Source organism: Sinohyriopsis cumingii, chromosome 6 (genome assembly GCF_028554795.1).
Source record: "Sinohyriopsis cumingii isolate HCF-2022 chromosome 6, ASM2855479v2, whole genome shotgun sequence".
NCBI classification, from domain to species: Eukaryota; Metazoa; Mollusca; class Bivalvia; order Unionida; family Unionidae; genus Sinohyriopsis; species Sinohyriopsis cumingii.
The window spans coordinates 70,564,304-70,636,392 of record NC_142966.1 but is presented as its reverse complement, the minus strand read 5'-3'; the positions used below and the strand labels follow the sequence as shown (position 1 = coordinate 70,636,392).

At 34.2% G+C, this 72,089-nt stretch overlaps 1 protein-coding gene across 1 annotated transcript; it reads right to left on the bottom strand.

Annotated features, from left to right (window-relative positions):
• Positions 1 to 13,625: 13,625 nt before the first annotated feature.
• LOC149797164 (neuropilin-1-like) lies at positions 13,626 to 41,982 on the bottom strand. The gene is made up of 8 exons (XM_089960359.1): positions 41,887 to 41,982; positions 35,104 to 35,293; positions 28,541 to 28,731; positions 27,799 to 27,999; positions 24,489 to 24,633; positions 23,939 to 24,018; positions 21,609 to 21,767; positions 13,626 to 18,448 (listed from the first exon to the last, which is right to left on the bottom strand). The coding sequence occupies exons 1-8, from the start codon at positions 41,954 to 41,956 to the stop codon at positions 17,940 to 17,942; spliced, it is 1,545 nt and encodes a 514-aa protein (XP_089816485.1). The 5' UTR covers positions 41,957 to 41,982; the 3' UTR covers positions 13,626 to 17,939.
• Between the last annotated feature and the right edge of the window lie 30,107 nt (positions 41,983 to 72,089).

The window sequence follows — 72,089 nt, the reverse complement described above, 5'->3', positions numbered from 1 at the left end:
GCCTCTGATATGGCCATTTCAGATTTATTGACCTTGACCTTGCTATTACTTCGCAAGCAGGCTCCTGCAAGAGTAACAACATATATTAAAATAAGTTTCACAACAAAGGATATACTGCATTTTTTTTTAATACTATTATCAATAATCAATTTGTGAAATACATCTTTTGAACAGTGGTCTTAAGGTACTTTTTTACATGCATGTAGTTGCAGTATTTGTGTAAATGAATACAGATTTCCTTTCCATTTATTCGAGTAATTGTTGCCAATATTAAAAAAAAAATTAGACAATGTAAATCAAGTTATACTTTATGAAGAGAAAAACCCCGCATAATTTCTCTATCCAGATAGCAAAATATGTCTCTATGGAGTTACATGCAAAATGTATTTGCCCGAACTTGAAACTATTTACTAATTACACCAACTATGCTGCACAGCCATTCCAAAAAATAAAATGCACCAAACCACAGTGAATCAGATGACTTTACAAACGGCATTCACTCCAAGATTGAAATGTAATTGAAAGAAACAACAACATGTGGGGAGAAATAGCCCCATCCACTGAATAAATTTCAAATATGGAAGGGATTTAGAAAATAAATAAGGTCAGGACTTGCTTTTCCGTGTTATTTCTTTGCAAATAGGCTGTATAGCGGATGACAGATGTTATTTATGTTTGCTGTGTTTGTTACTCACATAAAGCTCATATACATAATCATCGCTGAAAAAAATGCAATTATTTTAGATTATTCCCTCCCCTCATGGTATCGTTGACCGCCCTAAGTTCGTGCCCGTCCTTGTTTCGTGTTCAATGTTTTCGCGACTTCACGAGCCTGTTTTCAGATCCTGACGTCATCAACTGGGTAATTTGCGCTCGATGGAAGGGACAGTAAGTGCTTAAGTAAACTTCGATGAAATGAGATTGAAGCACGTTCGACACTTCTAACTGCACCCCCCCCCCCATGAGAATGTCCAATTAACTACTGCAATATTTTTATTCCATTTTGTGGACCTCGAGTAAGCGTTAGCTTTTCAAGCCACGGCCGTTGTTCACATTATGGTTTTCATAATTTTTTCATTAGCAGGAAACTCACGACAGGGATTTCTGAGACGTCAAATTCGTTATTATAACAACATGCACTTCTTATATGATGTTTGAGAAAAACAACAACCCTCCAATGAAAACTATACAGTATGAAACTCTCCATTCTATTATTTTAATATAGTGAAAGAAACTCTTTGTTGGAACTAGTGCGAAAAACTTCACCATAAATTTAAATTCATAAATTTATCGAAATAGATTCTTGTTAATAAAAAAATTTTTACATTTTTTCGGATACCTTTTTCATTATTATTTATGATGTTTTATTGCAGTCAATATGCGTGTAAAAGCAATAAAATACATTACAGATGCAAATATTAATAATACAGAGACACCCTAAATTATTTATTTCCACACCTTTGCCTAATTGTCACATTTCAGATTTAAGTCACGTTGTCGCTATTTCGGGGTCACCATTGAAAAACATCAGGAAATTGTTACATTTTGACGTGCTCGAAAAAACGGTAGCTCGCAGAGGATTTAGAGAGGTTATAAACATTTTCTAACAATGATAAATTAAGAAAGATATAGTTGAACGCCTTATGTGGTGATTTTAATAGTTTTTCAAACTATATTGCATGCATGGTTATTCGTGTTAAGAGCTAGAAAAATGGCAGATCGAGAATATCGCTTATTCAACTTGTACTTATCAATATCGAATGACTTTTTCATGTGTGTTTTCTTTTTACATTTATGCATATCAAGATGTATCCATGTGTCTGAACATAAATATTTCATTTAAATTTATCTTTTACTTAATTTAGTTAAATTTTATTATACTTGGGGGTAGTGGATCAAGAACGATAAATCTTACTCAGTTGATTGTACATGCGCAGTTCAAACGCGTTAACTTGAGGCATTTTGCCATGGCAACCCACCCCTATTTTTCTTTGCAAAAGTACCCCAAGATATCAGTATAATTAACTTACTACGAATCAGATAAAAACCAGAGACATACGCCAAAAAAAAAAATACGCCAAAACATCATACAATTTGATGTCTAGACCGAACACGTTGGCAAAGAGACCTAATTACTTTGTTTGAAATTGCGCCGCTTCGCATGCGGCATGGTGTTTACATGTGCAAGAAAGCGTCCGTACACATGGTAGAACATTCAGCCAAATAGAACATTCCGCTTTCTGCAACTAAAAATATGAACTAAGGATTAATTGATTACATTTCATACCGTTACTGTTCGAAACATCTCAGTCACAGATGTCCTTCTGCAGGTACGGGTACAGCTACTAACTTCGGATCGTAGATTCGAAATAAAATTATATCGTGTTACGAGTCTAGGCTCTTGCAAAAAGTAACAAGAAAAAAAGTGAAGACAGCAAGCTTTGTAAAATTTAACAAATAATTTTTTCCCTAGAATAAAAGTGAAAAAAAGGAAGAAAAAAACCCCAAGAACTTACGTTTCTTTTTAAATCGAATCCAAAAATAATCCAAGAATTAAAAAATTTAAGTCCTTGAAATAAAAAGTCCTGAATAAAACTGAGTTCGAATCCCGATGAAATCCGAAATGGAAGACGATGACCTCATTAATAGTCAGCAAAGTGCATCAGTGTCAACACTCTCTAGTAGAGTCGTAGGAAATATTATTCCAGCTTTGAATTGTGTATAAATTTTGATAAAATCCTTGTCTAAGAATTAATTTAGAGCACTAGTATTTCCAGGGAAAACAATCACTGGAAATTCAATAATTTGAAGAAAATAAAATGATTAGCCAAAAACAGGTCACAACATAAAACAACTTGACTTCTCAACTGTTAAGGCACTACTGAGAATATTTTCTCAATACATCAATAAAAAGTCTATATAAGACGTAAAACAGATTTCCAGATGTGGGTCATCTTCTAGAAAATTTGGAAGTTTGTAACAATAAACACGTTTCATATCACGTAATCCAGGTATGGCCTTGACGTAACATAATAATTCTTACTCTGAGAAAGAATATTTTTTTTTTACAAAGTTGTTTACCAAAAGTCACTGGTTCTGAATCAAGGTCAGAAACTAGATATAGTGCTTCTATTATTAGTTGTTTATAAAAACAGGTCAGGTCAAACAGAACTAAACTGAATGTCTGGACAATTTCAAATCCAGTAAATAAAGTTACATTACAATAGCATGTAATGGAATATATATATATATATATATATATATATATATATATATATATATATATATATATATATATATATATATATATATATATATATTTTAAACTAACAAACAAAGAATTAAATTAAATGAAATAAAATGAAATCAAATAGACATAACAAAGGCAATGATGATATTTCATATTTGTAATCACAATAGCCGGCGAATAAAATAGCTTTTACCAATGTTGCAAACATCATTTAGTTATTTCTTCTGAAAATAAAGATAAAAAGTACGATTCAACGATTGGTGTCCATCATAATGCTATGCCAAACACGAATCGGTATAATGTTATATAAATTCACATATTATCTTAGTAACAGTGACACTAATTGTTGTACAAACTGGAATAGAAAATGCATATAGGTGCTGTTTGTAATTTTCATTATTTTCGCAACAAGAGGGCAATTAAGATTATGTGAATAGGTAACGTTTTTGCAGCGTTGCCAGGACGTTCTTTTCGCAAGTAACCAAATCACTAGTCTAATAAATCAACCCTCCCACCACCAATCTGTGTCCGATGGATGATATGTGGACTTGATGTCACCTGTTCATTAACATGTGCAAATGTTGCTGCATTCAAATCTTTCCGGAACATACCTAGTTACTTTTTAGACACCTACCGGTAATTGGTAACAGCCATATCTAGAGCGAAATTCAAAATGGCCTCAAGACAGAAGGTTGTGCTATTCCACGTGGATTTACAAGTCACCAAACACAGTATTTACTCCGGAAATATAATGTAGATGCCACCAAAAGAACCTTCAGTCGACGGTAGCTCCACAGCCGTGAGAAATAAGTGTAAGTGTATAAAATGTACACCGATGTGTGCATGCAAAATTGGCTGCAGATTTTTGCACGTTTTAATGAATAGGTGATGTCATCTCCTAAACTGCCAATCAGTATCGTTACGGAGGAGGGACTGATTTTTCAGCCTATAAAATCACAACCTTACAACAATTTTGTTTAGATATTATGTATTAGATGAGAATGCACTACATATAGAATTAAGAAAGTACACTGCAAATTCTAATTCTTCTTTTAAATTCATGCACAGATCGACTAATGAATTCAATAAAATTCACTGAATGGGTGCTCCATATTCACCCATATTCATCGAGCAACATTATAAACACTGTTGAATATAACAGACGCGCATGATGGAATACGTGATACTGTTAAAGAAATAAGATGTAAGTTTATCTACATTAAATAATTTACATACAATATTCTACATATTTGCAACTGATATCACATATACATGGTAATGATAGTGTGCTGGTTGACACTAGTGGCGAATTTCCCATTAAGCAAACAAGATGGAATCTTTTCACTTGTGTTGCCAGCATTTACTTAGCTTTTGTGTCTTAACTAATCATGAGCTGGAAATAGTCCAACGTACTTAAAAAAGGACCCTTCAAATGTTTGGCTTTGTTAATACCATTTTTAATATTTTCTATCAAGATTAGTTGATTCAGCCATTTTTCATCCACACACTTTAGACCTTCTTACATATTTTCGAAACTTTGACTTAAATCGTTCCGTAACAAAGACATGCATAATGTACCATCGTTTAATGTATCAAAAAGATCCGATAAGTCTATACACAATCAGTAAAATTTTGCAACTTGGTTTCGATATGCATTTGATACTATTGTTTTGAACGTAAGTATATGGTAACATAATCTATAAGTTTTCGCAAAACTAACTTTCAGTTTGTATATCAAATTGTTATTTTCTGCCCCGTTATGAATCTGTTTATTCCAAATGTAAGTAAAGATAATACAAAGTGTATTGGTGTCAGAAATGTTTCTACATTAATATCTGTTTCCATTAATAGAAATTAAACGTATCAAGTTTTGTTTCCATAAATTTGTTCCTATCCAGGATAGAATATCTTTATTTTCAAAACCAAATTCAGATAGAGACAGACAATAGAATTTAAAATTGTTTGAAAGAGAAATTCCAGAAGACTGTCTGGTTTTGGGGTTTTGTTTTGAATGCTATTAAGGATATTTTTTCTTGATAAGGAATAAGCGAATTGGAAATATCAATGTTACTGTTATTTATTTCATCCAAAATATCCTAATGTCTATAATTGTCTTATTCTATCAAGTCTCGTTAGTAACAAATCGTTGAAATAATTGTACCTTTACTTAAATTATTTTGAATGATTTTTCCAAATTTTATAAGCAAAGTTTACGTTTCAAAAGATTCCAAGAATGCTCTGGCTGTCTTCTGTGAACAAATATAAAAGTCAATTTCTTCTAGACCTTTACAATTCCAAACCTATCTTATAGTTCATTAGTCTCAACCTACGTAGATGGGAGTACTTAATATGTTTTCATCTGTCGCAAACAGTGCAAAGAGCAGAGTGGTGATGGTGCATGTTCCATGGTATTGGATGACTATACTACTGGATGTCAAACATCTTTCCACACAGTTGTATATAGAGAAATAGATTCTGCACTCGGCAAGTTAAGCTATTGTTCTAATTGTAAAACAAGATGAAGAATACTGTTTCCACCATCACTTGAAACATATGGCTAAATATTAATGTTTGTTCATGTTTGCATATACTAAATAATTCTGCAACCATTTCGTGTAATGCAGGGGTGATTACATTCAATATCATTATATAACATTTTGTGTAATGCACGGATAATTACAGTCAATATCATTATATAACATTTCATTTAAAATATGTGCATTTGAATGTTTTGCAAAGGTTTATGCGAGACAATTTAAACATAGCACGGTCTATATTATCTGTAGGCTTAAAATACATCATCATCACAATGAACATTGTCAAGATATATCTGATCTTACAATCATTCACCCTTTCATTAACATCACCTAACAAAATCGTGTGAATTATACATTTTGAATTTCATTAAGTTTGCTGCAAACGTTTTAACATAATCATCGAAACGACTACCATAGACGGGCGAATGTTCTGATGAAATGCAAAAGAAGGTACGTATTATATCCTTTACTAAATAGAAAGATTTAAGAAAACGCACTTTGCAATGAAAACAAAATTCGTTAAGGCCGAAAAGCCATCTCCCACCACCCACCCACACCAACCCCCCGCCATCACGAACCCGAAAGTTTTGTATCTCTCGAGGAACTTGTCAAATTCGTTCTCCAATTCTAACCAGGTTCAAAGCAAATCTGAGATGCAATATAATTTACAAAAATACAAAAATCTCTGAAATGACAAGGGAGGAAACATGCTAATAAGGTGTTCAGTATTTTTCGTGCTCGGGCGTCAAAAGAAAAAAGTATATTTAAAAAAAGTCAATATAGACATTTGCCCATCTATCGATGCCGATTGCTAACACAGTATCCATAATAATAAAGTTTAATTCGTGCAAGTTCACTGCGATTTGACATGCCAAACCAAAGCTACGCGCGCAGATAAAATAATTATAATTGGTTAGTTACAGATGCATAGCTCAATTGTTTCTACTTAAATTCGCTGAGAAAAGGTATAAAGTCGTATACTTTATCCAAAACTTTAAACTTTTTCTTTTTGTTTCAGCTGTTTTTGGTATCAAAAACGTCAAAACGCTTTTTTGGAACGTCGCTGTCAAATGTATAAATTATTTGATTCGTTGTACATTAGAAATCCTGATATGTATTTTAGTATGTGATATGTAAAAGTTGTCATTTCAACAAAGAATATATTTTATAATCTAGAAGCAACGATTCGTTTGTAAATTCAGTGACATTTGTAAGCTTTATCGGTAATCGTCATTTATGAAAAGAGGAGTAGACCCCTATACTTTCTGAGTAATTCATATATGAACTAACTGATATGTTTGCACTAAATTTGGTTTAGGATAATAATGCTAGTTATCTGTACACAAACATGTATTTGTGGGATTGTTTGTTTCATTAAACTTATTTCTAGACAATGTTGTTTTACACAATGGGCATAAATAAATGTCACAATGTTTTCTTTCCTCTTGGAAATTTACTTCAAGGTTTTGCAAAAAATTACTTTTCGAAAGTATCTAGTTTTTTGATGTATTTATTTTACAGTTTTGTTTCACTTTCCTTCTCTTTTTCTCCCCGTTTATTTTCTATTTTCGTATATATTGTGATCTATTCGAAATCTCTCATTCCCATTTATTAAATGAATATTTTCTGAAATAGTTTACATGTAGGTAAAAAAAAAACTTTAAAAAAAAATGTAGGATATGGATTGGTTGTTTGATATTACAGACATTGGTTTCCTCAAAAATGGTATCACTCAAAGTCCAAATCTATTGTGTAATGGGAAGTTGACTCTCTGTACAGTTTATATGCATGGATTTATGGTGTACAGCATATAACAGGTAACATTTAAAAAGATCTGGTGTCATTTAATATACAAAGTTTTGAATTCGGACTCGGCTTCATGTACATATTCTATTTATAGAACATAAACATTAAAGTCATAACGGTCCTTTTTAACTCGTATGATACAAAATTGTCATGAACTCATTCAGCAAATAACAATCGCACACATACCCTTTCTAACTCGAGTAGAAACACTCATTTAACACAGAATAGTCACACATATTCTTTATAATTCGAGTACAAATGTTCAATTTACACAGAACAGACACACATGCCCTTCATAATTCGAGTTGACACACTTCATCTCCACAATTGCAACCCCGAAGAAAGACAAAATACACTTTATATATATATATATATATATATATATATATATATATATATATATATATATAATGTCATAGATAAATATGACGGATGAAGCTAAAATCTAAAAGATGTAAACTATTTGCTGCAATAACACTTTTGCTGCTTCTTTTTTCTCGACAATGCAAAATACTTAAGTTTTAGAACAAATTAGTAATACAAAAATCATATAATAGCATGTTCCTCAGTATTTGTTAACCTGTCTGTGGTGGAAAAAATGATGCCATGACTTTGACTTTGTGTTGGCTTGTTGTTTTCATGTCATAACTTAAGTCCTTTTTCAAATACCTTCATCAAATGTACACACATAGAAAAAGGGGGGAAACAGAAGCCTGCTGACTTTAACGTTAGATAGGGAAGGTCAAAAGGTCAAGAACACTATGATTTGACATGTGAATATCATTCCTGTTTGATAACTAAACTTTGATCCATAAGACATCATTAGCGTTTACATATATCACGCCTATGAAAGTACAAAGACCATTGTTCGTTTCAAGGACTGGAGGATGAAAAGATATGGTCATATGGACCAAGATAAATGAAACAATCTTTACATTTTTTTTCTTGAGTTGTACTGCCGATGACGTCTCCATATTTTAAGAGTAGGTTGCATGTGAAGAACGGTTAAATGACCCCATTCACAGCATTATGCCTACACTTCATACATGTAACAAAAGTGGAAGCTACATCAGACTAGTAAAGAGTCAAGCTGCACGATGAAAAGTTAATGCACAGCCGTTTGAAGAAAAAGTCAACTGCAACGCTTTTTAAAAGTCAGCGTTTTACTGTCTAGATTTCATTGCATTGCATTAAAATTATTATTATAACAAATTTCATAGAATGTATGTAAGCCATAATACAAACAAACTTGACCTTTCATACATAGCTAAATACCTGTACCAAATTGACAGCGTTGCTAATTATTTCATGAATACATGTAAATTAATCGAGATGTAATTTGAAGGACGTATTAAGAATAATATTGGGCTATTCTTTAATCAAATCTTTCAATAACGTGAACTATTTTTCCTACCTCCACTTTGTGCTTTAACTTTCTTCACATCTATGCAGCATGTATGTGGCATAAGTCATATCAAAATAGATTTAAATATTAGTTGTTTCGCATTCTTTATATTTTGCAAATACGATACCATATCGTTATATTTTTACCGTAGTTTCTTTACTGCATTGTATTTGGACACCTCTGTACTGTAGAGTCCTGCCCATGTACAAAGTCAACATTAACTAGAATATCTGGAACACACGCTCTAGAAATTCCATCACAACATACAGGGATGGAGATAAAGGTATCCTATTGGTAAATTTTCTTCATTTGGTAATTGTTGTGATTGGTTACGTTGTGTAAAATGGCCTAAATGATTATTTAAATGTGTGCGTCACAGTCACTATACACGTTTGTACACAATATTGGGTCGTGCAAGAGAGCAAAAGAGCATATTATTATATATGTAGAACCCTCGTCTCTGTAGCGGCATTGATGGCATACAGAATATTACTCTGGAGCTTGCCTCCTCTCATGATAAACATTCAAATATCTGCATTTAATTTCTTCTCTGAATGTCAATACTGAAGATTCGGCTGAGTAAACAAAACGACTAGTGGTCGCCCAAGCCAGATAAGTAAAGTTTATTCTCTGTTCAGTTTGTGCACATTATCTTTTGTTTGCATAGGTTGCCGACTTTGGCGGAATTATCCACTACATCGGAAACTAGAACAGTTTTTCATCTTTCCTTCTCCATCGACATAATAAACGTATAATTCATTCAAGTTATATAAATCAAACTACTGGTGTATAATTGCAATTAGAGTTCATGTTTGTGACCTCAAAACAACGAATAACGACGTTAGAGGAGCGTTTGATTCTTCTTTAAGCGTACAAACTGTAATGTTTTCACTCCTTTTGTTACTGGTTTTCTAAAGCATTTATCTGGTTTCCAGAGTTTCTTTCGTCATTGGAGACAAGAATGCCATATGACTTGACATAATTTGAATCAAAGAATTATATTTTCCATCTGATTTAATTATACATAAAGATCTAAATAACATTCTTAGGCATCGACCGTTTTGCAATATGTTTTATAGACAAACATCACTTCTTATTTTAAAAAATGACATTGATTTATAACCTTTTAGGTATTGTTTATGACATCTCAATATACTTTTTTTCTTGCATTTTACTCCTACCATAAGGTGGTCTACATTATATTATGATTATGTCTGTAAGTCAGTTTGTAACCAATTTTATTTCCGCAAAATAGCTCGATTTCTCCACTATCTATAGCAACCATATTATGCGATGGAGTGCAACATAGGGAAGCAACATATCTATTTGGCGTTGGAAAGGTCAAATGTCAAGATCAGTGTGACTGTCAATTGTGCTTGTGGTATAAAATAGTGCATTAACTTTGTGATAAAAGATCAAACGTACTAAAACTTAAAAAAAGACAAAAAATTCGGTTTCTGCGCAAACATTTCAGTTTTAGACCATGCACACTCACCAAAGTTTGTAGATTACATACACGTTCTGTGTGATTGTGGTGTATTTAGTTTTACGGAGACTGTCACCATGAATTAAAGAATAAACATGGTTTTCGCATAATAACTTGAGGCGACGTACCTTGAACACGGTCTGTGGATGGCATGCATTTAAGGTATGTATGAAGTCTTTCGATTTTGGGATCCAAAAGTCAAAGGACACGTTCATTAGGCTTAACGAAAATAGATTTTGTAGAATAACTTTTACTCTAGGGTAACTTCAGTGTCAAACTTTCTTTAATGGTTGCTCCTACGGTATGAAAGAGACATGTAGATTTTGTTTCGGTGTAAAGGACAGAAGTCACAATTGTGGTTAATTTAAGAAGAAAATATTTAATTCTGCACAGTAGGTTTAGTTCAAGACTTCATATTTTGACCAAAGTTTCGCGTCGTTGAGATCGTCTGGTCAACAATCTGTGCACTTTGGTCGGTAACAAGCTCACGCCAGACGGATAGTTTGCCGTTCTGTGTACTCTTGTTTGCTCGTAAACGTCAGCCAATTCATGCGCTCCGTTTGAAATGACAATGGGATACCCTGTGTAAATGAAACTTTTTCAAACAACCTCTGAAATTAGAAGTATTTGTGATAGGCCAACATGATTTTACGTCCGACTTTTCAATTTTCAAAAGTCTTCCACTATGTGATATAGAAAGCTGTCAGCCTCGATTAGTGGAACGTAACAATGGTACCCAACGTACTAATACAGCTGCAACACTTGTAAGATGAAGATTTTAAGCTCCATCTCTAACATCTGTTCAAAATCTTGTTTGACTTTGAACTATCATCATTTATTAAGTCAGGGTCACACTGAGTAATCTATTTTCATATGCATGCTTAATATCGATGCTTTTTGCAGATCCTATCCTTGATGTATGGAATGTTCTTTGTTTCTATAACATTTTCTACACATCTGTTAAACTTTTCACAAACGTTGCAACAATTTAAGGAAATATAGTCAGCATCATTGTATCAGTATTGGCACCATTTGTATATGTATAACGTTTAATATTTCCTTTAGTTTGTGGGACAATTATAATACATCAGGCTTTTAATCCATGTACAATCAACGCTAGCCAGGACAACTTGCACTCAGTGGCTTAGCTTAATATATGTGCTATATTGGTATGTAACTAGTTCTCGCCGAAGGATCCATTTCTTCTTAAACTCATCTATCTGATCTGTAAGCAGTTTCGCTTCTTCTTGTACACGAATGTTGTGATTACAGTTTTCCTAAGAGATTCAACGTTTTTTCAACAAAAGCAGTTTACTCCATTGACCATTATTTGCAAGAACCATAATACTAACATTGACCTTGACATTTACTCATAGTTCTCCTGCTGCAATAGCCTTTCGATCCCCAAATAACCCTCCAATAACGAATTAAACTTGAAACATCATCAAGATTGTCCTGATAAGTTGTAGATACCTACCATATTTATACATGTAGATCTTACATTCATCTGGGGGACTTACATTTGACCGTACAATGTGACCTTGACTTTTGAAAGAAAATATGGCAACATTGTTTTTCAGATTCTTTTAATGGCAAAACATTATTGTAAAAAGTAATTTTATAACCATTTCACAATTATTTGTTTTCATTGGTTCCTCGATTTTACTTCTTTCACAGCGCCGCATAACAATAGTAGTTTGTTACTCTGGGCCCCAAAGAGACCAAAATAGTATTCTATCATGTACCACAATAATGTTAACTTCATATAACTATTCAAGTCAATAACTTATTTGATCACATGGACCTTTTCGACATCTGTCATCTTTTCCTATTATGCCTGATTCTTTAGAGACGATCATTCGGTAATAATCGCTAAGACATTATCATGTTTAAGACTTCATCACGTGATGTGATTTGACTCGGGTTAAGCCGTACTAATTTTAAGTCATCAAATAGATACAGATCTGTTTGAATTTGAAAACCGATTTAAAAATATTTAATACGATTTTGTTTTGGCTTTTAGCATTCAATGTTGCTGGGAACACAACAAGCAGCATTGCGTTTAAACTCACTCATACAATACTTTTCCGTAAATAAATCAATGAACCGTCGTGAATGACATCAAGCCGGATGAAAGAATAGAGTTGATTCGTGTAGATTAACATTTTGTCTTCTGGAACCAGGGGTTTATAAGAACTTTAAGGTTTCAATTCCAAATCCTTCGTTTAAAAACCTTGTCAAGTATTACAAATTTGAAATAACGACCCAGTCTTGTGCATAAAAATATATAAATCAGAAGAGATTCTCGAGGAAGAGACAACGTGTTTAAATATGCAGCGTATATATTATATGGGACGTTAACAACCCACCTACCAAACAAGGAAGATAAACGTTCCTTCAGGAAAATCTAATCATATTGAAAAGAAATGAAAGTGTAATGGTACTGTATATAAATTTGTTCCAGATCACATAGGTATAGTCACGCAGTCACATAGAGAAGGCTATTATGTTTGGCCGTTCTAATATTCGAAAAATCTCATTTGATCAAACCTTTATAATACATTCAACAAAGATGAAATCCAGTTTGAAACGCTAGATGTATTTGTGATGAAATAAAAGTATTCAAATAATTTATTTGGACCGAGTTCCATACCTCCAATAATTCACTGTATCTGAAATACTTCGAATAGAAAGTTGCAATAGATTTTTTTTCTTTCGTATATAGAGTAATATTGGAGTCCCCACCTCCATAAAAAGAAATCATGCTATATTGTATGTGTCGTAGAAGCCTACTTGAATGTTTAAATAGGTCGAACGTTCCTGCAAATGTTGGTGTCCAATAAGGGATATACTTTAACTTGTTCTTACTAATGTATATTGTCTTAAACATAATCTACATCTAACATTTGCCTTGCTCCTTTCACAGCCTGTTTAGCTTTCCACTCACCAAATTTACTAACTTTGTGACGTATTATTATTACTATTATTATATTATGTTTATTATTATTATTATACATACATACATACATACATACATACATACATACATGTCAAACTATAATATGATCTATTGATTGCAGTGTGTTTTGCGTACTGCGGAAATATTTAAATGATAAGGTTGTGATAGCTTTAACGGTTCAAGCATCGATTTCATTATAACCAGAAGTGCTTTGTTGTACGAGCTACATTTACCATATATCGCTCAAAGTTATTTTGTATTCAGCTTATGTATGATAGTGTACTTCTGCCTCTGAAAGCTGTAGTTACAGTACGGTATCCATAGCAACAGTCAGAGAGCTTTAATTGATAAAGCTTATATGTTCAGTTCTGCAGCTACTGGTCTTTAATAGTACATCTATTGTCTCTATTCATTATTCCCTATTATGATTAGAACTGGATACCGTAAGAGTTCTGCGCCGTGGTATTTCTGTATACACCACAAGACGCACCTCGGTACACCGAAATCATATTAGGGACCAACAATGTAGTGTTCCGTGATACGGTCCTGACACTTTTGATTTTAATTCCGTCTGTCAGTAGCTTGAATAATATCTTGCCCTGATTTATAGCAAATATAATTCCCTCTTTATCCATTATATTACTTGAGAGAAAAAATAATTTACTTGAGAAGAAAAAAAGAAATATAAAATATTTCAGCTCAAGAGAAATTCGAAGCCTTCCTCTCCAGTACAATGAAATGGTCAGAATTGTATATTATGTGAATTTGATATGTGTATGTTAATTGTTGTAAAAGTTGAAATCTAAACACTATAAAGTAGGATGATCAGGCGCTTACACTATAGCTGCCATCCTCTGAAAGACTTTGTGCGGACACTGGATAACTTCTTGATATAAATAGAAAGTGTTGATACTGAAGCCTACAGTTTATCATCTACACTATTAATAAAATAGGCAAATACATTTTATGTTGGATTCCAAGACACGGGCAAAACATTTATCGGAGAGGGCAGGAAATATATAGGGGACTCCAGGAATTACGTAATTTTCAAAACGAAAACAACAGCATTCCAGAAAATCTTAATATTAATTACAGTCTTACTAAGGAATACATATACTTCACACATTGAGACTCTCTAGTAAATACTACGCAAATAATATATTTCATTAATTCGAATTTTTCCAAAAGTTAGATTTGGTCTGTATATCTTTCGCAACATCCCCTTGGGCTACGGCGTTGGTATACGTAATACGTGTACAATTTTTGACCAAAGTATCATACTTGTAATTGTATTTGTAAAACTCAAATTAATTTATGACAAATGCAACTATTTTGTGAAGAAAAAAAATAGTTTTTATTTATTTATTTTGTCATGAAGACTGAAAACATGCTGTTCTAGAATTAAATTCGTAACAATATTACTCGGTAATTTCCGTGCATTCCTCACTGACGGAAACAACCAAACTACTGGTTCAATGAAAAAGTACAGTGGCACGTACCACAGGAAAAATCCCGCGATACACCGGTATTCCGGTAATACCACGCACCTATGATTGATATAGTTCATATCTTTCCAGCGTGAAGATACTGTACATTCGGAATTTGATGCTTATTGAGGCTAATGCGAGTTCCTTCAGAAAGCCAAAATTCGAACTGAAATAATGCCATTTCCGATATGACCAAAACTAAATTATATCTTTTTTATTCTTAAGACAAATTTATGAATTATCAGTTTTTATTGTTTATATTTTCTACATTGATTTCTGTCTCTCGAAAACTCCCGAATAAACAGCTCTTTGAATACTGAAGAGCATTAGTAGTCGCAGACGTTGCAACCAGAAGAAGAAAGAAAAATCGTTTTGTCAATAGTATACATATAAATCAGTAAATCATTTTTACGTTTCATTCTGGGTTCTGAAATGATAAGTTTTGTGCACTTGCAAGTAATAAAATAATGCTGTACTAGCTCCCTTAAAAACAAGTTATTCCTACTACGAAATGTAACCACTAATGCATGGAGTCAGTTAGAATAAAGGTTTAATTCCTGTTTATGGAATGTGCCAGGAATAATTAAATGTTTATAAAATACATTAAGTCTAACTTTGAACCGATGTACAAGATGGCACAACCATAAAATACAATATACGAAATATTTATATCTACATTTCATCATAAAAAAATTGTTCACCCATCAGAGACTACAAACTTTTGTAGTGAATCTAATACTACAGGTTTCGATGGCATCCTCGTTAGTGAATGATAATTCATCAATGGCACGATATAACTCATATCTAAATATATAATGAAAACTATTATACAGCATTTAAACATTTTTAACCATCTAATTTATGTACGGGTTTCGAATAAAATCTAATAATGCTAGCTGCGATCACAAGTTTCTTCAAAATACCACCGACAGACTCGCTCTTATTTAGATCTATAATGCATAATGCTTCATAAAGATTGTTTAGTTTTTCTCTTTGTTCTACTTTCAAAACACATTTTCTTTCCTTTCATCTCAAAGCAACCTTAGGAAGCATGCCGTCTGAATTTTACCTTGTGATTTGTCTCTTTCAGTTAATATCGTTCTGCTGATACTGCAGTAGAGTAACTTGCAAGGGAGTCATGAGCGAAGAGATAATTGAATTCTTTCTCAGTTTTAACTCCTAGAACTTCCTTTACAATAAATGCCTATTGGCTGATTGTCAGTTAATATTATTCACATGGGGAGGACAATGAAGAAGACTAATAAAATATTTAATCAACTGTAAGAATTTTTGACATTTAAAGCTTTTGCAAATTGGTGCTCTAGACATAAGAGTCTTTGATCATGGAATGGTCTAATGAGAACTAAGCACATACAGTTCTTTTTTCTCTTCTCAATAACTAATCTGAATGGAATTCTGAATAGCTAAAACCATCAATATTAGCCAGTATAATTCATAGAAGGACCTTCAATGTATATTCATTTCATTAAGCTTCTGGCTGTGCAGAAGGGTTTTACAATAACCCGACGAACTAAATTCTAATAATAACGAAACTGATTTAAGACATCATACGTTATTTTAGCTCCGAATTCTATTTATGCATGTTGTGTACGTGTGGACGAGCCACCCGTAAATCGGTGTGTAATCACCTCTCTTCCAGCTCAGCTTTGTTGTGACAATGTTTGGACCCTATATTCGCAAAACTCCTCATTTGGAGTGTGCATTCAGACTCGTTTTTAATTGCTAAAAAATGAGAAAATGAGTTTATATGCAAAAGTTGCAAATACAAAATTCAATTGAGAATGGACATGCTGTTAGATATGTATAACTTGTTTATGAAAGTTTTACAAATTTACATGAATAAATAAACAATCCAAACATTATTTGAGCTTGAGTGGGTACTCAAGCTGAAGGGTTTTGAGGACCTAATCATGAAATATGCATATGTTTCGCTTTGTTCATTGGTCGGCTGTTTTGACTACAATATTGTTGTCGCGTGACGTCACCACCAAATTGTAAACACATACAAATAACCATCCTTAGACATAAACACATTGCATTTTGCCAGAGATAAATTTAGCCATGAAAAAAAGATTAAAGTTAACTAAAGATATTCTCTCAATTTTAGAAGTGAAGTTGAATGACATCAGTAATAAATACATTTGTTGCAATGTTCGTCATGCCATGTTTGAGACAAGCTGCTTTCCTACGTAAACGGAACATTTTTAGTCGTGGAATCCTGATCTTAACGGACTTTTTTGGCCACACCGTCAAAGCTCATCCTTATTTGCCAGAGCTGGGCTAAGATATCCGGTGGGTGTTTTTTGTCACCCATGCGCCATTCGATTTTGTTTCAATGCATGCGGAGTTTCGAAAGAAATAAGCATTTAAAAAAATATGTTTATGAGAATGATTAGCGCCATGGTAATGCGAATAATGCCCTCCAAGGGAAGGACGGGACCCAGGAAACATGGGCATTTATTTTGGAGAGAATAAGAAAATCTGATGATTATTTACAGGGATCACAGGAAAATGGATGATAATTTAGGGAAAAGAGTGCTTGTGTTTGGTTTTTTATAGCACGGCAACACACTGAAGGGTATATCATGCGCAGACAAATAGAAAAATGTTCATTGCCCAATCACACACCACTGTAGGCCGATTCGATCTGATCAGGTAGAATCATATGCCTTAACCATTGCCCCTGTGTGCAAAATTGAACTGTTGACTATGGACACGAACCAATTGCAATGTTTTTGACGGCTTACATTGTGTTTGCTTGTGAAAATCGTTCGTCAATCGCTATGATAAACACAAAGACTGTGTATCACATACAGTCCATGAAGTATGATTCCCACTCGAAACACACTTGACACATGTAAAACTGCAGCTGGGTTCTTTCATCCAGAATTCATATTTACTCGATTCTGAACGGAACCATACAATAATAGTTTTCATTATGAATCTTAAAATTATTCAGAACATTTGTAAATCAACGAATCTGGAACTTTAAATATCAGCAATAACAATATTTCCATCTTCATAACACAATTCTCTCATCATATGATACGAGGGTCTTTTTCTATGAGTTTGATAATCAGGTTTTTGATCGTCTCCATATTCGCTTTCAACTGTACTTAATGTGTTTGGATTCTGTATAACAGGTGGCACATTAGAGCTATGGTCTACCTCTTGGTTGTGCTGCCGAGGCGTAGTTACGTTATTATCTCCCGCGTGCTGGTCCCCGGAGCTGCAGTCCGTGAAAGAGGTGCTGTACATGATGCAAGACGAGCGCGTGATCGATGGGCTGCGTTCCAATGGGCGTAGAGGAAAGTGTGAACTAGGTGGAGTTGATAAAGCGGGAGGAGGAGGAGGGGGAGGTTCTTGGCTGGCTGCCATTGTATATTTCACCTGATGTCGCCTGCAACACCGGCAATAACAATACACTATTAGTATTCCCACTAACAAGACACCTGCTATTGGAGCCGCAATGTAGGCTATCATCAGCAGAACGAGGCCTGGAATGAAGAAGAAAAATCAAGTCGAAACATCAAAACTTTTCCAAACGCGATTATCTGATTCTGCTTGTCATTGTCTACGTAAAAGAATCATTACTATTTACGTATCATCATGTACAACCCTACTTAGCACCCACGTATATTAATATCTCTGACCGCACGATTATCAGCTATTATCTGTACCAGGCATGAGTGATGGCACAGAGGTACTGTACTCAGTTTGTGAAACATAAATATTAACGTCGCCCAGGCTATAATAAAATATATTAATTTAGTAATTTTGATCTTTCATAACTTAACAAGTATTGAACCGGTTTAACTTAAATTTGTTATTTAGCTTATTGTAGTGTTGTGCAATTAGAGGAGATTTTAATCTGCAACTAGTGTGGGCTGGTCTTCCAGTAAAAAAGTCGAACTGTCAATTATTGTAGTGTTTACAGAGTACACAATATGGTATCATCAGTACAAATAATTTGTCATTTTATTTGGAGTTAATTCTTCATTTATATCTTTGGAATCATCTTCGCTAATATTAGTTCCGATATATTAACCTATCTACACCTTGGGGGGATCGATAAGATATTTCAGTGTTTCGGGTCTATACATTTGAATTGAAGCAGTGGCAATCTACCACATCCATTCAAAATCAAGATGTTCAAATATGAGCACCTTTTCTCCATGATCGACACAAGGGTTGCACACAACTGGAAATACTCATAAATGATGCGAATCTTAACTGCCGGTCAGTGTTTGCATAAATACATCCTTTCCTTCAAGTAAACTTATAATGGGTTTCTTTGTGGTATATCGTCTTGCTTACGACTTTAAATTTATAAAGCATCCTTTTGCAGTCAATTGATTCCATAATTTTTTGCCGATGTACATTGCACCGCTGTTACACGCTATTGGTGAGCTGATATTATATACTAAGGGAGACAACTCGTGCAATCCAATAGATGTCGCTAGTGCACAGCATTGACATTTATGATCGATCCTTCAAGGTGTAAATAGGTTAACATCATCACAAGCGAGACAGACAAGGGTACCAGGCTTATATAGGTTAATGTAGCGATGATGGGTCTGGCGGAGTTGATCGTGCGTTTTGAGTTGTAACTCGCAGGTAAATCAATCAATATTGATCTTACCCAAAGATATTTTTAATTGATAGTTTACGAGATTTTACCCAAGGATTTTTTTTATTGGTAGTTTGCGAATGTCCATGTTAAACATTTTGCATTAAAATTTAGTAGTCTTTGAACCTGAAAACTTTATTTTCATTTATATGGTTTCTCGTTGAAAGCAATATAGGGGTACAATAAGTTAAGGTGCGAAAGATCAGCTAGAACTTTGTACGATGATTTTCATGACGTTTGATTTCCAGTCGGATAAATCGCTATGCCTTGTATAAATTTGTTTATGATTAAATTGCCATTAAAAAAAAACCATTTCCTGATTAAGTACATCCTATTAAATACTTAGATTTTAAACTTTAGATCAGAAAGTTTATAAACAGTCATTTCTTAGTTACAATATTAGCTAGCGTCAACAAGCAGACAAGCGTGACAAAAATGGTTCATATAACCTTCATGAAAACGTCGATGTCTGAGAAAAACCGATAAGGGAAAGAAATATCTGGTTAATAAGTCATATTTTACGTTTATCAGAATGTGAAAATGTCAAACATTTTCTTCCCACAGGTAAGAAAATTACCCTTGAAATAATAATTACCGAAATTTGTTTGTGAAGTGTCAATTAACAAAGAGTCTGTCATGATGGCATCAGTGACAAATCAAATCCAGTCTCGCCAGACAAACTGTTCTTACTTTCATAAGTTCAAATTGCTTCCTTCCCCACCCCATCCGTTAAATGTAGACGTTTCATTGCTTTGACGGACTTAAAGCGAAATTTAATATTTTGATTAGGAACCTTTCTGTATTTTGAAATAATTTATGTTGGGAAATACGACTCTTATAAGTATACTTATTTACAACATTATATGACTACACTGAGCACACATATTTTCACTCTCAATCCGCAAGTTTACCTTTAGAAGTGAGATTTCAATAACTAGAATAGAGACACCTCAACCTCTTTCTGATCAAGATCTCCGCTGTCCTACGTGAAGATCTGAAGACGACCGCTTAAGGGTCATATTCTGGTAACCTCTGAATTAGCCAATGGAAATGCAGCTTTCAAAATTATGAAAGTGAATTAAATAGTTTGGTACACATTCACGCTCTTCATCCACAGTGCTCTGTCTCCAAAAACTAAGAAGACTTGATCTGGTTGGTTGATAAAATTAGTTAGTATGATAAAAACATAGGTTACCAAAACATGATCCATAAGCGGTCAGCGGAGAATTGATTTTAATCAGATTGGCTCAGCCTACTTCTGTGCATAACACTATGTAAAACTTGACTGTTAATGACGACAAAATCTCTCCAAGAAAGCAAAACGAGTCCGCGATATACACTGAAACTTTTATTTCATGAAAACTATGATAAATTTTGAGGCTATGACTATTTGACTATAGGCGGGGGCTGAACCCGCACTCTGAAAACGACCATTATTCAAAAGTTTGTACGGGCTTCGTCCCTGGTTCCGCAGACAAATAGCCTGCTTGTTTACCCTCTTCCCATTCACCGATACTAAACGATATTTATGGACCCGCCCATTCAATGGCTGTCATTACTTTGTCATAACAGCTCCAAAAAGGCAGGCAACAAGCTTTCCGCCTGGATGTGATTTGTGATTGTGTAATACTCACATCTGGCCTGGGACAGCAGTGGTCACCGGACAGTACGCTAGTTGCAGCTCAAGAATGTTTGTCTGACAGGAGTAATCGGCAATATATCAATTCGTTTATAATAAATAATGATTTGGGCTGTTTTGTTGCTTTTAATGGCAGGTTCAACGGGTTATTAGCTAAAGCATACCAAGGAAACGAGAGATAAGTGCCATTCCATTATTTGCCTGATATTATAGTCAGAAAGAAGAGCGCATTCACTGGTCTGTAGGCGTATTTTGTGCGGAAGATGTTTCTAAAGTGTTTGCATTTGGGTGGATTCTACACAGGTATATATGCCATGTTCCTGACTTTAATGTGGTAGGTATTGTTTTTGTTTGTGAAGAAAGCAAAGCCATTCCGTCTGTAACTTACACTTTTCTTCATCACTGTTATCGGCTGCCCCACAATTCGGGACTTCGTTGCATTTGAGAGACGAGTGGATACAGTAGTGTGTGTCGTCCCTGTTGCATAGCTGATCTGGATTTTCCAAACAAGGCTGGCTTCCTGCACATTCAAATTCCTTACAACTACCTGTAAGAAATATAATGCATGATTGTTAAAAGATACATTCACGTTGCATGAGAAGGTCCTTCTTTTCTTAATATTTTCTCTTTCGAGAACATTTATGTTGGCACGTTTCGGAATTCACATTTCGAAAGATTCGTATATTTTGGCAGACATAATGCCAACGTTTTCATGATGTCCATTGAAGACATTATTTGTTGTCAAAATATTGGGTGTTACAGAAGCTAAACTGAAGGAAGCTATACAGAGAAAAGGGTGTACGAAAATAGTTTAAGTCTGTCAGGTCAGTGGTTAGGTTCGGTTTAAAAGGTAACAAAATAAAATAAAAAAATTAAAAAACCCTAACACAATTGAACTACAGAATAAATGGAAGAAATACTAAAACTTAAAAGTGCAGAGTTTCAAGGATTTTTGATAAATAACAGGATATCATCATGGTCTGACCATTTTAAATAAATGTAGCAAACGACCTCAGAGAAAATGATTTCTGTAAAGGTTGAAAACCTGTATGACCGATCAGATCGGTTAAACACTATGTCATTCTATGTTTCGTTCACAAATGACATCATGTGTACAGTGTCGACATATAGCATATTTCAGCTTTATGCGTCGTCTTTTCAAACTATAGAAAGGTTAAGCTGGGATATCACAAGATATAAAAAATCATTCAATTCATTTTTAGGTTCTAAAATGGATTTCAAAGGAAAGATTATTTTGTTTCTAAAGAGAAGTTTTCGGGTCAGGCGTACAAGTAAACACAAATACATATACCAATAAAGGCTAAAACGGATTATTTTAATAATTTGTGTGTATATCCTCTTGCCCATTTAAATGGTATAATTTGAATAAGAATATAAAAACAAGCAACATTCTTATAATATCTATTTTTGAACCAACGCAATAGAAAATGCAGCCCTTGACAAACATCGAATTAAGTGCATGTATTAACTGGTTAGCATTTTCGATAATGATAGACTGCAGTCCAAGAAAACCGCAATTATCTTCATGGCTCACCCATTGGCAATGTCGACTTCTGTGATAAAGACTTAAAATCAATGACTGTTGATTCCGAATCACACTCATGGCATTCTATGGTGCACAATACAGGTGGCCGTTCGGACAGCTTGACCGGTATGCCGCGTCTTGAGCAACATCCATCACAGTCGAGACAGACAAGGATGCCATAATTATATAGGTTTTATATTTTTTTAACCAGACAGTCGTATGTTTTAGAGATTTATGCATATAAAGAGTTTTGTAAAAACAACGTCTTTCCAACTGATGGCAACCGATTTCCTTTGTCTCTTTGTTCTGTTTTAAACGAGAAAAATATTGTTAGTATATCTTATGTTTATCAAAAAAAAATACACTGTCGTATGCAATAGCATTTGCAAATGGATGAGTAGTTCTACCGCAGGTATGTGCACCCTGATGCGCCCCGGTTTTATCCACTTATTTACATCTCAGGGTATGGCTTTAAAATATAACTTATCCGGCCCGCGTCCTTCAGGAAGTTAGATGCCTGTTCTATCGTGTTTTTGTTTACATGTATGATTTATAATACTTCCGCATGTCTGTCTCAGATCGGGATCATTAACAGAACGCAAACCACGATAATATAAACGAAATAAAGCCCACTTGCATTGCGTGAAATGATATTCATGTCGACTACTATAGCTAAACGTCAGGGGATAGGTCGCAATAAATCACGTGCTAGCTTTAAGAATACATTTCGTTCGACTTGGTTTAAAAATAGTAAAAACAAACAAGAGTCTGCTTCTCTGGGCTAAAATAATTTTCATAATAGGCACTGCAAACCCAAACGTTACTTAATGTCGAAAGCTTTCTGTGCAAGAACTAAAGTTAGACCTCCCTTCACTCGAACACTGTTTTAAAAGGATTATATTCATATTTTAATCATTTTAAATTTTTGACAATAAATGAATTTGCGATAGATGGGCATCAAACTAGATGTTATTTTCAAACACAGTCTGACATTAAGAAACTGAAATTGCATTGGAGACACCTAGAGACTTTTTTGGTGATAAATTTCATTCGAAATAAAGTACATACAATATACGAAGACAGCCAGTGCAAAACTTGCTGTGGTCAAGTGTGGTCAAGTGTGGTTAAGTGTAGTCAAGTGTGGTCAAGTGTAGATCCGTTGAAGGCTTTACCTGAAAGTGTAAGCTGTATAGCTGTCCATGATATTTTGAATCCAATATTGTTGCGCTTGTTTTTCTCACCGGACTCGAACCTGATAAAAAGTTGAATTGTGTGTGTTAAACATGCATCTATAGTATACATCTTTGTTAGTTATGGTAATTTGCAGCACTGATACCATTCTCATTATGACAGTTGGTAACATTAACGGTACTGACATGTTCTTAATCCATAGGAAAAGTGTGAGAATTCTATTCCGTAACTTCTTTCATTTCCCTAAAAACACTTTATCATTCTTAGTTTGCAAAGGATACGTTAGCCAATGCATTGAACTCTTCATCTTCCATATTCTGCTGATGATACATTCATTTTCTATACGGAGGGTTTAATTGAACGAAGAGATCGTGTACCTGTGTCCCGAAGGGTATCTTTTTACATTGTAGAATAATTTTTATATTACTTTCTTTTACTTGACGTTTTCAGTCGACACTCGTATGTACTCAACACACAATTAGAGAATAATTTTAGTCATGAACTCTAAGACTGGTGTTTCTAATCTATTACCTGATAACCACTCTGTCTGTGGTTGCCAGGTATTCTCGCCTGTTGTTAGGAAGAGCTTTAAGCTGTCCACACTCCTGGAAGTTTGGCACCATTTCAGGTGTAGCAAAGCCATCAAATATAAGCAAATATGATTCTGAGCACCTCCCTGAAAGAACCCAAAAGTAATGACTATGTGTAAGAAGACAGAAGTATATTTTGAACATCTGGAAAATCGACATTGACTCAGCACACTCTAAATTAGGGAAGTTATACAGTACACCTGTTTAAACAATTTTGTGCAGTACAATACATTGGCATGTTGAACAAATTTACAGTGATAGTATATGCCATTTTGTGTAAACATAACTGATATATTTTGACTCAGTGAATCATTATGTATTCATGCCAAAGCAAAATGTTTCTCCCCTATACTTGATGTCATAAACTCCTCTATGTCTGGAGATATGGGCCATAATATAATTTTCGACCAAGGAGGGAGAAGCGTTCTGAAACGTGAGATCAAGCATAACGATAATAAGGTGTCCCGTAAATTAAATGAATATATTTATTGGCCTGGATGATTTAATTTTTCAAGTGGGAGTATAGGTATGGTAGCCATATGAAATAAAATGTCAAATAAAATGACGTTAGCAGTTGTAAAGCACAAAGAACAAAGTATAAAGCTAGTATATATGTTGTACTATTTTACAGAATCTGTAGCTATGTATTGTCAACTAAAGGTTAAGTTCAAAAGATGCAGATATGAACTGCACACAACTTTAGGAAGACAAACCCTTCCAAATAAATGTACATATGCAGCATCAAGTAAAACATAGAACAAAAAAAAAATGTTAAAATCCTGTAAAAGGTATGTCAAATAACTAATCCTTGTAACAAGAATAAAAAACTTAAAACATCATTAAACTGTGCAGTATACAACGCATACCCTCCAAAAGTTTAAAAACAATTCTTGAGTTCACGTCATTTATGACGATCAAGCTGATTTAAAGTATATTACAAGTTATGATATGGAGTTTCCATTCGGATACAGGTGACATCAATGCAGCTTTGACTGTTTTATATGTCCTGTCATTATCCTTTATACCAACCCGAATAGCCTACTACCAATATAGAATACTTTTTCTAGACTGTATCAGAGCATTATGATTCTGTAAATAAATGGGATATTTTCGGATTATCAGAATTAGTAGTATGCAAGGTTTTAAAAGTGGAAATGGAATCTGAAAAAATGCTAAAATCTTTTACATGAGAATTCTCAACGTAATTCAGAGCTTTGAGTATGACCGTAATTTCTGCAATAAAAACTGATGTTTTATCTGGTTACAAGCTTGAGATGCTGCCATGATGTTGCAATGGCATGTACAACTTTGTCTCCTATACACATGGAAGTATGGCTAGTACAGGAGGCTCTTGTTGTACTGAATATACTCTGGAAAAGGAAAGGATTTCACTGAGGACTGATTGAATTCGTAAAGGTCAAATATTATGTTGGAGGTTTTCATAACTATGGATCTGGGAATACATAATTCTGCGTTATTTCCTGCATTCAGTTTTACTGTTTCTAAGTGAAGTCGATTCTTATCAAATATAAAGAAGTTTAGTGCTTGAGCGTATATGGTGTGGGTACAATGAATACATCGTATACGGGATTAGACGGATTGGATGACAGACTGGCAGCTTACTCAAGAGCCAGTTTCTCATATATGAGATAAAGTGATGGTTAATGTCCACCCGCATAAAGGGTTTCCGAAGAAGAAGTTCTAAATGCATTCGTAGTGTAAGTCCTTAATTGAACATCGGAGGAAACATCTGGAGGTAAGAGATTTAAAATATGCTGCGTCTTCTAAGCTGCAGCCTTTCGTGCGTTAGTCACATAACCATCATAAGTGTGTTCGTATTTTGAAATAAGATACAAATTTATATTTAATATACAGTCTCTTATTTCTGTCAACGTGAAAATCATCCAAGTATGGACTTGTGTTGCATATGAAGTCATTATGTGTGAAAGATTTTTTTTTCTTGTGGCAGAGCGGTTCTGTGAGAACCATGGATTTATACTCATTTCGTCTTCTTCTTTCTGTGGATTCTATAGCTCCGTTTTGTGAGACGTGGGAAAGTAACATCACCTCAACGTGGGCTTGCAACCATAACCGTACGGTTTAGAAGTGTTTCTACCAGACATGCGTACTCTAACCGTACACAGTCAAGGATTTGAATTATTTTACGTTTTCATTTAAGTTCTTTTTCGACTATGTATCATGATTTATACTGTCTTTATCGAGATAATTTTATAAAGTCACAGCATCTGTTATAGACATATACAGTTTACCATTTGTGTTAAAGAGATCAATTTGAGCTACACGGTCTCTGGGACTATTTGATATATAGGAACATTTCGAAATTATAAATGAATGAATTTAAATGGAAAACAAATCGGCAAGAAAGAAATAAAATTTAAAAGTATTAATAAAGCCACCCCCCCCCCCACAAATATACTTAATCATTGCTTTCTCAAATAGTTGGTGTGACTTTGAGGGAAATGACAGAGATATTTGATTCTTAGGGCTTTTGTATATTTTGATTCTGATATTGTTCCAATTCCTTAGAGTATTATTGATTTCTTCACAAATCAGGATATCCGTATTTTGTCCGAAAGAAAGGATTTTCATGATAAAAGACACGAACGGTTTGAAACTTGTTGTCAAGCATGAAAGGACAAAACGAAGAGTCAATTGTATTATATGACTCAGTAAAAAAAATTCAAACACGCTGACTGACGTAATGTCAGAAAAGTGTCACGAGAATTATAAACGAACATTCAGATTAAAACCTATTATGGAATATCTTCCCAATTAAAAACGAAAACGATAGCGCAAAAGGATACACGGAAGAATGAAAGGAAAGGGATGCATCTTGCATTTGCTGATCTAGTTTAAAATCTGATCTCTGTGTTGTCCTCTTGAACCAATACGTACAACAGTGTTTCACAGCACCTCGGCACAATAGGGGCTATATGGCGCACTAATAAACTGAAGTGCTTGATTTTTGTATAGAACATGTGTGGATCAACTGAGTGCTTAGGGTGATTGTAGATAGGATCCAATTCAGATCTAGTAGTGCTAAATATTATTTGTTCCAATGCAATTCACTGAACATAACCCAATACTCATAAAACCTCAATAATAATAATAGTAATAATAATAATAATAATAGTATTACAGTAGCAACAACAATACTAATTAAATTAATATGATTAGATTCAAAAGACTGAATCACGAGAGAAATAAATACATATTTAAGGTATGTTCACCTTTGTTAGTATCACCCTGCTTTAAGTCCATGTCGAGGAGATGCACTAAAACCTTGTTCTCTTTCTTGACCTTAATTACCCATGTACAACTAGAACCATCAGGATAATTGTGATTATAACCAGGAGAGGTAATCAAGCCAGAATGTCCGGTTAAGTAGCCAGGCCCGCAACCTACCGTGGAAGGCTGAAATGGATGCCAATCTGAAAAAATGAAATATTTAACTAGTTTATATATATATACAGGTACAAAAAGAGTAGTGGACATCAATGAGAAAAAAAAACCCATAGTTTAAAGTTGCTGGCGTATGGGTGTGGATCAGTCGTGGGAAATAAAGACACAGGAGAGCATTGACCGAAAATAAAATATGAACGAATATTGTTCCCATACGATGCGTAGATATCAATCAGGGTTTCAGTTGATTCAGTAACGCACGAAGAAGAACTGAACTTGCAGACATGTGTAACTTATGAGTGAATAATAATAATGATACTACTACTACTACTACTAATAATAATAATAAGATTATGGTGATGATTATGATGACGCAGTGGTGGTGCTAGTGGTGTTGGTAATTTGATACTCATGATATTGATATCAAAGATGTTGATCTGATTGATTTTAAATTGTGGTGAAGAAAGATAAATGTACGTGTTTCCATGCTTGCGTGTGTGTGTGTGTGTGTGTGTGTGTGTGTGTGTGTGTCTACAAGCGTGGGAATACGTAAATCAAGCACTTGCTTACTTTCTCCCAAAAATTCATAATGTGCAAGAAATCCGTGGCCACTCTTTGTGAAGTCGGAATGGAATTTTATCTCCATTTTAGAGTGGAGGGAGACAAATGCTGTTGGAATTTTTGTCCCGCAGAAACGGGACATAAAAGTCTTGTAGCCTTGCTCGTCAATATTAGATATGTCGATGTAGTCGAACTGACAACTGAAATTGAAATGATACAATATGAAACAAACGATAATGTAGTATTCATTTATGTATTTAAACGTGCACTCGGCATAAATTATAAATAAATTAAATATAAATATTTACAACTGAAAATCGAAAAAAATTAATTAAAGATTTTGTTTTTGATGATTTTGTGCAAGGTGGTGAGATGGTAAGCGCTTATATGTAGTTCAGTATCGACTGTGCTCTCAGATAGTAGTAATTGCTATTCGCACATGGGGATGAATTTAAGAAAGATAATTCCCTTTACAGTTTCTTTCAATTAGGTAATCAATACATGCATGAGCTTAAATGAGCGAATTTCAGAACAATATGTTACCAGTGTAAAAGTAATACAAGAGTCTCTATATTTAACTTCAGTTAACTGCTCATCGGTAAATATCGTTGCTTTTATTTCATCCAAGCGAAGTGCTTGTACTGTAACAGTATTTAGAATCGCGCATGCCAAAACCCTTTTCACCTCCAAAACGTAATAATCCATTTAAACTAATACAAACAGGATGAATTATCGCATAGAGTTATGAGCAAACACTAAAATGAACAATCCCGTCACAAGTGCCTACGGATTAAAATTATATTGTGGACCTGTAAACACTGGTCGATTCTGTCCCTTTCATTTACTCTTCATTACTTTGTGGTCATTAAGATTTCAAAAGCAATCGATTTCATTCCCTTGTGAGTGCAATGTCAAATTTATGACCCAACAATTAAGTTATGACCACCATTACATGTAACAATCATGCTGAGATAATCGAAACCAAAACTTTAGATGTGTTTGTAAATAATAAATGTCCAATGAACTTTATAGTGTACGGAAAATGAAAAATTAACTGAAATGTGTACTCAAGAAACCATGAATATATTTGAATTTGAGCCAGTGGAATATAAATGTAAATAACAGAAATGAAATGTAATATAGCACATTCGAGTTTTGTCAAACGTACGGGCGGCAGATATAGAAACTATATGTCTTTCAGCTATCAAATAGAATGGTATGCGTGTTCTATAAAATAAAATACAATTTTGGCAACAGGTAACACAGTCTTGCGTAATGAAATATTACGCATGAAGCAACGGGGGATCCATTTATGAAGATTTCAATGGCCGTAAATTTTGCGGACATTTAGAAAAAATTCTGTGTTAAGTACAGTAATAACGTTCAGGGTTAAGATTCGGCTACGTTTTATGTCAAGCATTCTCCTGATTTTGAATAATTGAATGCATTAATGTTTGTCTTTTAAAAAAGAAACAATATTATTCTCGGAATATTTATTTAAAAGAATACTTTTAACACAGCCATATTAGAAATGGAGAGCTTTAGAAACAAATATTTGTCAAATTTTGCTATTTATAAGAATGTGCAGCAAAGTTCTAATACTTATTTATATCTATATTGTGTCTAAGTCTTTGTCCTTGAGCGAATATTGCTATGAGTTATAAATAGATTAGTATTTGTTTGTTTTCTATATATTGAACCTGTTTACAAGTTGCGGGTAGTTTTCCAATGGATGATTTCGTCCGGTGGGATGTATTTTGAAAAATTTAATTTCAGGATGTTTTGCGAAATATGTCATGTGGAATGATTTGCTACTTAGTGTGTAATAGAGTCGAGGTTTAGACTTACTGTGGAAAGAAAATAAATCATCCACATTTTATTCTCAGGAAAACAAACTTCTGTTATTAGAACATAAACTTGACACTAATAAATCAAAATATTACATTCCTTACATTAAAATTATTTTGACCAGTCTTGTAAGTAAAGTTGTTTTTCGAAGCATATAATTTTCTCTGAATGTGAAAACAAAATACCATATATAAGAAACCAAGAATCCCCTCAAGACCAATGTATTTCTTAGTACCGAATCTTACATTCTTAATATCATCATTTTTCCTTAGTAAACCGAAGACCATCAACTCTGAATACCAGAAAAAATTTCGACCCCAACTTTAAATTTTACGCTTAAAATACCCCATAAACCAAAATATGTTTTAGTTGCTAAATTCCTGACACACGCTGTACCAGATTAATTACAGTTGACATGTACAGTGATGGTCTGATCTGCAAGACATGGACCCGGAAAATGCCCCAGGTTAAAATATCCTTTTGCACTCGCGCCGACACAGATTAAGGATGACAATAGGCTAATTGATCGGAAGTCGTTACACCACAAAACAGATCCAGCTTTTAAGGTTAATTACATATATTTCTAACTAAATGCTTGAAGGTAAGCCATTTGAGAAAGATCATGTTTATCTGCTGATTATCCGATTGTGATTTATGCTATTCATTTGTATACACGATCAATTGAACATTGTTTGATTGTTTTTCTTAAATACTTATTAATTTAACTCCTAATAACGTATCTAATTGTTACGAGAACGAGGTCTTTTTCCGTGCACATCCTGATAAATCTTTGTAATTGAAGGAGAGATTTTTCAAAAGAACAAAAGTCCTCTAATAAGAGGAAAATAATATTGTTTTTCATGCATGGTAAGAAACTGAAACCTTTTGTGATCGGCAAGGCTCATAAACCATGCTGATTTAAGGGCGTTGATGTTACAACTTTGTTTTTTTTGTGATATACATAGCAAACACGTAATCGTGGATGACTCTTGTATCCTCTAGATCAGGGGTCGGCAACCTATGGCACGCGTGCCAGACTTGGCACGCAGAGCGATTTTCAATGGCACGCGGAAGACCCCCCAAAAAGGTAATAAGTGGAAAAAAGATTTTTTTCAATGCAAGTCAAAACAACGTACGTCAGCATATTGGCTGCTGCGTGCACTGGACGGCGCCATATCATTTTCTTAATATTTCTTGCATTAGTTAGGTGTCGCCACATGTCCGCCTTCACTGGCCAGCAGCAGGCTATATTAGTGTGTCGGCCAACGTGTTAAACGTTTATAGTTTTATTGCTATTTCTTATGTTCTTGTATTAAATACAGTACCCCTAAAATGGCCAATAAAAAAGGAAAAATCTTGATCAACGCCCATTTCAAGAAAATTGGACAATAGAATATGGATTTATACAACTAAAGGATCGTGCTGTTTGTGTTTTCTGTTGTGAAAGTGTTGTGTGTCGTATGTCTAGTGTACAAAGACACTATGAAACCAAACATCAATCCAAGTTTAAAACCTCTAAAGAGAAAAGTGAAGCCATCAAAATGGCTATTTCTGGTTTCAAGAAACAAACTGGTATTTTGAGTCAAGCAGTTGGAATGAAGAATAAAGCTACTGAATGTAGTTACAAAACTGCTCAGTGTGTGGCTTCGAAAGGCAAACCTTTTACAGATGGAGAGTACATCAAAGAAACTTTTTTGAGCAGTGCTGAAATTCTGTTCAGTGATTTACCAAATAAAGAAACTATACTTTCTCGGATTCGAGAAATACCAGCATCTGCAAGATCAACTGAGAGGCGCATAACTGATTTGGCTGAAAATTTAACAGTTAAACAAACGAATGGATTAAATCAAGCTATTGCATTTAGTAAAATAATCGTATTTATGGAGAGTTGTGTTGCTTGTTAGCTCATCATGATACAACCAAAGCAGAGGACATTCTGACTGCATTCGTAAGTTATTTAAAAAATCAGAACATTGAGTTGAATAAATTATTCTGTGTAACAACTGATGGTGCTGCTGCAATGGTTGGCAAAAAGAAAGGATTTGTCACACTTCTTGAGAATCACGTTGGACGTCGACTATTAAGCTTCCATTGCATTATACAACAGAAGAGTTTGTGTGCAAAGATCTCATCATTGGACTTGGACTCTGTGACGGCAACTGTTGTTAAGATAGTCAACTTTATAGTTTCCCGCTCTTCACTGATTCACAGACAATTCAAGTCTCTTCTACAATAAATTGAGAGTGAATATGCAGATCTCCTGTTGTACAGCAATGTTCGCTAGCTTAGTCAAGGTAAAGTCTTGAAAAGAATTTTTTCTTGTCTGGAAGCAATTAAGGTGTTTCTTGATGAAAAAGAACAACATTTTCCTGAATTGAGTGATGAGGACTGGCTGTTGAAGCTGATTTTCTGACAGACATAATGACACATTTAAATGAGTTGAACTTGCATTTACAAGAACAGGGTCAAACAGTACTTGCACTTTTTGGCTACTGGAAAGGATTTTCGTTGAAACTGGACATATTTTGCTGTGATATCAACGCCAAAACATTCAAGTACTTCCCAAATGTGAAGGCTCATTCAGATCGATTTACAGTGAATATAGACTTTCAAATTCATGGACCCATATTTTCATACCTCATCAAGCCTGACTTGCTTGATCTGACTACTACCCAATTAGATCTGGATCTTTTTAGGTGGATGGATATTGACGATTTTGAAATGCAGTATGTTGAATTTAAGACATCAGAATGATGGACATCAAAATTTGCCGAATTGCGGAAATCTCTGGAAGGAAACTGCTTAGAAAAGTCATTTTCTATTCTCAAATGCTCCACATCCCTCCCTGAAGCATTCATCTGTTTGAAGAAAGTTGCTATTGCTCTACTTTCAGCGTTTGGTTCAACTTATACTTGTGAACAGATTTTCTCTCATATGAAAGCTGTTTTAAGGCCACAAAGAAGTCACCTAACACCTGAATACTCAGAAGCCTGTGTGAAGCTGAAAGTGACCAAATATGTACCTGATATTGAACAATTAGCCAAGAGCATGCAAGGACAAGGCTCACATTAATTGAGATACAGATTAATTACATTCAATTGAAGTTTTTATGTTCAATTTCTTTAATTAAACATTAATATAATAAATTCAAGATCAAATTTATTTGTTTTAATAGTAGTTTCATATATACGAGTACTTATGTAATATATAAAAATATGGTAGAGAAGGTAGACTTAGGAATATAGGTTGTTGGCACGCTGAATGAATTAAAAATCATACTTTGGCACACTATTATCAAAAGGTTGCCGACCCCTGCTCTAGATATATACATAATGTAAACAAATAGTAAAGTCGGCAGGAGAAACAACTCAATATGTTTTTGAATAATGTTACATCACACGAACTTGACCTACGTATGAACCACGTGACTCTGAAATTTTTACCAGTTAGCACGACATCACATTTGCAGGTTCTTGAACAGAGCATAGTTCGTGCATTAAAGGTTAGATATTGGAAATATATGCTGAGTTGTTTTGCGGTTAAGACCGATTCTGCGGACAGCGTTAGTGAACTTTTTAAGCAAATTATTCTGTTGGATACTATCAACTTGATTTCGAAAGCCTGGTCGGAGACAAATCCTGGAACAATTAAGAAGCGCTTTGAAGTTGCTTGCTTCCCTATTAATGTGGATGTTAATAATATCAGTGACGATGAAGATGAGGAGGATATTCCAAAAAAGCTCTAATATCTCATGAATTACGACTGGAGTTGGTCCTTAGCGCCTAAAATGACGTTCCTATTGGTGATAATTCCCATTACTGGGAGAGTGAACTTGTGTCAAGGTTTCGTGAAAGCAATGAGGCCGATGATGAAAGCGATGAATATGAAGACGAGAATGTAGATTCTGAGCCGCTGAGATTCATATGAACTTTTAGAGCCTATAAAGAGATCGAAAAAGTTCGCGATTGCTAAGTATGATCGTTATTTGACTTAGCACAAGAAATGGAGTCATTACTATACGCCACATTAACTAATGAACGACGAAGAAACAACAGACATCGCTTCATGTCTTCTTCAAGTCAGGCCCTTCAACTGTGAATATTATGAATTATACGGAGTATTTAGGCATTGTTGAGTGTGATCCATGATTACAATATAGTTATAGCAATGTTATAAAAGAGTTGTATTTTCATACTAAGATGTTTCTGGAGATGAGGACTGTATTTCTATATGTAACAAATGTATTTGTGCATGTGACATGATACGTTTATCTGTAGGAAAGTATATTGTCAAGCAAATTCTTCATTAAATTCAAGTGTTTAAAATAAAATAAAAAAACAGCTTTCTTTATTTTCTTGTACTTTTACTCACGCGGACAAGGATGCTCTCTTAACCGCATTATTTCTGTCATCGCATAAGCGCTTTCATTAAGAGACTTCTGCAATAAACTTAGTAAACCGAACATTTCTCAAAACGAAATAATTCTGGATCCCATGGGTGTGCGGATTCGAGGGGTTTCACTGTCTGTCTATCTATCTATCTATCTATCTATCTATCTATCTATCTATCTATCTATCTATCTATCTATCTATCTGTCTGTCTGTCTGTCTGTCTGTCTTCCAACCTACCTACCTATCTATCTATCTATCTATCTATCTATCTATCTATCTATCTATTAAATACTTCAACTGCAAAAACAGTATGCAAAATTAAAAACGTTTTACCCAGTATCAGACGGATCCTCGAGATCAAAAATATCAAAATCAATTTTCACTCGTCCTTCGTCAGCGGCCTGGAAGAAGTAGGAGCATTCCATCCGCTCTGGGTAAGGCTTAGGAAATTCAGGGGACTTGAAGATATTGTCTGCAGTTGGCTTAAGATAAGTAAAGGTCTGCTCACACTTTTCAGTGTTTTCTGGAATTACAAAATAACATTTTTTTTTTCTAATGAGCTACTTTGATACAATTGGCAGAAAGAATCGTCTCCAATGTATCACATGAACTGTATGTGTTGATTGCTGAAAGTTATCAGATGTCAAAGAGCTAAGACCATTTGAACGTAATAATACTGCTGTGTGACATGCACAATTGTCTCTCTGTTGATCCATGTCACTATGGAATTTCAGGACATAGTTAATTATATTACAGCATGACAGTTCTGAGAGAATAAACTGGTAGTTTCATTCATGGAAAAGCTGAGGTTTGAAGAGAGACGTCTCTTGATTAGAGTGATGACTATTCAGTTTTTAAAGGAAAGGAACTACTTCTGATATGGGGCTTTAGTGAGATTTAAAGTTGCGGAACGTACGCTTTGAAGCGAAATGTTTTTTTCTTCCAGCAAACTCATAAGGGATAATTTTCACTTTTGTTTTGCTGTTGATGACTTTACCTATTGATAACGGTCGAAATATATGGAATCTCTTTATCGAAAACAGCATTAATATCTACTGTAACGTTCCTTAGTCCATTTAGGTTATGTGAAAAGTAGTCAATCTATCGAAAGTGATTTGAAGTGTTGATAAATGTTTGTATGTTTGAATACAATTTTGACGTAATCATTTTAATAGTGAATTTACGTAACGCGTCGGAAATGACCGTAATGAAATGCATTTGGTTGCCGGAGTATGTTCGCCAAATCTGACAGCTTTGTAAATGGGTTCCTTGTGTGTTTCCAAAATCTGAAACGGCAAAATAAAAATGAAAACTTTTGTTTGCAAAAGAAACAAGTGCATCGGCAATAGAATGGGTGAGACCCCAAAACGCCATACTTATATCCTACATGGCGATTCTAGAAGCCCAGATTAAGATAATATTTGATAGGGTTTATTTATATACGGCATACTTAAAACAATAATTAAAACATCTTTACTGACATTACATAAAACAATAACGACATTAAAACATCATGATTTACAAGACATACCACCATATCATAACACATAAATACAATTTGGCAAATCATTCAACAAACAACGTAAAACTATGGACGCCAAATTTTTTAAATTAATCGGCCATATCTTTAGAACTGCGCAGTGGGCATGCATAAGCTTATGGCATGCACATTTCCATTTATTTTGAATATTTCTTTCCAGCCAGACATTTATTATTTTCATTTATGGTATGTATGAAACTTAGAGTTCGATTTCCTTTGATGATCCCTTGACTCGTTACCACTGTTAATTTATATTCTTCTGATTCCAGTCTGACGGTTTAAAAAATGTACTATTTCGGACTTCTGTATAAATTTAACACTTAATCATAAATTGTTAAAGGTGGAATATATAGATGAATATCAGTATGGTACTTTCATTTAAACTCATGGCGTACAAAAGGGATAAGTATAATAATTGAAAGTTATTGCTCAGTTCTCGGGGACCAAACCATATTTATTTATATACCTTTGGCATTTAATAAAATACCAATTACTATATTTAGCATCTTCGTTCATTAAATAGGAAGGCGTGAAAATTTTAGAAAAAAGGGTAGGATTCAGATGTTCAGAGGTATAGCTTATTATATAGTTTATTTATCACTGACATTGATAACACAAGTGGAGATTCTGGAACCATAACGCACAGTCAGTTTATTTATTGCAAGCTTCAACATAAAGTTCTTATTCAATCTAAAACACAATGAGTGAACATCTATTTGCCAATTCTAAAATATTGTAGATCATTTTGCACATTGCACTGATGTTTGTACTTTGTCGCCACATTGTGTTAATAAATTTTCCTGATGTACTTTTGCAGAAAAACAGGTTCCCACGACGGACCAAATCAAAGTAATATAATTTAATTTTGAAGGCGCCCATCCAACTATATAGATAAGTGACCGTGTTCCACCGCGAGCTTGATTAATGCTAATTCGTGAAAAACATTCCCTTGGGTAGTGGCTCATACTGATATAAATGTTTTGTTGGACATGGTAATTTAGTAAGGACTGAATAGCTTAAAGAGCTGTCCACATTAGGTGAAAATTTCATCTTAACAGAAATTCGCAATGTAATTGAAATTGCTAGAACGTTCAAGTTGTCAGGTTGAACATACTCACTGTATTGCAAAAGTGTCAATTACCACCATCGCCTAAGAATATCACACTGTGGTAAATATTACACATACAAGAGGTTTATGCGGACAGCAAACGTTTCTAATCTTACTTTATTGCTTTCGCACGAGTGAATATACCATATAAATTAAATACATTTTGTGTTGCTGCTTAAAAACGGTCTAAACAAATGTTGATCTTAGAATCTTACTGTCACTACGTCAGGCATTTTTCATAATAAATATATCTGAAGGTGAGCAATGATGCAATCGTAGAAAGTAATATAATTTCAAAATAAACGTCGTCCGTGATGGGGCTACTGTTATAATTTTCTTTTTCCAAGCATTCCATTAAGCAAGTGTTGGATTTCCAGTTCTAGATCCTGGTGTCTATAAGATTGAAAATTTATTTAACAAATATGCAGAAGCATGCACAGCTATGGAAGGCCTATAAATATAATTGGTCCAAACAAGTAAAGGTATTTATAAAAACCTGTCTTATATCTGCTGAACAAGAGTTACAAGAAAGCCTCAAACCAAAAACAAAACAAAGCCAAATAAAACATTAGACCCAAATCTTTAGAACCTTACATAAATTGATTTTTCGAAATACAAATAGTCGTCATACATGAAGCTACTATTTCAAATTGTGCATCTTTAGAGAAAAAGTTGATGCATGGGGAAATATGACTATGACGTAAAATAGACGAAACTTCTTGTTGGTGCTGTGTCGTTTCAATACTTTGTTTTTCAATATCATAATGGGCCTGATTTAATTGATTACGATTTATACATTTACAATAAAATTTCAAATTACTACGAGATGAATATAGATAAGAATGGAAATGACATGCAATGAATCATATATTTAGTACATATTAAATGAACAGCAAGTTAAGAGTGTGTCTCGGATCTTTGTGATGTTGAATATAGTTGGGTACACGAACAACAATAATTGGAAACAGATCTGGGTAATAAAATTCGCAACAACAATTTTGGAATTTAATTTGTAATGCATTAAAGGTGGGCTGATTGTAAATGCCACCATTCTGCATCGTAAAATGTCGGCAATAAAGTCTTGTAATGGAAACGTCCGCTGATTAAATTATCGATAAAACTATTTTGAGCCGCAGATCTGTAAAAGTAACTTAAAGTGAATGTATCCAGATCAAATTACACACACCATAATTATGTATAATTCGGAATGCGTGAAGGTTAAAAGGCACTGAGAAAAAAATATCGACTGTTCTCATCTTTTTCAATAACGTGTTTGCTCATTTACGATAAGAGCATCTTTATTCCAACTTCAAATAACGTTTTCATATTATATATGTTATAAACGACGAGTAGTTATTTTCACTCAGAAAAAGATTTGAAAGCATGTTACATATTTATTTCCGTGAAATTTCTCAACGCTTTTTGTCAGGGAGCCTTTAAAACAATACTGGCTTTATATCTGAAAGCACTACATTGTATTTTTTTTTTAAATTACACCGGAAATATTGAAGACACCATATTTGATCACCTGGACATTTGCAAAACAGCAGGATTATATTGGTATTTTGACCAGTGAAAGAATAGCGACGAACAAGAAAATATTGCTCTTCTTGAGAAATTTAAGCATCTCAAAGCTGTTATGATTATTTATTTCTTTAAGAAATATTTTTTTTGAAAATGTGACTTTGTTCATCGTTCAGGTAACCTTTCTTTTAAAATACTTATTTCTCAAGTGTTCCACATGAGTGATCCAGTGTGAATATGAAAAGTGTATCATCTTTATCTTGAAGGATCATTTTATTTTTATTTCTTATTTTCCTATTCCCATATAGTTCTTCGTTGTGGAGTTTTCTTCAATTGACATCCTAGGCTTCCGTAATGACAAATATTGATATTTCTTGCAATTGTTGTACCCTATATTTTAGCTCCCAACTTTTAATCTAATTTCGTAAGTAACTGCATAATACTTATGTCCTAATTGAAATGTCTACACACATTATCTCAGGCAGTATGAACTGAAGCGGCAAAATATCAAGATATGATACTTGTATGAGATTAACATTAACAATGACCATTGTGACCATTGTGACCATTGTGGCGCAGTGTCATTCATTCATTATTCGCAAAGAATGTTTAAAAGTCTTTGGTGGCAAAAACATTAACCTATGCAAAAAATACAGATTTCAAAGTTGATTGCAAATCTATTGGACATTATGCTTTAATTCCCATTTGTAACAAAGTACATAATGCAATTTTATTGAGATCTATTTTTATCTTTCTCAAACTATATTCTATTACCCAGTTTGTATTACAATGTGCATGAGTTTTATCAATCTCCATCCACAGGAAATTTTCCATTCTGTGGGGAATAAAATGCATTAATTCAAATGTATCAAACTAAGATAAATATTATGCACCTAGAACACACTGTATGCACATAAAAATAATTTCAATAAATTTTCCAGATTCCATCGATTTCAGAATATAAAACATAAAGTCATCTCTCATGTTCTTGGGGAAACTAAGAAATAATAACAGCTATAATTTCTATTTCTGCAGGTTTTACCAAATGCTGATGCAAATGATATTGCTTTTTTGTAAATAATCGCCTCCGTCACGCATTGAACCAAACTCGTATTTAATTCAGAATTATAAACTCACAGTAATTTGAATCAGATCCGTCTTTATGTCGGAATGACCTAAATACTTTGTACTCCGAACCAGACGCATAGTCAAATTAGAATGCCATACAATGCGTATAGCAATTTGAACTAGACATATACTTCAGTTAGAATGGCATAAAGTATATGTAGTACTTTGAATCAGACGTATTTTAAAGTGAGAATGGCATAAAGTATCTGTAGTACTTTGCATCAGACGTATTTTAAAGTTAGAATGGCATAAAGTATATGTAGTACTTTGAATCAGACTATTTTAAGGTTAGAATGGCATAAAGTATCTGTAGTACTTTGAATCAGACGTATTTTAATGTTAGAATGGCATAAAGTATCTGTAGTACTTTGAATCAGACGTATTTTAAAGTGAGAATGGCATAAAATATCTGTATTACTTTGCATCAGACGTATTTTAATGTTAGAATGGCATAAAGTATCTGTAGTACTTTGAATCAGACGTATTTTAAAGTCGAAATGGCATACCATAATTATATTTAATTTGACCTAGATATATATTCAAGTTAGAATGACATAAAATACATATAGTACTTAGAACCGGACGTATATTAAGGTCAGAATGAAATACAATACTCGTAGTAATTTGAACTCGACATATATTCAGGTCAGAATGATACACAACACCAGTTGTAATTTGAACTAGAGGTATATTGAAGTTGCAATGACATAATATACCCGTAGTAATTTGAATAATACGTATATTGAAGTTGCAATGACATAACATACCCGAAGTAATTTGAACTAGAAATAGATTGAAGTTGTAATAACATAACATACCCGTAGTAATTTGAACTAGAAATAGATTGAAGTCGTAATGACATAACATACCCTTAGTAATTTGAACTAGACGTATAATCAAGTCGTAATGACATGAAATAACTAAAGTACGTTGCCAGGAGGTGGTGGTAATTGGATGTGATCTTATGGTTTTTGGTTATCGTTATCAGGGGATGATCGACAACGGTGTTATTGCGTGGACTGAGTAAACAATAGCGTGTGAAATGATGGGATGAAATAACAGAGTTCCGAGCAGAGATATCGAATAGAATAACACGAGCCTCCGTATGTAAAATATAACATGCAAATGTAGATGACTCTTAAAATTTTGTTTTTAAAAAAAATCAAACACGTCAAATGTGTCGAAATATGGGTTCATTCTGGGTCGTGTTTACTTGTAGATATTAAAGCTGTAACGTTGGTACTGAGCATATTGGCCATCATTTGGAATGCCTTTGAAACTCATTCGTATTACACGATATTATTGGACTTAATATAATTATTTAAGCTTATAGGATTTCATTTACCATAATGTAAGTTATTTTATATTTTTTCGCTTTATATTTTATGTTAATGAATTATATTTTCAATTATACTAAACGTGTTGTGTTTCTTCTTTCATGTTACTTATTTTAAGATCTAGGAGTCGTACACATACTATCAATTGTTTAATGAATCGGCTTGTTTCGGAATAAGTTAAACCTGCAGTAAATAACTTAAGATTGGAGGCTAAATATAAAACAACTGTCTCATAAAAAAACCCAAGCAAACCCCCCACTCCCACCCCCGAAATAAACAACTCTCTTCAAAATGTATTTAGTGTTCTTAGTGCATTACTTTACATTCTAATGCGCTTAAAAATTCAAAGAGAGTGAAAATATCGATCAATTCCTAATTTTACAAGAAAGTTATTTACATGTAATTCCTATTAGTAAAACACCATGACTGAACGGTGCCATGTTTATTGCAGTATTTTAAATCATGAAAACACATCCTACCTGGCGTTTCTTGCATGATGACTGCACAAGTAAATAATGCCAGTGTCACAAGATGTAGGAGCAGGGTCATGCTGGCCAAGCAGCCGCCATCTCCATCGCATCTGCAGGATACAAAAATTGACATCTGTAGATTCTTTATAAAAAAAATCCCTGCCAGAAAATATTGAATCTGCATGTAACGAACCAGAAAGAAATGTATTATAACCATTATGCTGCAAACATTAATAGTGTCAACAAGTGTTTATGAGATTATTATTATTTGTGTGCATTTTGTATTTTGGTGTTACATATTCGGCCCAGTGATGTTCAATGTCCATATATATGTTGTTTTACTGTACGTATGGTGAGTGAGTAGTATATGAATTGCTTGCCTTGCACGTGCCTAATAAGTACCCGCCGATTTTTATGAACAAGTTCCTGTTCCATATTTCACTCACCCAACGACTCTTCAGGAGTCAACTTCAAAATTTTAGTTACTTAATACTTTGTAAATGGTATCGAAGGTAATAACAATCGTACATCAGAATACAACGCGGCGTTGGTAACATTTTAGGAATTACATTGTGATAGTCTTATAATAATTCTACGCCTTGACATTTTGTGACCTGTCCGTGTGTGAGATTGGTTTATTTTTAATTATTTATATATATTTCATACGTATATATTGTAGGTCTTCTGGTGATTCCTTTTGTTCTTCATCAAGACATCTGATTAAATTCAAAGAACCCATGGAGAAGTAATTTTGTTATTTCTCCAATATACCCGCCAGAGATATTTCAATAGTCTTAAGGCAAATTTGTACGCGTCATGATCAAATGTGAATTTGCTACGTGTTGCCATGTTCAAATAACGAATCATATGCGGTGCATGGCCTTATCTCGCAACAGAAATAGTCTACTAGCTGCGGTACTTGTTTTAATTGTGTTCATTGTTACTGACTATTGATAATTATATTAACATCAAATAATCTTGTCTCATTTAGATGCATGAGAACTCATGAAATGGAAATCGTATTCACCAATCATGACCAAGCTCACACCGAAATTTACAGGATCTTACCTCGTACTGTTGCAATTTATGAAGACCCCACTTTCTTTAATTTGAACAACAGTGTTCTCTGTTTTGTTGCTCCTCATAAAGCATGTTTTTTTATTATTATTTGTATACAAGAGTTACAAAACCCCGGGAATTATAAACCACGACCGGTTGATCTTACATCTGATTGGTCGATTCTATAGGTCGTGACAGATGGAATATAATATGTTATATTCCGTCCATCTGATATATCTGAAAGTGATCTATATACACTTTATGTTATTTCACATGTGTTAAATCAGATATAATCTTCCAGATATTATCTGTGACTAAGAATCGAATTTCAAAGCGGAATAAATCTTATATTTACCAAATCGTTTTGTTAAAATGTCGCACCGATATAAGATTATTGTTTTATGTCGTTTTCTACAAACGTTATAATATAATATAATACCGAAAAATAACCCTTTAGTAAGTTCATATTGTTCGAATGGGTCTGTTAAAATAATATGATTTCCAGGTAGTCACATGAAGCAATATGAATTTGTCTTGGCATGGATATGGAATGAAATGTTGTCATAATTGCAAATTACCTCATTTTCTATCTTTTTCGATGAAAAGTTTGTGTAAAATAGGAAGTTTTTTTTTTACTGAAGGTAGCTTCAATTTAATGGGTAAACCTTGTATTTTTCTCTAGTAACAGTAATACATTATGAAAATGGTTCGAATCTTAATTGATCTGGGGGATCTAGGTCTTACAAGGCATTTCAGATGTTGATATTTATGATTTTAATCCGTGGGGATTTGATTCCGTTTATCTATCATGATCTGTAATTGGGTTTTGTTAAGTCATGTGACAAAATAAAATTAATAAATCTTAAATCTGATTTCCAACGTGTGTGGATCTACGCATGTATGACTTTTCCACATTTTTAATCGAAATTACAACGTGTGTGGATCTGCACATGTACGACTTTTCCACATTTTTAATCGAAATTACAACGTGTGTGGATCTGCACATGTATGACTTTTCCACATTTTTAATCGAAATTACAAATAACATACCGAACATTCTTTTGTTAATTACTGTATGCTAGCATACATTTTTCGACATTATAGGATAATATTTTAAAATATGTTGTTAGAATGCATTTCACAAAACCATAAAGCTGTAAAGTCTCAAGAAAAATCTTGGAAAGAATCACTGGTTTATCAAAATTTCCATTACGTACCATAAAAGTATGAATTCGGGTAATATTTCGTAGCCTGGTTGGTTATGCGCTATGATACAGTTTTATGAGATGAGAATACGGCAACAACTTGTGACATATATTTACAGGGTTCTTTTTAACACACAGTGAAATAACCAGTATAGCATAAAAATTCTTTAGTGTTCACCCAAGGTAGGACCTAAGATGACTGCCCCTCACACAGAGGAGATTTGTATTTTTAAACCAGGGCGACAGTTTATCAAAACTAAAGAATAGAGGCAAAGTTAGGGTTCATTAACAGCCTAAATTCTTGCCTTTACATCGATGACAAACACAGACTTAAGTCATAATATTAATCAGTATCAGATGTGTGATTTGTGTAGAATGTTTCTAACATTACCATATGTGACCGCTTCAAGTCCTTTAAACTAAAACTACCATATACATGGTTCTTGTATTAATAATAATCACTATATATACAATGACTTGGAGGGAAATGTCAGGTATATACATAACGGTAACACCTTCTCCCTTAAGAGAAAAATTTAATTTTCGAACAAAACTATCAAGGATGGATAAGCAACATTAAAGAGTCACTTGTTAGTTGTATTGTGCACATTTTTATGCAATTAACGTTTTCGTGGAATTTAAAAGTGCTAGCATCGTCCCGGCAATCAGAGTTCTGTCAAACAGTATATTGTGCAAGCATTCAATGACTCTCTAAATATTTCTATATTCCAAATATAACGTTTTGCACAATATTAAAACGGAACATTTTAAATCTACTTAAAATCAAATTGATCCGCATTAAAAATGTACTATGGTTGCACACCTAGGGACCATATCAGAAGCCGTTGACTTCTTTCTTTGTTTTGCTTTTACCAGGTTCGCGGGTTATAGTCAGTTTCGACACTGAATAGAGCACCGCACAGGCAGTAGTGAAGAGATTATATCGTCCATTTTATCGCAAGGCAGTCTTTCTCAATTGTATAATATTTCTGCTCTCTGGACAGTCGCTTTCGGCTAAGGTATGCTATAGGATATTCGTCCTTACAGTCATTGTACAGACTCAAAACAGCTCCAATGCACATGTTTACTTGCGTCAGGTTGCAGTACAAATGGGCGTACAAAAAAGAATTGATCAGGACAGGTGCCTTTACAAGGGCATTCTTCAAGTCACCGAATTATTTAACAGCTGTCTCATTCCAAGTAATACGATTTGGCTCTCCCTTCCTTGTCCAGATACATTGATGAATTATATATAATGACCCACCATTCCTACAAAGGATCGAACTCCCTTCTTTGTTGTCGGGAGTGGGAAGTCGATCATAGCTTTGATTTAGGCGTCGTTCAGTTTAATTTGTCCTCCACCAACAATGTGACCAAGGCAAACAACTGTATTCTTTCTAATGTCACACTTAGAAGGTGTATCTGCCAGACTGTTTTTCAGCAATCTCCCCGAGACTGCTCTTAGATTTTGAAGATGGTTATCCCAGATCTCATTATAAATAATGATATCGTTAAAGTATGATGCAACGTCACATAATTTGGACAGCACCAAGTCCATCATTTGCAAAAGTGTTCTTCTATCCTTGGTATAGGATAGGCATCAAAAAGTGTGGTGTTGTTCAATGTTCTGTAATCAACACAATGTCCCTGACTTCCATATTTCATTTGAACAAGTACAACTGGTGAACTCCATGGGCTTGTAGATGGTTTTATCAATTCGTGTTGTAACATTTTGTCTGCTGTGGTTTTGACTTCAGCGCTTTTGCATGGGGAGTACGATAGGGTTTCTGCGTGATCAGAATGTCTCTTGTTCAAACGTTGTGAGTGATCAAGTTAGTCTTGCCTAGTTTTAAAGTTAACACGTCTTCAAACTCGGAACATAATCTTCGCACCTGTTTTTGCTGTTCTTTCGTCAGTTTGCCATTCAGAATAATGTTGTCCAAACTCTTCATCTCAGCAAGTGGGAAATCAATCTGTCCTCCTCCATCGAATTCATTACAGACATTTGCTGGTAATAGGTTACCACGGAGGATTACTAGTCCTCGCCTACCACCAATACTAATCTTCGAATTCGCTGTATTGGCCTTACGAATGACACGATAAGGTCCCTTCCAGTGAGCCCTCATCTTCGATGCATCAAATGGAAGCGAAACCAGAACCTAATCTCCGGGTCTAAATTTCCTTTTGTCGCATATTTGTCGTACCATGATTTAACTTTCTTGTGACACTTTGTTATACTTTCTTTCGCTAGCTCGCTTATATGAGCCAATCGCTGACGAATCGAAAGAACGTGTTCCACAAATGAATCCTGTGTCTAACCATAACCGGTGAATAAATCTTTAAGAATCTACATTGGCTCTCTTACAGGCCAACCGTACTGCAGCTCAAACGGCGAAAACCCAGCTGCATCATGTGGTACCTCCCTATAGCAAAACAGTTCATTTGGCAGCATATCATCATTATCTTTACCATTCGTGGAGCAAAGTTTCCCTCAAGAGGGCTTTGAGTGTGCCATTAAATATTTCGATATTTCCATTGGATTGTGGCCTGTAAGGAGAGGTTGGTTATCCCCTTGATATTCAAATGTTGTAGAGTTATTTTAAAAGAGTACTCGTGAAGTTGGCCCCGCGGTCTGTAAGGATAGTATTAGGTGTACCAACCTGACTAAATAATCAAATTATAGCGTTGGCCACTGTTTTGGCATACATGTGTTTCCTGAAACCGGGTGGCTTCATCAACGATGGTTAGTATGTATTTGTTCCAGTCCTTTGTAGTGGGCCAACACTATCCATCGCAATCTTAACAAAAGGGTCAGACACAACTGTTGGATATACCATTAGAGCTTTCTCCTTCCCTGTTCCCTTTTCTGTGTTTTGACTGATGTCACAGGCCTGACAGTCTATCTGAATATTGTCAACATTCCTGGCCATTATAACCCGGTTACATTTGCCTTCCTTTTCTCCATTACTAGATTGCAAGCCAAAGCTCTATAATGTGCAAACTCGAGCACTACTTGATGTAACTGCTTCAACAAAACTAATTGGATTCCATATTTTTCTCAATCCGACGACTTCCACTTTCGTTTCAAATTTCCATGATCCCAGAATAATAAATTGTCCACACATTGTGCTTCACTTGCAGATGACAGGGCTTTTCTTGCACATCAGCAAACGAGTCGCCATTCTTTTTATACAGAGAAATTGAATCCACATTAACACTGTACAGATGACCAAGCCACAGGTTCTTGTCATCAGTCTCGTCTTCACGATGGTTGTCATCCTCGTCCTCATCAGGACCATGACCACTATCTAGGTCCGAACATAGTTTATCCGGATGCACGTAGTCCACTTTACGGGGTCGGACCCCACATTCTTTTATTTTTCTTTCACTTGCTTCAAATTCTTCTTTCCTAGCCTTTGATTGGTTCCTTGTTACTGCCATATTCCTTTTTTGCGTAGAATGTCCATACCCGAGTCAGGTACCAGCCCAACCTGGATATGACCCTTTTAGAAGGGCGTGTTTAATTCTACAATGTCTAATATCGCCTCAGAAGGCTATCCAAAAGCGGTATATAGTGTCAGGCGCGGACCTTAAAGGATACATGACTTTATCAAGTGTCAGGGTCATGTCTGCGCCTATATCTTTAATGAATAATTACTTCCTTGTTGTTCACTTTTCCCTGTAAATTATTAGCCATTCACCAAAGGTATTCTGCACAAAGTAGGTTCCTTGATTTGATTTATAACTGCGGAGACACCCATGGGCAACATGATCCTTTTGGTGACATATATAGCACTTTTTACCTCAATAGGATCTTTCTGTCGAAAAGTTGCCATGGGTTGAGGTGAACCCGATGCATGCTTATTTGCGTGTTGTCGACTGTGCTTAGGGTCGAACTGATAGGCACAACGTAGTCCTCAGCAGCGTCGACAACAGACCAACTGCTCTGATTGCGACTTATCCATTGGGACTGCACATGGGGAAGAGCCTTCAAGAAGTACTCATCAGCTAAATGTATATATGGATCACGACTGTCATTTAATAGTATTAAATACTGCTCTATACGCGCCACCAAAACTCTGTATGTTTCGTTTGCGTCCCTTCTTAAGCTAACAAACTGACTGAAATATTCATTAAGTCTATTCCCAAACCTATTTATCAGGGTCTTTCTAAACTCAGCATTGTTCTTGTTTGTTTGTTGTGCTACCTCTCTTGCCTCTCCTGTTAGCAGAATCCTCAGTTGCAGGGTTTTCATTTCGTCACCCGATTGTGCATGATCAGCCTCGGACTCAAGTTCCGCAAAAAATAGTATATCTTCCATCCGTTGATGATTGTAACTTTGAAGCTTGACTTTGAATGAGTGGACGTCATTCCTTTTATTTATATCTTTATGATGTCTCACTCATTCTAACTGCAGCTCTTTAAGTTTAAGATTGTGCTTCATTCGCAAATTCTCAAATTCAAGGTCAAATAATTGTCTTTTTGCACATTCTCTCTCTAACTGCAAGAGTTCGCGTTCAATTTGCTTGCTGGTGTCCCTGGACGCTTTTAGTTTGTCCTGTGTTTTCTTTAGCTTTTATACAAGATGCTCTTCTTCTATCTCCATCTCCATCTCATCAGCTTCTCCGCCACTGAAGTCTCCTTCAATACCTGTAAATTGTATCATATTTGTATGTTGTTTCCTTCTTGGACTATCCCTTACAATGATATGCTCTTGATATGCCCTTCAACAATCGTCCCTACTTCCTCATCGATAGTGTCTCCTTGAGTCGTTATTTTAATCCTTATTATGCGTATGTTTGGTTTAACAGGAATCCCATACACAACGTTACAGAGTATGTCCGATAGCAATTTTCTTCTACATTACCCTGACGGAACTTTGGTACCGGTGCTGACTCAATGTTACAATCAAATATTTCCACAACTCTACAATCCCGCCTCTCCCACAACAAATTTGGTACGGGATAAAAAGTTGCAAACAAAATATTTCGAAATTAAAAGTAGATTCCCTAGTAGTTGTAATGTTCACCCATGCTAGGGGTTCAAGACGACTGTCTCTTACACAGAACAGATTGGTATTTTTACAGCAGGGCGATAGCTTATAAAAACTATAAGATTGGGAAAAAGTCAGGGTTTATTAACAGTAAAAATTCTTGCCTTTATAATGATGACAAACACAAACCCAATTCATATGGGTCAGAATTTTAATCTGTATCAGATGTGTAAACTATGTGGAATATGTTTCTAACATTACCATATGTGACCACTATGTCAGCAATTATATATATATATATATATATATATATAAATGTGAGAGATAAAGCACTTTGCTCGAATATCTGTGATGGAGCAATTTCTTTATTAAATACATACCTCTCAACTTTTCAACAAGCTAAGTAGGGAGACTGAATAAAAAGCCAGGGAGATTGCGAAGTAAAATCGGGAGGTTTTTCGTGGCATTTTTTTTAAACCGCCGTTTTCGTTAAATATTGACTGATCTGCCGGGTCCATTACGCGTGAAGTTCTCAAAGGATCAACGGTTTCTCTCGGCAACGCACATTATTTTCCCCCAGGAGGTGTCCCATTTTCATATTCTGACCAGCAGCAGCCAAACTGCTCAATAGCTAAAGGTCTTCAATAAAAAAGCAGGAAAGCCAAAGTGACTAACAAAGCAGTTAATCTTTATCATTGCAATTATCTGGTGAAAAGACTGTCTCTCTGATATAACATACTCTACAGTATGTGTAGGTAAGCACCAGCAGTTGAATAGCAAAAAGAACCACACAAAAAAAAAAAACCAACAAAAAAAAAACAACAAACGATGCCCTAATTTGTTGTAATTGCAACGGTGCCTAAAGTGTGTTTGAATTCATCTGAACAGTTCAAGTCTTCAGCGGCCTAGTTGTTAGAGTGTCTGCCTCGGATGCGGGAGGTTGTGGTTTCAAGGTACCGTACAGATGGCAACTTATATTTCCCCACGCTATAGATTCCACCTTATTTCCTTAGTGTTAACTAGTAATGCATCTAACACTGTTTACTAAATAATCAAATTTTTGTCTGAATTAGTTTCTGAGGCTATATATGTTGCGTGGTATGTTTTGCATTCCTTCTTTTAATTTAATGATGGTAATTAACGTTTATATATAAACGGTATGGAGATGCTAATTTACTTGAATAGAAAATTACGCACCATTCACATTTTTCATTCATGGGATTGAAACTAACTGCTGAAAAGTTTTGGGTTTTTTTTGTTGTTGTTGTGGTTTATTGTTTCTTTTAGTACTATTTTAGGTGTACAAAAATCATAACTTGGCGTGAATAATTTTTAAACTTAACATTGTATTTACTGAAGTAAAAGATTCTTTGTGGTGTGATATTAATTATTTCGTCACAACAATATTCACAGGTGTTAAAATAGGAAATGACACCTGTGGATTGCATACGATATATTTATTTATGTAGGATTTTTTTGTGAAATCAAAATCAACAGGTATAATGTAATAATCGGGAGGTCTCTGCGAAACTCGGGAGTTATTGTGAGATCGGGAGGTATGCGTGGAATACCCCAAAAATCGAGACATTATTCTCCGCCTTGAGAATTAACAGGTGTGCGAATAGAATTCTAGACACAGTCCTTTTTTTACCAAAAGAGAGGTACGAATCAAGGGTCCACAATCTTAGCGCATTTTTGTGTGCTCGAAACCATTTCTCAGCACCATGTTTTTCATTTCTTTATTTTGTAGGATGGACATATGACGCTAAGATGTTATAAAACATTCATGGGGAAAGAACAAGTACCATACAATAACTTAACAATCGTAAAAATAATTTATGTTACTGACACAGCGGTTATGAAATGTAGCACTTTATCCTTCAGTGTTTGATCGTAATGGAAAGTTACCAAGTAATTTAGGGGACGAAGAAATCAATGAATAAATTTCCCTCGTAAAAAATTCTTTCTCGCGCTCATTTAAATATTGTGGAGCCTATAATAACATAACGCTTATCTCTAATGAGGCCAACAATGATTTTTTCTCCAAGTACTTTCGCAGACGTCTAATTTATATTCAAAGCAAATTCGACATGGTTTGCATGCCAATCTTCAATAAGAGATGCTTGTCTGATTTCTGTTCATTGTAATCAACTACAGTATTCTGTTTCACATCCTTTTCAAAGTATTTGCTATGAAAGCAACAACTGCTAATAAAGCCATCAGCGAGTTAGATACATGATACCGAATCGCACAGCATGTGTACAAGAAAAACACAACGTTACTCATGTGACCGGCTCTTTCTTAAAATTAGTTTCAACACGAACTGGTCCTGAGCCTCAGTTATTAAACGCCCTAACTAGTTAATAGATATCGCGATCTCTTCTTTCTCGTCATATTTGAATTATTGCGTCCTTCCTATTACTTTTTCTATCTGAATAATAAGGAAATACAGGACGTTAACTGAAGAACAACCTAAATACGATACTTCAGTCTAAGACGTTTCCTGTAACATTATGTTGCAGACAGGTTACTTGAAATCGCTCTAATTACCCTAATCGACATTGCTAATCCCAATTACATCTATTAGCATGCAATTAATAGTAGATCGAAAAACGTTGAGCCTGATGCAGCCGTTCATTATGCAGTGACCTACCTGGGTCTAAGCTTATCGTAGTCTGAATGTTTTACACTTGATAATACAGCATGTTCAATTGTTTGCATTAATAAATCTTAAAATCTTAATTCTTAGCAGAACAAAACAAACATTTGCTTTTTAAATTGTTAACTTGCAAAATATCTTAAAAAAACGCAATCCCAACCCGTGAGATCCATATATCAAATAATATGTACCCTTTAAACATATTTAATTAACATGTCTGACGGCCTGGCCGGGGGATTCTTTATATCCATGAAGACCACTTGTAAGTAAGTAAATAAATATTTTATTATAGTGACGTGCATCCAAAATTTTACTTGTCACTAATTTATTATAGTCAGCATGAATAATTACATATATATATTCAAAAGCACATGATCCACTGGGCACATAAGTCTCATTGCTCGCCTGCAAATGTACATATAATCACAGTGGTAAAAGGACATTTTTACATAACACGCACGACACATTCCAATTAACGAGGATGTGCATCTCACGCAAGAATAAGATTTACAAGTATTTATGAAAGATCTATTGGTATTCTCTAAAGTCTTTGTAATGATAGTAGATGAGTTTGCGAACTTTACTTGTTACTTGAGGCATGTGCTTGTCTTCACATCTTCTGACGGATAACAATATATTATGAAGGTAAAATACGCCACACGACAGGATAACTGAAAATCACACTATAGGGTGACGAAACACCACATCATAGGGTTACGGAATATCACACCATTCGGTGATATAATATCACACCATATGGTGACAAGTGAATAATTTTTATTGTGTATTACGTTTTGCGACCGCTTCGGTGGCCTAGTGGTTAGAGCTTTCGCCTCAGATGCGGGAGGTCGTGGGTTCGATCCCCGGCGGAGTCATACCAAAGACTTACAAAAATGGTACTAACAGCTGCCTCGCTTGGCGCTCAGCATTAAGAGGTTAGTGTTAGGACTGGTCGGTCTGGTGTCAGGAAAATGTGACTGGGTGGGACATATGCTACATTTCCGCGGCATGATGCCAGTGCTAGACATTGCTATAAACTGCCTTACTGCCGATATCATAGATATATGACTGAAACATTGTTAAAGCTACGTTAAAAATCCAAATCTCTCTCTCACACACACATACACATTACATTTTGCCATTTAAACGTATCAAGGTTTTACAGGTCATTTAGATAGACGTGAGTCACACGATTCCCGGCTTATTATTTCTAATAACAAAAACAACTTTTCAGATATAGTAAAATTCTTTTTGTATATAAGTTTATATCAAGTTGCAAGACCGTCGTAAAAGAGTACTATATATCTGCGCATTATCGTATTTTAACATCATGAATTCACAAGGTGAAGATTAACATCATGGCATAGTTTTACTTATAAATAAATATACAGCATTGCTTCGATTTCCTTAAAATATTTGACGCTGCCTCCTCTATCATTCTTTTCGAAATTGCTTGAGACGATACAGTATTATCGACGAATCCTATTTAACTTTCATTTCTTTCAAATATTTGGTTGAAATCAGAAATTTGATAAATTCAAACTAAATAGTTTTTGTCCAGATAAGAAATTGGTCTAATAAAATTTGTTCCAACTGAGGTTGGAAGCTCCTTTATAAATCGGTGGGTTTTTTTTTTACTTGAAAAGGTTATTTATACCGCGTTTCAAGAATCGAGAAGTACTCCAAAAATGGTTCAGAAAACCACATATATTGATTCACATAATGTCATTGCAAACCGTAAATGGCATTTATGTTTAATGAAATGACAGCTCATTTTAGATAAGAGCTTTCTATGAGCAATGAAAGGTCTTGAAAATACAGCGTTACTGTATCAGTTGAGTTAAGTATGAGTTCTCTGACACATGCCAGTTTTTACTACAAAGTCAGTATATTTCTCAATTGTGCCATTTAAATGTTAAATATATTGCATGGGTGCGAGATAAAATCAAACGGACATACTATTTGTTTCGTGTAATGGTTGTGTGCAAGGGAAATTAAGTCTGCTGCATATTATATTAGGCTATGCAACATTTTATTTTGAAGCTATAATTATAAATTGAATCGACAAAGGGAAACAGAAATGAAACAAACTGTTATTTTGACAGCCATTCAAATATTTTTTTTGCTTGAGACAAACTTGAATATGCCTCAGATAGTTTTGTGAATCAATGCGGATGTAACTGTTTTGTTTACAATTCTTCTTTCTTCTGCCTGAACGTATACACCAATTTAAGTATGTCGCTCACTCATTTAATTTGTATTCTTAGTTGCGTTCTCGCTATGGTTATATGTTGTGCATAATTATATTTTGTACTTGACCGTGTCCAAAAGCAAATTCATTGTGTACCTGACTAGTAACATTTATTTTGTAAACAAAATAATACATAGTCAATATTTCTATGTGAGTGTGAGTTAAAAAGTAGGATCATTATCAATGAGGTAAACAATTGTTTTGGTCTCTGATTCCGATGCAAATACCTTGACTGACTGATATTTCCCATGTTCTTTTTTATAATGTTACCAATGGACCTCTTCTTGTTAACAACTTATAATTTTCTAGAATTGAACTTTTGACCCTCATCCTGGGTCTATTTTGTGTCTTAGCTTTTTATAGAATGTTGTTTACTTAAAAATATACTCATTCTTTCATTAACACAGTTAGCAGAATCAGTCTTAGTGTTTTGTTCAGTATTTCATTTGGGTAGAATTATTTATTTAAATTATTATTCATTTGAATTAAAAAGCATTCATCTATAATATTCATGGACTGGATCATTAATGTGAAACTATTGTGAATTCAGACAAGACCATTTTTGGATTATATTAGTGTGGTACATCAAAAGACTTAGAAACTTATTACCATTCAGGTCACTGACACATTACTACGTTCGAGAGAACGAAACATTAACACATTTAAAATTGGAACTTATATGGAATGCCACTGGAATTCAGTTCAAACTTGATAAATTTGGACTTCAGATCTTTTGGGACTATTTTGATTTAATGCACATGGCTGTAAGTTCTTTTTTAAATTTTCACTTTGTATTCTAGGGAAATACGTTATTTGTTGAATTATACAATACTTGTTGAGTTTAGGTCTTTTCTGTTATTTAGTTGAGGACCATAGATTCATAAAGTTGATTTGTTTTCGGTAAAGATGAATGGGTCTATTGATAACATCTTTTGTGTTTAAAATAAGGTGCTGATGAGTAGCATATTTGATTATCATTAAGATGTTTGATTAAAAGAAATAAACTCACATGCTTTACAATGGTTTTAATACAGCAGGTTATATTGCAATTAATATTGCAGCATATGATGTTGACATAAAAAGCTTTCTGTAAATCTGATTGTAAATGTAAAATGATTATGGATATTTTAATCTTCAAGCTTACAATCTTAAAAAGAGACAGTTCTGGTACATCTGGTTCTAAAGGTAATTTTGATAAATTGCCACACATACAGAGGCCAGCATGAAATAGATGATGACACTTTGACACATAGCACTAAGGAAGTCTGCTCACCATAACCAACTTGCCTTAGAAACAAATATATTTCTCACATTGTTTTACAGTTATGTCAAAGTTATGTTGTGATAGCTCGAAACTAGTTTATGGTCTATTTGTTTTTGTTATACTTTGATTGCAATTGGACGCGCGTTATGTACGGGAAAATGCAATATCATATATTAAGGTATCGATCTGACTTTCCATTCTCTAGCGAGCTTTTCTATTTGAAGGCAATCTATTCCAATTTCTGTCTTCAGTCCCTTTTGTCCTCGTGTATGCTTCAGTTGTCAATCAAAATTGAATTATGTAGTTGTATACATGTGTGGCAATTTTACGATCTCGTGACGTTTTGAAGTAAATGCAATCGCAAGCATCGACTGCAATATTGATAAGGCTGCTTGACAATGGTGGCAACTATTTAGCCAACATTCACCTCTCGTCGACCCAATACAATTCTTCTAGGGAAACTTAACTTTGTTAAAAAATAATCGGAGCCTCACACCCATGCAAGGCATCTTTAAGCACAATACTGGAGTGTTAACTCAAGTAACACGCCAAAGTTTCCAGCTGGTCAATTTATTTTTTAGAAGACTGTCTAACAAAGACATTTTAAATTCAGGCAATATCGATACATTAGAGCCCTTACATTTGATTTTAGAACAACAACTACGCATTTTATATTGGCTAAAGATTTCGAAATATGCAGTTTGCACGAATAATTGTTGTCTTTCTTTTATTTCAGAATGTGTTTCTTCTACTTACGCTATCTTCACGTTTGATAAATATCTCCTGTCAACCGAAAATTAAGTTTCAACTTGTTTCTAGCGGATTTCTCTAGCAGATGTGACTGTTATAGCAAATCGCTCACGCGATCAATACAAAGACAATGCTAAGGTACCTAAATCGTAGCTAATATTGGGTGAGGCAAATGCAGAGAGAAGACATGAAATATTTACACCTTTGATTGTCCGGAAAATGGTACAAAAAGGAGTTACAGAATGTCAAAAAGTGAGATACAAAATATAAAAATGTGTAACTTATTGTCATTTTTCGTTGCAGTCAGAATAGCGAGAATTTTAAAAATATAATTAGAGTCTGGAGATTTGCATAAAGTGCACATTGTTTGGAAGATGAACCAAATTAATCTGTCCGTCTGTATATCTGTCTGTCTCTGTCTGTCTGTCTCCCTCTCTCTCTCTCTCTCTCAGATCGGGAAGTACTATTTGTTTTGTCTGGTCCTGTTATGTTCTAATCTAAATTATGATATAGCTGATGAATTTGCCCTGGTGAGCTAGGATCCAGCCTTAGCAGTCCTTGTAAGGGAACCTAAATGCAATTAATTGCATCGCACATAATTTTCTAATATAGCAGAAGTTGTACACTGATTCCAATCATCCTTAATTGTGAAAGGGAAATTGCTTTTTTCGTTATCTTTGAAAATTCTCCGTAGCGATGGAAAAGCTATACTTGACTGCTTTTGTCTTCAAGAGTAGTAAAAAGAATTTCAACGATTATGATGATATTAACAAATCTTCTATTAATAATTGATGCTGAATACGTTTGCTCGTCAATACAGGTATCCGGAACATAGGCCAATAATCTACATGTCATCTTTAATTAAAGTCTTTTTTCACCAATGTTCTCCTCTTAGTTAAATTATGTTTTGTTGTTCATGGAAGTGAGGTTATGTTTTCAAATTGAAAGAATCCGAAGAATTTAGAAAATAAAAATTAGTACAGAAAAATGCCTTATGAAGCACATTCATAAAATTTGTTTCAAATGAAATATTAACATTGAAATAGTCTGACACAAAAAAATAAAATACGAGAAATGGAATAATAATTAGGATTTCGTGAGTTTTTCTGAAATAAACCACAACATTATTTTGTTTTTGTCTTAATACATCTCATTGGAAGACGAAATTTAGCCTGGAAGTATGTGTCAGATGGGTCTAGGAAATTACCCCCCGGTATATTACCCCCTGCAACTACCCCCATGCCATTACCCCCCCCCCCGGTATATTACCCCCCCTGCCATAACCCCCCACCTCTATATTTTAAATTTTTATTTTAGTAAATGAATCTCAGCCTTGAAAACATATACTTGTCCTGGAATATTCAATAGTAAAATCATCATATCATAATGTTATATTACCATAAAATATGTTATATTTATAAGATTACAGCTGAATGTTATGTGCAATCCCTCGCAAGTATTCTAAGTGCTCTCTATTAGCAAAGTCATTAACAATGTTCATAATCCGAGCATTGCAGTCTCAATATTTCTTTCGAGTTGCTCGAATTTTATTCAGTGAGCTGAAGACAAAACAATAGTATAGATTGAGCACGGATTATCAGATTGTGTTTGTGTACACTTTAATTAAATTCGTCGTATTTGCTTTAGTTCGATTTTATATCTGTATGTCTAAATGATGCTAATGGCAGGAGGTAATATACGGGGGGGGGGGGGAGGGTAATTGATAGGGGGGTAATGGCAGGGGGATTATATACCGGGGGGTAATTGATAGTGGGGTAATAGCAGGGAGGTAGTTGCAGGGGGGTAATTGACAGGGGGTTAATAAGGAAATGACTGATAACTATTGCGAGATTATGACCTACGCCTTGAATATTTTTTCTCTGTTTTTATAATTTGTTTTAAACATCTATTGTACTTAAAGTCTTTTAAGGTCTTGCCTAAAAAAAAGTATACTGAAGAGTCTATTGTGAAATGAAAGTGTTATTCCAGAAGCAGCTTAATGACATAAAGGCATACAACACTATTCTTGTGAAGAGTAAAATCAACACGTGACAACATATATCCAGACAAACAGGACATCAACATGCTTGCTATAGCGACTTTTGTGTTCACTATGTCTCGTTTATCTGGGTTCAGCGTGCACTTTAGGCTACAGGATAACCCTGGCATGTGGAAAGCTGTAATAGGGACTTTTTATGTTCGGTGTCCATGTGTATAAGAGTTTTCAGATTAGACTATCCCTATAGCTGTAGATGTCACGTAGCCAACTGTAAAACACACATTAAAGTTCTTGATGTCTGGAATTGTCGAAGAAATTCAAAATATACCTGCTCATTCATATGATGTAAACGAATATGTTGGATTTTCATTTTTATTCTTAGTTAGTAAACATGTTAATTATATTATTAACGTTTATATCGCTCAACTTAATATCAAGCATTAGTTGTTTTAAATAGTTGTAATCTCTCTCTCTCTCAGTATATATATATATATATATATATATATATATATATATATATATATATATATATATATATATATATATATATATATATATATATATATATATATATATATAAAATTTGTAATATTGATTGGTTTTTCTAAACGATTATATGTTATGTACAGCGGTATTTTGTATTCGATTTTGTCTATAATCATGCTCATGGTGTACCTGACCAAGAACATTTTTACTTTGTAAACAACATTATATATAGCTAACATTTCTCTAACAGTATGGACTAAAGATTCAGATCATTATTCAAGGCCATCATATTTGTTTTTAAATAGAGTCTAGGATAAAGCTTTTCACTTGGAAATTCCTAGACTTGTTGGTAACTTTGAATGTTTTATGCAGGAGTCTGTCCTATATCCACGTTTTAATATTGTTTCTTATCTTTCTTATATAATGTTACTTGCTTGAAATATTACTCATTTGCGCCATAACATCCGATGCAGAATAAGTCCTGTTATTGTCTTCAGGTTTTCTTTTATGTAGATTTATTTATTGAATTATTCTTTACTGAAATTACAAAGTGAATTATAATGTATTCAGACAAGGGAATTTTGGATTATATACATGTGATACGTCAAAAGACTGTTACCACGTCACAATCCGGGTGACAGGCACATTAGTACATTCCAGACTACGGGCACATCAACACATTCACTATCGAACTTTATTTGGAATACTACTGGAATTCAATTGGAACTTCATACGCTGGGACTTATGATAGAAGGTGTATGATTGTTTCGTATTTAATTCAAAATACTGAAAGTTCTTTCTAAATTTTCAATGAGTATTCTCGGGGTATAAAAATATATTGAATTTGAAAAATGTAATGGTTTTTGCTCTTTGCTATTTATTAGTTCAAAGGCCACAGATTAGTAAGACAGAATATAATACTTTTTGGCAACAAGAGCAAACATTAGAATTATTATAATGTAAGTCTGTATACATCGATTATTCGTTCTGGTTAGTAAGTTGGAAATATTAGTAGATAGATAACTGCTTTAGTTAGTCCCAAATGGTACGTAACTTGTAGTAATGTGTTAATTATGATTATGATTTGTGCATTGGCTATAAATTTAAATGAAACCGACATTAGGTTTACTTTCAGTCTTGAACAATCTCTTCCAAGAAATATCGTAGACATAATACACATTTGGAATCTATATTTTTAAGTAAGGTGGACTTATTGGTAATGTAACAATAAACTGTATTCATTTAACTCATTCACTAAAGCAAGAAAAGAAATTGAAAATATTGGGTCCAAACTGCTTGTTTTAATTCCCTGATAGTGATAGAAATATGTAGTCGGCAAATAAAATAACCGTTCGTGTATGACGTCAACAAAAACCTTTACATTTGTAAATCTATGGGAAAAAAGTATGACGTAATGACAAATCAAATTAATTTTGCAAATTTTGTTTTTCCCTTCACCTTCGTTTCCAATATATAATTACTGAGCAATACCACACTTCGTTCATGAATACAGTACCTTATCATTACTATAATACTTATTTTATCTATTATATTCCATATAACGTATCTTTATAAACTATACACTAGCAACACAAGATCTGAATAATACTCGCGTTTTGAATTTGATTAAGAGAAAATAATTTTGAAACAATATTTTTTGCGGCTTTCGATTTTATAAAGGTTTACAAAATATTTTCATACACATCTTTATAAAATATCAAATATCTCAAATAGCAATGATGCTGACACATATCAGCAAAGACCATCTACCATTTTTTCGGTGGGCTTTACTGTTCATGGCATGTTGTACTTGTTTTATTGTCTGAGATATCTCTTCTTGGAAACTAAAGATATTTTCGTAATACTTTCGCATGATGTCTGCAAGAATTGTAATAGAATTTAAACGAATATCATTATATTACTATTATCTACTGTTTATATTTCAACAGTTTATACTGATTCGACAGCTCTACTATGCAAGAAAAAAACTAACGTCATGTTATTTAAGTAATTCCGTTATTATGAAAATTGATTTAACATCTTTGTTTCATTAAAAATAATAAAGAAAATAATAAACTTTGATAATTGTCAACATAACAATCTACCTCGTTTCATTCTTTGTTTCGTCTTCATGGAATAGGATTGTAAATTAAGAACTTTAAAACGAAAGGTTGCAAACTAATTTTGTCAATTAGGGTGCAATTGCAGGTATATGATTTTTCCCCGATGCAGTATAGGCTGGTAATCAAATACTAGTAAAATATATGATGGCGTCATCGTCAAACTTTACAATCATGGCTTAGCTTCAATATAATGATAATAAATGTAAATAGCCAAGTAAAGCATTACTGTCAGAACTAGGTATTTTGGCGGTATGAAGATAATTTGATAAAGAGAAGGCATTTTTCAAAGTCATATTATTTTATTATATTTTATTATACATATTATGCCGGCTATACACCAATGTGGAATTCAATTTAATTCCCTTTATGCTTTTTCTTATGTTATGAAAATTTGACTAATATTGAGACCACTGAAAAGTATTAGCAGGGGGATTTACAGCACAGTGCTGTACGTATGCACGATACTATATTTTTCAAAGATATTACATTTTAATTAGTTATATAAATTCCTCCATTACAACTCTATAAATTGTCCGGAAGTGTTTGTTAATTTTTTTCAGATATTTAAACTGAAACTGAGAATTACAGTGGATAAATCTGATAGAAATTTCATTTCGAACGGTTTCAACTTGCTGACGATAAACGTAGGAATTTTAAATCTCCAATATATATATATATATATTGAGGAAGTCTTGAGGAAGAACACTAGAGTGGGCGATCCAATCACCAGCAACGACCAGCCTCTGCAAGAAGTAGACGAGCTCACGTACCTGGGCAGCAAGGTCGCCAAGGATGGAGATAGCAAAAGGGAAGTCACCACAAGAATCAGCAAGACCAACCTGGCCTTCGCAAAGCTGAAGCCCATCTGGAGGACAACAAACCTCAGCACCCACACGAAGATCCGTATCTTCAAGAGCAACGTGCTGAGCGTCCTTTTGTACGGGTCAGAGTGTTGGAAGACTACTGCTAACATAGAACGCAAGATCGAAGTCTTCTAGACCAATTGCTTGCGACGGATCATGAGGGTCTTTTGGCCAAACATGATCTCGAACGAGGAACTGAGGCACAGAGCGGGCGCAAGAACCATCGCTGAGACCATTGCAACTCGTCGATGGAGATGGCTCGGCCACGTCTGCAGAATGCCCCCTGACTCACTACCAAGGGTGGCACTGAGATGGACTCCACAGGGGAAAAGGAACCGTGGTAGACCCAAAGAGACCTGACGCCGAACCGTGGATCGAGAACTCAAGACCTGAGGCCTCACCCTGCAGACCGCCCCCATAACAGCAGCCGACAGACCAAAATGGTGCTCCCTTGCTGTCGCCTCAAGCACCAGACGGCGCAGAGAGGATTGATTGATTACATATATATATATATATATATATATATATATATATATATATATATATATATATATATATATATATATATATATATATATATATATATATATATATATATGTAGTGTTCCATTTTGAATTGCAGTGAATTTTAAAGTTGAATGCATTCAGCATTAAAATTGTATCACATTTAAGCCAAAAAAGTCTTTGTGAAGTGTCACTTCAACCTTTCTTAGTTCATCTTCCTCATGCATGTCAGTGTAAAATTCAAAGGGGCAGCATCCCAACTCAGTGAAATTGACCGGGGTATATTAACACTGTCCTTAGAAAGTAAATATTTGAGCTACCAGCCCTAACCACTTGGTAGGAAACTATGTCCACTTATAATTTTTTCAAAGGGAAATTGTCACGCATTATCGTTCACAGATTCTGAGCTGTCTAAACCTGTTGAAAGGAATTATTTCTTTGGAAAAAAATTAAGGACCGCTGCCTACAATTGCGCAAAATAAATTAAGTCGTACACTTTAGAGCATTCAGACTTCAAAAAGTGATGACCTTAGTCGAAATTCTTTAGTCTGAAAATGTCCTGGAAGAGGAAACGTAGTCGACTCTGTGGAAAGTCTGAAGATATTAGTGCTTTCCTCGTTTAGCATCAACACATTTCCATACAGTTGAAGAAAAAAAATTGCATAACAACTCTAGCATCAACACATTCCATGAAATTGAATAAACGATACATGATATGGAAACCTAGTCAGTGCAAACAATTTGCATAAAACAAACAATCAAATAATAAGATCTTCCGTGAAACTAAAATTGCGTACCTTATTGCTGTTCTCTTTCAGAACTTCCTTGCTGCTGTACTCTTTCTGAACTTGTGGGTCCTAGCACTAAACCCTGTCTTTCTTTTTACAAGACGACCACCTAGTCCCTTTCTTGTTTAAGTATGCAATTTATTTTTATTGAATTTCATGGAAAGTGTTGATGCTAGAATTGTTATGCAATTGACCTTTTAATTTTACATTTATTAGTTCATTGCTAGAATTGCTTGCATGCCATCCAAATATTCATATGTATAGGATTTAATATGGTTATATGAATTAACTTCCTTTATTTGTTAGGACGATACAGATATCGTGAGTTAACGATACTTACATAATTATATCTGAATTTGTAATGTTTGAATAATCTTGTAGGTTAAAGACTGCTGTGAGTTGCAATTTGTGCATTTCATGCAATAGTAATTGAACATGTAGTAGCATACGTACAATGATAATATTCGATAGACGCTCACGTGGTAATTTAAAACCTTCCGAGGGCAATCGAGGCCAATGTCCTACCGTACTAAGTAAGTTTTTACGCAGTGTCTGTAGCCAACATGCTTTGAATAACGTAAGTGAATTGTATGTACCTCTAGAGAGTAAAGTATACTTACTTAATGGGTAATTTTATCCTTTAAGGAACAGATTTCTGAGAGAAAGACGAGACTGTCTGAAGACAGAAGTTCTGGGAAAGAAGGACGAGGTCAGAATAAAAAGACCAGGAAGCCCATGTCGGGACAAAGCATAAAGTTTAGGAAGGATGAACTAGGTAGGATACGTTGATATATGGCTCTGACAGGAAGGTAATGCAAATCGGTCGTAGACATTGCGCTATTTTCACCCCTCGTTATGATGATGAAGTAAATCCAAATTAGACACACCTGTTAAATTATGCTGATATAATCTAACATGAATTGGAATTGCCGTTATTAATTTGGTCTAATTAAATTTGTCATTTTCTTTTCAAAGAGGGTTCGTATTGCTTTATTTCTTTGTATATATATATATATATATATATATATATATATATATATAGAGAGAGAGAGAGAGAGAGAGAGAGAGAGAGAGAGAGAGAGAGAGAGAGAGAGATCAGTGTTGGTATAAAGCAATTTGATATGGCCATACTATTAGCATATCGAATTGTGATCCATCCATGGCGCAATAATACTCATTTATAAACATTCTCGCAACCGTTTGTGTTGATTCTAAATCAATGATGCATTTCCACACATTAATCATTAGTGACATATGAAAATAGGGATAGAAATACTAATAATCGCCATTTTCAAAATGAATTTAATATGGTACACAATCGCAATCCTTTCTCCTTTCTGTTCCCACCCCCTAGTCTCTCTCATGCATAACGGACAAACTACGCAGAAATCTGGAGTGAGAGAGAAATAGTTTCCTGTTAATGAAATATTGGTCATTGATACAAATATATATGTATTTGTGATTTCATAATGATACAAATAATAATAATAATATTAATAAAAATAAAAATAATAACTTTTATGTTCTAAGGATACTATATTTGGTTCTGAATCAATCGACTAATCATACATGTAATCATCAATAACTGAATAATAAAACTATAAATGCAACATATATATGTACAAATAAATCTCCTACTTACTACATTATCGGATACACTCACATCTAATTATAAAATATAACTAAACGCGCATATATACATAAAACATCTTAGATTAAAAATACACGATACATCCATGTGTATTTAGGAGTGTTGTTGTGGGAGTAAACAAGGTATGTATCTCAGGTGATTTGTGCCATGGCTTAATAAGAAAGAATATTTTTGTGAAGCGAGTTCTTAATAGAGTATTTGTGCTTATGTAGCAGTATTGGAATACTATTAAACAAAATATGTAAAATATTTTTTTACAGAATCATTTAGAATTATTTAAGTGAAGACCAGAGTGCGCAGTAAACCTCAAATTTCATGCAAGAATATATCAGGTTGGAGCTAGGAAATCATTCATATGTTGTGAACCATGTTATGAAATGATTTACGTCAAAATAGACTTATGTAATTTACTCTCACTGTAAATCGCTAAATTGGTTCATACATGTAAGGACGGATAGCCTTTCCTTGTAATAATTCCAGAAGCTTGTAGATTGGCTTTAATTATCTAATTAAGATTTGTAAGAGTCCTAATCAAACATAGGCAATCTGTATCCATTATAAATATTTTTAGCAATGATTCTGGCACACATGAAGACCGTCTGCTCAATACGATTATTCTGGTGGAATCTGAAGAACATACGAGCGTTATTGTATTTTCCCACCATAAACACCTGCGTATAATCAGACCAAAAAGTTTTTGATTTTCTGTGTTTCTTAATGTAGCGTCCCTGAATATATATTAATGTCTCTTATTGTGTTATTCTTTGCCATGATCCAATTGTCATCCCGTTATTTGTCCCTACTGTGTTTCATTGCATTTGTTGGTTTCTCTCCACAATTAAACATCATTAACGCCATGTTTACATTTTATTCCTGGGAAGGGATTGCAGTCCTCTTGGCATGTAAAATTATGTTATCCAATAAAAGATCGACATCAGTGACGTTCATATGAAGTGGTAAATCATTGATGAGAAATAGAAAGAGCAAAAAGCCAGCCAAAAATATAGTCTAGAGTGATTTTAATTTTTGATGGATTGTAAAGAACATGTAACAATGGCAACACCACTGAAAAACACATTTGCCTTTCTGTTATGAAAGAATTAAACAAACCAAGCAACTGAATTATAACAGAGTCTGTATGATATGAGGTTTTCATCAATATTTCACGATGTACTAAATCAAAAATATTTATGAAATCTAAGTGAATTACTCCAATAATTTTCTGATCATACAAAGCTGCTAGCAAAATGTCATGTTTGGCATAGATTCATTTCTCTGAAATCTGATTGTGAGTTACGTATAAGATTATATTTCTTTTAAAAAATCAGAAGATGAAAAGAGATATGTTTTTTAAACCTTTAAGATCAAGTTGGTAAAATAGATTGAGGTAGATAAAGGTTAGCGGACGATCTATCACAGTTTTAAGGACGTAGAGGACGTTGGCTAATTTCAGATTAGTTGGAAAGATTCCTGTATCAGTACTTGTATTTCATTATGTTAGCAGCCAACGGAGCAGCAATCTGAGTTGATGATTTCAGTATATTTGGTGAAAGTTCATTTAGTCATATTGCTTTTTTGCCATCTATTTTCTCTAAATGATTAGTAACATGCTTAACGCAAATATAAGAGATCTGAAATGGTGTGTGCGATGGGACGTTTGACTACACAAAATCTCTGAGGTGTTACAAATTTTTTGATGGAGAGGAATGCTCCCCAAATTAAAATTAATGATGTGAAATTGTTATATGTAGGATGTTTGCAGTACATAATGTGTCTATCTAAGTATGACTACTGGCTTTAAGTTTTTGAAGATAAATCATTCACTTTTGAACTTGAATTAGAGGTACTTAAAGGTTTCCACATTTTTCATCATTAATTTTTCCACCTTGAAATATGATCCTTCTTTACCTCTAGCTATTGAACATTATGCTGAATTTCTACATTTTGTAACCGTGTTTATCAAGCTGTTTGTGTCAGAAATCACGCAGGTTCATGGCTTCCATTCATTTATATTTAAAACAGGTTGTATAATTCTCTTGACTCTTTTACATTTAATTGTATCTAGTTAGGGATGCAAGGAAAAGTATGTTAACTATAACTTAGAACATATTTAAACTCGGTCAAAAAGATATATTCATGGAAACGGTTACAATGTCAGTATTTTATAGTGGTATGGGCGGCCTTATTGTATAGTTTTCATAACTAGTTTCCTGTGGCACAGGTTGGGTAGTGTCATGAACAGAATGTGTTCGGACGAATGTCTGGACAATAAATTCAGTGTGCGTATAATAATTGTGTGTGTGTGTGTGTGTATATATATATATATATATATATATATATATATATATATATATATATATATATATATATATGTGTGTGTGTGTGTGTGTGTGTGTGTGTGTGTGTGTGTGCGTTAAACATCATTTCATTTACTTTGCTGCTCATTCTTGAAGACAATATCAGTACATACCGCTTAAAATTAAACAAGAGATGTGGTGGTCAGTAGTACGGATGTGTGCGTCTGTAAAGAAACTGTTCTATTCCATATATTTGCAGTTTGAAAATTTGCATTTATAACAAATATTGATTAAAATATAGGACTGATTTTGGAGATTAAATATCAGGTTCTCGTGGGTTACTCAGAATGGGGCATGTATGCATAATCATTGAATCTTCGGTACTAGGAGGCTGAGTTAATGCACCTGTTGATTTTGTTATCCTGATCGAGCGGTGACAAAGTTGATATACCAACAAACAGAAGTCATGAATGCAGGAGTCGCAAAGTTCACACTATCTAGTCATGTTTTTCTATTGTTTTAATGATTGGGTCTTGATGGTTCATTTTATGCGATACTCCTCCTGTTTTTGTGTGTGCCTATAACGAGTATTTTGTCGTGTTCGTTCCTGTTGTGACGAGTACTGGCTGCTATGAAACTTGATAGTTTCCACGTGCGACGAACATCGTACATGCTGTCAGTGATTTGGAGTAGACTTAAAACATTATCATTTCACATGTGCACTATTTCTCTACTAAACATAATGAGCAGAACTTATTCTGTTCCAGGTATCAATTGATTGCAGTTATGAATGTATTTTAGATTTAATTCTGAACAGACATTTTGTAGTACCCTATCATAGGGACCACTATTAACACCTTGTAATTTGCTGAACTTGTAACTTGCTGAAATAGACTTAATGGATGATTTGTATCGAGAGGCGAATGTAGTTGGATCCATGCGTTGATCGACAACATTCCTTTTGACATCTATGATTATTGTGCCAATGTTGCCTAGGTACAATGGTTTAACGGAAGTAGATTGCCTAAAAGGAGATCGTGTACACATACCTCAGGTTGTTAGTCGGGAACGTATTATATCGTGCAACACCTCTGCGTCACAAATGTTATTCTATAATCCATCACTTCCTTGGAAGAATGCCTTGAAAACATGCAATATATATGTGATCAGCGTATAGTATTTTACTATAAAATCACAATTTCTTAGCAGATATTGGCACCATTTGTTCAGTTAGTTTACAGAGAATGATAAATCTCTACAATCTCTGGATACTATGAGTTCTTGACAATCGAAGCATTGCTATTTTGTAATTTCGTCTTAACTCTTGACTGCTGTGCAATCGTCAAGGAATCAAGTCATGCAAGCGTTGTATTGTATCATTCCCTAATTTGTATGTTCGATATCAATGTTTTTAGAGTTTACGTTGCATGTTATTTCTTGCTGTTTAAGGCAGCGTTTATTCTTTGATGTTTAAGTTTGTTTATCCTTTCATTGATTCTCTTGTTTAGTCTCAGGGTGGAGTTTAATATCGGATGATATGTTTTTCACTTCAGTCAGACTGTTAGTAGTTGTGTTCATACGAACGATTTCTTCAGTTGCCTCGGTACTCAGTTGTATATTTGTATATGTAAGCTGACATTCAAAAGTCAAATAGATACAGATCTATGCTCTGATACCATTAATTGTATGGTATTAATATTGACAACACTTGTCCAGAGTTGGATGTGAAACTGCAACTTGAAAGAATACAGGCATTTGTTTCTCCTCAGAAACTTTGGTCGTCTTTTCTTGTCCTGCGCTCCGTTGTTTAAAACGTTGGTCGTGTAAATATTACGACTCTGTGGTGTTCTGAACTAAGTAACAGAATTCAACAAATAATTTATTTCCCTAGGATACAAAAGTGAAAATATAAATAACGTTCAGTAACGCGAATTAAATCGCAAATAATCTTGAAAGATTTATCACTAATACAAAATGTATAAAGTTTCAAGTGAATTCCAGAGGCATTCCAAATAAATTTTAATATTAAATCTGTTGAAGTGCCTGTAGTTTCAAATATGCTAAAACCATTACTCTGTAGGGAACTGCAAAGAACTCGATCTTAATATTCACTATAAATCGTCTTTGGGAAGGTAGTGGAAACCCACTTCTAAAGGAATTAAATCTAATTGAAATAAACATATACAATCATCCATTTTCCTAATCAATGTATATTTCCCCTAGTTGTAAGTTTTTTTCTATTCTGCACATAAATTCCATGTCGCAAAATTCTAAATCTCCACTGTACTCAGATGACTGTCGTTATTTTGGATTTGGCCTACTATATTTTTTACAGGAATATCAGAATTAGGTCAGCAACGCGTCGTCTGACAACTACACTTAAATAGATAGAGGATTTGCATCTAGACTTTGGTTTACCTCTCTTCGAGTTAAATACTGGATGACTGTGCACAGCTGCTGTATCATGAGGTACTCGTAGCCGGTTTGTTGACATTGTAATACGAGTGGGAAACCGCGATACCTCGGTTGGAAGAATATCGTACTCGTAATCCAACGGTCGTGGGTTCAGTGACCACCCAGACAAATGCATGTTTGTCTGCAACCGCATGTCCTATGGAAATGCACATAGCTTCCATTGTCTATGCTTCATATTGCACTCAACGCTTTAAAATCCATATAATACATTAGAAGCAAGATAATGTGATATGCGTGCGTGGCAAACAGTGTATAGGGAAACGCCTCACCGTATTTAAATACAAAATCACCTGATATATGTCGTATCTCCTATTTCTGATAATTTCGTTGATTATTAACTCTTTTGTACCTTTCATTCAAAACGTTTTGTGCCACATTGAATTGTGATACTCTCAAACTCATATCATAACAATACCTCTGTTTTCGATTCCTTGTAACGGGGCACAGTTTTAAACAAATGCAAAGGTTTGTGGAGTTGTTCAATTTCTCGTGCAATAATTGTTTTCATCACATGTGTTGTTTGGAAAATAAATAAAAATAAATTGATTTAAAAGATGTCAAGAGAAGTAATTTTGACCATTGCAATGTCATATGAAAAGCTATCAACATCGTTTTAGTGTTATGCAGTAGCTTGGAACTGTGCCAAAGAGCGTTTGATAGGCAAATTTATTGTGCTCTATCCAGAGGTGCCCTTTAAGTGAGACGTCTTGTACACGTGGAGAAAATAAAAGTGCACAAAGGTTTTGAAAGCAGTTGACGGAACATATCATCATCTTGCTGCATTGTCGACTAAAATTGCGAATATAAGTCTTTTTCCATAAATTTGTAAGTTTTCTTTCCTGATTACAGCATTTTGTTACTTTCTGTTGTACCTTGCGAACGATGGAGATATCACTAGTAATGATATTTATTATTTAAAAAAGCCATTATTATTATTATTATTATTATTGCAAGCCAAGAAAGAAATAAATCATTGATATTATTAATATTCGTAATCTTAATATGTATAGTTTAAAATATAAAAGAGAGTAGAAAAAGAATACTACCCCAAATTTCAATTGAAAAAATCTATATTCTTTAAGTGCAGACAGTGCACTCCAATTTATAATAATTGCTTTGAATAGACCTTGAGGAAATATAAAAACACATGGAGTTTTCCTCTGTGTGCAGCTAGTAAATGAAGTCATACGTAGAAGACAACGTTCGGTATTAAAAATCAAGCATATAATGCAAGGGATCAGATAAATATGTATCCTTAATCAGAATACTTCACACAAAAGTTAATAATGAAGACTTTAGCGTCAAATATACGCCAAATATTCCTGTAAGAATTATGTTTGTAGTTCAACTAAATGTCAGACATATATATTAATTAGTGAACTCAGAAAATAGTACTAACATATAGTATATCGAAATCCTCTCCTATCGTTGTAATGAGATAGGACAAACACTCCGTTACAAGAGGACATCTCTGTCATATCTTTCCAAAAATACAAGCATATCATGTGGTCAAATGTAAAACTATGCATGATTATTTTTCTTGATTATAATTATCTCGACTACTGTAAGAAATTCCAGTTAATGTTTACTCGAATATTCAAACCCGTTGTTAATGCTCCTGAATTCATTTGCAAACATTTGAAATTACCAAATCCATGTTTAAGTAAGGAATCCCCAACGACAAAGTATTATGTAAATACGAAAAATGCAAGGATTATTATTTTTATATTTTTGTGTTGCAATGTCCATACATACAGTAGTCTGACTTATCTGATTTTTGCACCCACCAATTATTGTGGTTTTGCAAAATAGATCGTGTTATTCATTTATAAAATTGTGGATCGGGGGAGATGTGGTCCTTTCATTTTTATATTTGGATACTTGTTCGTAGGATTCGTGAAAATTGGTTTCCCACGAATGTAATGTGCGTTAATAATACTTAGCAAGCCCTGAGAATGTTTCGGTAGCTATTGAAAATGCATTTTTCGCATCAAGCAGGTAATAAAGCATGACTAGCAAATACGGAAGCAGACAGTGATTATCAACATTTTCATGAAATATTGTGAATCATTCTGTTGTTGCAGAGCGTTTGCATAATTGTATAGCCATTTCAATCATGCAAGCTGTTTGCATTTTAAGGAACATCTCGTTATAACGAATTATTTGACTGCATCCCAAGCTGTTGGTTTCATGACGAAACAATATACATCCATCTTTCTTTCCATTGGAATAATATAAGCTGACGTTATATATAAATGTCAAGATTAATTTGGTAAATCCCATTAATGCTATTAAGAACTGTCCGGCAAATGAATTATTGTCTTACTTATACTTCCACTCTGTTTGGTAAGCATCGTTGCATTTTGGGCCATGTCTTGCACAGACTTGTCAATAGTTTATCATCCTCTCTTATGTCAAAAGCTGCTCCGGAAACAACTTTGCAGTTCAGCTGTTTTCATAATAACGAGTCATCCCTGTCCTATGTCTGGGGATGTTGTTGTAGACAAGATTAATTTTAGTTATATCCATTGAACTTTTGTCAATAACAACTAGTTACTGTTATATGTCGAAAACAGCTGAGTAAAGACACGTTTGCATTTAGAATTATGTCTGGAGTAACACATTACTGTCATATGTCCTGAGCTGATGAATAAATAACTCTGCATTCGGAGTTATCAGCAGACAAACGTTGTCAATAACAACACAGTACTGTCACGTATCTGGAGCTGATGATTACATATGTTGGCATTTGGAGTTATGTTCAATGGCATTTTACCAGAAACGATATATTTTGGTCATAGACATAGCGCTTTGCATTAAGATTTATGTCCATAGAGTTACATTC

Excerpts from the sequence above, each read along its gene's own strand:
- LOC149797164 (XM_089960359.1), bottom strand. The coding sequence starts at position 41,956 with ATGACCCTGCTCCTACATCTTGTGACACTGGCATTATTTACTTGTGCA. Across the intron at positions 24,019-24,488 it reads ACAGACAGAGTGGTTATCAG|GTTCGAGTCCGGTGAGAAAA; the intron begins GTAATAGATTAG and ends ACTTTTTATCAG. Across the intron at positions 21,768-23,938 it reads TATACAGCTTACACTTTCAG|GTAGTTGTAAGGAATTTGAA; the intron begins GTAAAGCCTTCA and ends TATTTCTTACAG.